This window comes from Maylandia zebra, linkage group LG7, assembly GCF_041146795.1.
Source record: "Maylandia zebra isolate NMK-2024a linkage group LG7, Mzebra_GT3a, whole genome shotgun sequence".
Lineage (NCBI taxonomy): Eukaryota > Metazoa > Chordata > Actinopteri > Cichliformes > Cichlidae > Maylandia > Maylandia zebra.
This window is the reverse complement of record NC_135173.1, coordinates 4,111,762-4,183,850: the sequence shown is the minus strand read 5'-3', so window position 1 is coordinate 4,183,850 and position 72,089 is coordinate 4,111,762. Positions and strand designations below refer to the sequence as shown.

General features: G+C 42.1%; 2 protein-coding genes across 2 annotated transcripts in view; both read left to right on the top strand.

Moving 5' to 3' along the window:
- LOC101486958 (neural-cadherin) overlaps positions 1-11,859 on the top strand; it is a 107,010-nt gene extending 95,151 nt beyond the window's left edge. The window contains exons 30-33 of the mRNA XM_004570777.4: positions 423-606; positions 3,744-3,991; positions 9,227-9,381; positions 10,818-11,859. Of these exons, the coding sequence (XP_004570834.1) occupies positions 423-606; positions 3,744-3,991; positions 9,227-9,381; positions 10,818-11,384 (1,154 nt within the window). The 3' untranslated portion in view covers positions 11,385-11,859. The remainder of the gene's footprint in view (positions 1-422; positions 607-3,743; positions 3,992-9,226; positions 9,382-10,817) is intronic.
- A 34,930-nt stretch (positions 11,860-46,789) lies between these two features.
- Positions 46,790-63,057, top strand: tshz3a (teashirt zinc finger homeobox 3a). Its single transcript, XM_004570776.3, has 2 exons — positions 46,790-47,171; positions 58,859-63,057. Exons 1-2 carry the CDS (start codon positions 47,132-47,134, stop codon positions 62,173-62,175), a joined length of 3,357 nt encoding a protein of 1,118 aa, XP_004570833.2. The 5' UTR covers positions 46,790-47,131; the 3' UTR covers positions 62,176-63,057.
- The last annotated feature ends 9,032 nt before the right edge of the window (positions 63,058-72,089 follow it).

Sequence of the window (72,089 nt, the reverse complement as noted above, 5' to 3'; positions counted from 1 at the left end):
TATGAATGACTTAGTGGTCAAACAGGTATTTACTGGTACTGGTGTGTTGATGCTGTGGTTTCCAGCAGATAAGAGAAGTGAGTCAGTGGCACTGGTGTGTATTTAAGTAATGTGTTGAACCTCATGCTTCCAACTGTGAGCAAACTAGCCAGCAAAGAGGAAAATATCCATAAATAAAAGCCTATGATGACAACCTGGCCTGAGGCTGTTCATGTGTTTGCCTGTGTGAGAGCATGTCTGAGCACTGGTTTGCAGATGTTTTTGTGCCTTAATGCAAGTGTGTCTGTTTATTTGACTTTAAACCCCTGCCACAGAGTAAATGTGTGTCTATAAAAGATTTTGCCTGAGGACTGGTTTTGTGCTTCTTTTGGATTTGTAAACAATTTTTTTCTTCTTCCTTCTCTTTTTCCTTTTTACACTAGGTTGCTTACGGGATTTGAGGTTTAATGGCCGCTCCATCTCCCTGGATGAGGAGCAGCCTTCAGAGGGGATTCAGGTGGTCACTTCACAGGGGGTCTCTGTCGGCTGTGCTTCAGATGCCTGCAGGAAGCACCACTGCTCCCCTCCCTTGGTCTGCGTGGACCTCTGGAGACACCATGAGTGCAGGTGCAGCAAATTTACAGAATAAAAAACCTGAACTAAAACTAAGAAGGAGACAGAAGAGTCCGAAATACAATACCTCAAACTCAAGCACACAACCCCAGGGTTCATGACAAACTAAGGGAGCCAGAGCACACGTACATTTTTAAAGCACAAGCAACTACTGTTGTGTTTAAGTGTATAAGTCTTAATATTGTTTGTTATATAGGACTGGAAGCTCAGTGCTGACATTACTAATTTTATTACAAGTTGATGGTGTTGTGAATTCCTTGTGTATTGATATGTGAGTTATTGCTGCCACATTCTATAGTCTCATTAAAATGCCAGCTATCTGGGTTCTGTTCATGGTTATAGATTTTTTATAGGTTTTTCAGGTTATCCTGGCTCCCCTGTGTAAAGTATCTGATGTCTCCCATCTTGTTTTTAGTTTTCCCGTCTTGTCTCTCGTGCTTTCTCTTTAGTTTGACTTTACCTGTTTTACCATCATGGATTACTTCAGCTGTGTCTCATTACCCTGATTTAGTTTAGGCGTGTTTAGTTCCCTGACTGTGTTTCGTGTGCTCAGTGTGTGTGTGTGTATATAAGCCCAGTCTGTTCTTGCTTCTTTTAATACTGCCTTGTGTTTCATGGAGCTATTTAGATCCTTTTGTTTTCTATTAGCTTTTTGCATCTCATGGACTTTGGTTTCAAACTCAAATAAGGGTCAGTTTTATATTCACCTGTTCAGCCTTAGAGTCTGCATTTGGATCCTCATTCCTCAGTCTGTGACATAGTCTGCATGATAAAGTATCCTTGTGCAAGATACTGAACCCTAAGTTGCCCTGTAGCCATCCATTGGGGTTCGTTGTCTGAATGTTAGACAAAATCTGGGCACAGAAAAAAGCACTTGTCTGTGTAGGTTCTCAGTCATCCAGGTCATGGTTGTTTTAAGAGCTTGAAAAGAAGGTGATTAGACTTCAAGTTTTTTTAAGACATTTCAACTCTCATCCAAGAGACTTGTTCAGTTTTAGTGGAGAGTCGCTAGTTTTTAAACTCTAGTGGGCATTGTCCCTTAGAACATTGTCATTGACCCACTATTATTCATGTGTATAATCACATGAGGTTTGAAATACTCCTCTTTCAAACCATCTGTAACCATTATCCTCTAAGTACAGATGAGTCTTGTATCGCAAGATTCAGCTGTACATCTGCACTCAGAGTACAAAGGTCACTCTTTCAAGGAGGCCAGTGTTCACATTTTGGGCCGTGAAGACAGATTGCAAGAAGACGTCTGTGTCCACTGCGAAAAACCGTCATTGAACAGAGGTGACTGCTTATTACAAAAGCTGTCAGCCACCTACAATGTAGTCTTGACATGATTGCGTAGGTTCTCAGTCATTTATGGACGACCAAGTAGTTGAAAAAGAAAGCAACTTAAAGAAGTCTTGAGATCCCTCCCCACGTGCCTCAACCGCTTCACTCTTGCTCACATCTTGTGTCAAGTGACCTAAACGGGTCACATGATACAAGGTCTCACAGTGCTTTCACCTGAAATCTCTGGTGGTAACGACCCATATGAATGTGTATATGAGGGTTATAGTAAGAAAGCACTTTGAGTGCTCAGATCTAGTAGAAAAGAGCTATATGAGTGCAGTTTGTTTAAATGTACATTTTGCTATTCATTATAAACAAGGTATGGTGGTCAGGTTTTAAAGGAGCAAACTTCCAGAGGTCATCTATGACAGGATTAGGAAATATTTCAATTTGTTAACTAAATGTCAAGAGGAACAGCATCCAAGGGCCACAGAGTTAAGCAGAAATACCATGCACAGTTAGTATACCTTATGTGATGTCACATATGTAATGTCTTGTATGCAAAGTATGAAGAGTAATGTGGCAACGCACATGAATGGCTTGTTTTTGTATAAATGGTCTCTGTTATCAGGATGGCTTTCACAGTGGACAAAGGCTTTACATGTTTCAGCAAGTGCTGTTATTGTCCTCGGTCGGCTTCACTAACTGCTTCTACATAAGCCATCTGCGACTGCTGAGCTCATTCGGCATGAGCTGACCTGGTCACACATGGCTTCCTACACAATAAGTACTTGATGTGTTATTGTTTATCGCACTGTTCGTAGGTTGTTCTTTATGTGACAACCGCCCGAGTATTTATCAAAGTTACCAAATAATAAAAAAAGTTAAGAATAGATCTAACTTTATTTATGAAGCGCTTTTCAGAAACATCATTGCAAAGTGATGTACACTGCGATATATATTTAAAAAAAAAATCAATATATTCCAATATACTGGAACACGCCACTTAAGCACATAGAAAAATAACAATAGATAAGAAGCAGAGAAAAAAATATTACATTTACGTCAACATAATAATACAAAGATTTTTGTGGACTTTTGAAAAGAAGCAATTAAAAACATTCCAACACTGTGCTAATTTCAGATCATTCTTGACATTAGACACTTACCATGACAAACATGCTCACTTGTTCGCTTGGCTCTGTTAAGTGCCTTAATAAGCCATGACAGTGAATCATAACACAGAGAGTTCCACACTAGTGCAAACTCCATTTTTATGTATACACTTGAAGTCAAAGTGTCCACCAGATGGCAGCTATTTTAAGAGCATGCCTGTTATACTGTGTGTCTAATAGCGTGTGAACGTGAGAGAATAGTGTATAACAGCAGTGACAGTCAGGGCCTTGGCTGCACCTTTAAACTCTGCAGGACGACTAAATTTCCCGGCTGTGATTTTGAAACTTACAGCCAGTGGGGACTTTGACATCCATATTCTGTGATTGCTGCAGTGCCTCAGGATACAAACCAGTGAGAGAGGCAGGGGGTAGGGGTGAATGATATTCAGGGGATATTTTGTACAAATATACAGAGGAACCACTACTGCAAAGCCAATCTTAGCTTCTCAATTTCTTTTACTGTTTTTTTCCCCCCTCTCCAGTTACAGTCGACACTGTAACCTTCAAAGAGCATATCTTTGAATCTGATATAAGAGGTGTAACTCTTCAGGGTATTATTTTTACACTGTCAGCTTAGGTCTCATAACTCTGTGGAGTGCAGTGCTCTTTTTTTATCTGACAGCTTCCCAAGTGTTTCTTGTCTCAGCATTACACTGCTGTGTCTTCTCCGTGCAGATGCCCCCCAGGCCATATAACCAAAGAGAGCTCTTTGGGAAAAGTTTGCGTCTACACACTCTGTGCCAGCCGGCCTTGTCGCCACGGCACCTGCGTGGCTCACTCTCCGTCCCAATACTCGTGCCGCTGCAGTGAGGGATACCGGGGCCGGCACTGCGAGGTGACGCTTGCCATGTTCCACGAAGACAGCAACAGCCTCAGCCTGAGCTCCATGTTCGCCATCAGTATCTGTGTCATGGCCTTTCTAGGTAGCTATGTCGACTATGTCCTCTTCTACCTGTGGTAACCCAACACTCAACATCTCTGCTCAGTTTTTGTATGTTTTTTGTTCCGCTTTTTTGTCTGAGGTGTTTCTTTTCATTTATTGTGTTCTTTTATTTCTGTTTGTTGTTGTCACGCTTTAATTATCACATCATGTTATGGTTTTATCTGTAACATCCACTGTTTTATTAGTTTTTCACCCAGGTTTGGTCCTGTGAAATCTATTCACACACATATCTTGTAGTGTTATTGATCTCTTGAGTTGTGCCAGGATGTGATTTCTCCATGGGTGGTTGGTGAAAACATGAAACAAATATCTGCAGTGGAAGAGAAGCGGGGAGAGAAACACTGTATGTCGTATTTTGTGATTCATGGGGAAGCTGTAAGATTCCTTGGAGAAAAGGGGCGTTTCTTTATGTGTTTTTCTATATTTCTCATCACACCTGTATTCCCTGTCTCTCCCAATGTTATTCTCTGACTTCAGGAGTCAATTTCACTCTCAGCCTTACTTTTTATCTTTCCATCTTATTTTATATCCCACCATCCACTCATTTTACCCCTTGATGGGTTTTTTTTATCCATTTCTGCCCATACTTTTCCGTGCATTACTGTTTTCCCAAGTCAACCCTAATATGGCCAAAGTGTGCACTTCACTGTAATATACAGCATGTGGAGCTGTAATGAGAATCGCACACAACAGGCAAAACTTTAGGAGGTTGATTCAACAGTAAGGGTTTGATTTAGGCAAAAAAAAAAAAAACATACTTAAATTCTGTTAAAAGCTGTCAAAGTTTCCAGAATCACTCTCAGGCTTAAGGTTTAAACTGGGCTTAGAGTCACAGAATTACACGTTAAAGCAAAATTTTGAGTTGGATGAGTGTGTATATTGGGCAAATAAATATGTGCATTTTGCACATAATTTTATAATCTAGAGATTGTTACTTTTCACATGAAGTCTCATACATACATGCATTTTGGCCTTGCAATTCTTATTTTATAGGTTTTTCAATTTTGTTACATCAGTTAGGCAAAAATGTCATACAACAGGTTGGATGGTAACCTAACCCTAACCCTACAGATATGCATGTCGTATAAAAGATTCAAAATATGAGCAATATTATACTTTAATTACACTGATACTAGAAAAAATGATCACGTAACCTCAAAATCCTGCTTTTTAAAAAGTAAGGTTTTAGAAAATATTTTACGAGAAAGACAGACTTGTCAAGGTTTGGGTGATGAAGTGTGTGAGCCTTCATTGAAAGACCTTCCCTTTGAAGACTCATCTGGTGATCTGTGGTTGCGCTCTGACATTTGAGGGGTCATAAGTTTAAAAATGTATACCAGAGAAGAGCCACTGACTGCTTTGTATGTGAGGAGCAGAATCTTAAAATCAATAATCATAAGATGAGGGCGATGCTGGCTTTTCTTTGTGCCTGTTGAGAACTGAGCTGCTCCGTTCTGACATTTTCATGTTCGTGATTGATGTCTGAGTACATGCATTATTAAATTGGGGCAGTATAAATACATATATGGAAAACCTTTCCTAGCCATGTATTAGGTTTACTTTTTTTTTTTTTTTTAGCTGAGGAAAGTCAAAACAAATGTTTTTAAAAACAGAAAATATGCATTCGTTTTGTTAAGGTGCAGAACCTTCAGTGATGATCAGTTTTAAAGGTGAAAGCCAACAGTCAAGAAATGAAAACTATACCTTTTGACTCCAGAAGAAGGTAGAAGTGTGAGTCTGTTTAGAATGGCAGATAATTTAATTCCTTTCTATCACTAGACTAGTATGAAGCCTATAAAGAAACACAAAAGAACATTCAGAGTGAAAAAGACACAAGATAATTTGAGTATTGGTAGACATTGTGTTTGTTTTCTTTGTCAATCATAAACTGATTGTTTACTCTATGAAATGGCAGAAGCTGAAAATACATAACATCTATCGATGTGTCGAAAGACGAATGAGAGAGAGGCTAAAATGAACCGGGGAAACAGCTTGATCAGCCATCAAAACTGATCAACAAATTCATTATTCAACTAATGTTTCAGCTCTAGACTTGAAGCAGTTAAGTACTGATGGCATTGGCCCGCTTGTATAAGCAGTCTAATAAAGCTGCATGGTTGATGGTCTCATAAGCTGTGTTAAGATCTAATAGAATCAAGATTCAATATCTTCCCACATCTGCTGCCAGCGGGGCCTTTTTAAATGCGTATGCATTGATATCTCGCCAATTGTGTCAAAAAAGAAGGACGATTGCATTAATTCATGGTTAATGTTTAGGAAAGGAATGAGTTAACGGCATTACTTTAAGGGTTTCTAACTAAGGAACTATGTTTGTTTCTGCTACTCACAAAGCTAAACACATGCCCGTGTGTGTATGTAGCAGCAGTCACTTCTCTCTATAGCGCCACGTTGCTATTTATGAGTCTTTCTGTCACATACAGGCTTATAAAACGCTCGGGCAATTCAATACACTGTCCCTGCCGCTATAACTAACTTCGTGTTCCCTCCAGGGCATGTGGCTAGTATTGGGACATCAGTTATTCTGACACACGAGAGTGAAACATACAAAGCAGTCTTCAATATTTGATAATGAATTCAAAGATGATGAAGTGTGGCCTTGGCATCTATCATGAAAATTCATGTGTTGCTTGCATGCTAACTAAAAGAAGTCCATTTGAAATAGCTTGTCCACTGTTGCAGCGGAGGCATTTATATTCAAGGCTCAAACTTTTCACCTCACCAAGAATTACAAACTGTTCCTTAATGCAATTCAGATTAGAGTAGCACTCTTTGGTGAGCGTAATTACATTTTCGCACCTTAAAAAACCACACACTATAAACTAAAATAAATCTTTCACTAAAACATAATGAAGAAAAAAGAGAAATCGGCCGTCTTGGCTGAACGTGGAAGCAAAATTAATCCACTTTTTGAGTCAGAGAACAGCTGTTTGTACTGTATGTAGTTGTTTAATGATGATCCCCATCACCACAATAACACACTCGCATACAGCACGCTCTCTGCACTAAGTGAGACCACTAGCTGGGTGCTAAATTAAAGGGGGACTCCTACTCTGCCTCAACATGCATTAAAAGTTAAAATGATCATTCATTATTAAGTTTTACATAAGCCATCACAAGCTTACAGAATTTGAGTTCAGTGTGTGTTATTGACAGAGCCAGATGAGCCAATGTCTGACCAATCCTCATTAATCCAGCATCAGATCTGACGTTCTGTTTCTTGATGAATAGCAGAAATTAGCTACCCATATGGGCTCTGGCTGCCAAACGATCTTGTAAAGTGCCTGTCCTTTTCATCCCCTGAAACTTTTATAAATAAAAAATTTTTTTCCAACTCCTTCTCATCTCTCACCTGTCTCATTTCCTTCTGCTCGGTCGTCACTTTTCTTTTCTCCCTCGTCTTCCGCTGATGTTTCATCTGTCTCGGAGCTCATTTTTCCCTCATTAACCTCAGACTGGAGCTACAGCGAAAGGGTTAAGTGTTTTGATCAGGCTCTGTTGTCGTTTACTCCATACTCATTCATAATGCACGGTCCGATCGAGGCTAACATCATAATACCCTGGTCATATTAATGGTTAGAGGGCAAAGAGGCAGCAGTGGTGTTATGGATTGATGAATGAGTGCGATGGTTGTTCTCCACCCTGAGTGATATTGATCTCACTGGAGTTTAGCTGCACACACCCATATAACATGAGGCAGTAGTGGCTGCAGGTGTAGGGGGGAAGGCAGCCTCGGTGTGTGTGGGTGGGCGGTGTGGTCAGTGTTTACCTGTTAGCAGTTGTGTGTGTGTTTGTGTGATGGAGGGAGTGTTCTTAAGCTCCACTGCGCTGCGTATCGAACTCCTCCCCTCCAGAGATTCTTTTCATATCAATTCAGGTGATTTTTTAAGGGTTGAGCGCGGGCCTGCAGGCAGCACCTCAGAGCAGGTAATTCTCGAGGCGAGGGGCTCAAGCTGCCGTCTGGTTGGTGCCGGGCCTTATCAAAATTCTGATGTTTTCTGCAAGGGTACTCTGGCGTAACAGTGAAGGAGCCAGGTCAGCTGATCAATACCGTTCTCCCCTCTACCCCATACTGAGGAGGGTCAGCTGAGGATCGAGGGAGGGGGATGCTTGCAGACTCTATTTTTCTATCTAACATGAGTGCAGAACAGAAGCAGAAAAGTGTAGCAGAAGAAATAAGAAGTTGGTGGAGACTAGCTCGCGGGACTTGTTTTTGTCTTTGTTTGTGAGTACCTTTTAGCGTGACCCCCGATGAGTCGTTGCCGCATTATTCTCTTTCGAAGCAATTACTTGAAAAATCCAGACTAATGTGATTACCCCGCATTTCTCAGAAGATTTCCAATTAAACTGATACTTGACTCACACCATATAAACTATTCTAGTTGAAATGGATCCCATCTCATGTGAGAGATAAAAGCCAAGGCCAGGCAGAGGCCAGAGAGGGACTGAAAAACAGGAACACTGAGAGACTTAATGAGTGAGGAATGGAAAAGGAAAGACAGAGGCAAGCGCCAATATATAGAGACCAAAAAAACGTACACAGATAAAAAGGGGGAGTCAAGTTGCGAACTAGTAAAAACAGATAGCGAGAAAGGAAAAAAGAGAAAGAGAAGGATGGCAGATGGGAGAAAAATATTGGTTGAGATTAATGGACTTTAAAGGTCAGTCCAGCATGTTGTATAATTCAGCACACAATAGCTGTGATTGATGTGTATGCTTTAGGACCTTTCTTTTTCGGCTCCCGCTGCATTCCTCTCAGAGTTCTTCCGAGCCACTGAGGCTTTGAGTTTAAGCTGGGAGGAGTACAAATTCAGTTAATAGGTTTCTGAGGAACTGCGGTCTTTGATAAGACAGGAAACAGAGAGGCAACATCAAAGGGAATATAGGTAGAAAGGTGGTGCCTCCGTTTGCACGTATGTTTTATTAGTATGTCCTAACTGTAGTCAGTGCAGCTAACAGGCCTTACGGGACAAGTCAGTGTGATGCAAAATGTATTTACAGTCATGTATTATGAGTCTGCGTTACTTATTTATTTGTAATTAAATTATATCCTGACTGCAGTCAAGTATTTCCTAGAACCTCCTAACTTTTTCGATTTACATATACAGCCAAAGCCGTGCTTTTTCAGCTCAGGAGTTCATGCTAATTATGTGACAGTGCTCCCTGCTGCGTTAACCTGCTCTCTGGCACCCCTCAGTGTTGATGCTGGGCCTGTTTCTCTACTCCTGCTGGAGGAGACACAAGGGCCTAAAGGAGGGTGTGTACCATGTGTCTGCGCATCACGGCGAGTGGGAGGACATCCGAGAGAATGTGCTCAACTACGACGAGGAAGGTGGAGGAGAGCAAGATCAGGTAAACGTAAATGCATTCTGACACAGAGAGTAAATAACAACCAAACTTACATAGAGTACTTATTTAAGTTCTTATTTCCAGGGTTATGTTGATACCATTAAGATATATTATTTTAAAGTATATATGAACAGAAATAAAACATCAACACTGGATGGAGAATATTTGTTGGTGTTTTGAGATAAAAATCTACATTTGCAAGATAAAGCAGTTGAATTTAGGGAAGTATTTATTCTCCTTTAACAGCAACAACCATGTTATGTGTAATTTTGTGATGTCCAAGATCAAGTCTTTCCAAAACCTGATTTTTCTTGTTTTCTAAATAATTAGGTTTTAGATTTTGTGTGTGTGCTTTGGATCATCCCCCATCATCACTTAAGCTTCGGGTAGTGTGCCGCTGCCCTGACTGACATTCTATTTAAAAGAAATCTTGGTATCATTTTTAATTCACCGTTCAGGCGCTCGATGGAATAACACTTCCAAACAGGATGTTCCCTCCTCTGTACTTCACAGCTGGGACGTAGTTTCAGTGTTGGTGTCCAGTGCTTTTTTTTTTAATAATTTTTTTATCTTAAAAACTATGGTAAAAATGTTGTGGAGCATTTATGTGCACAGGTGCAGCTCTAGACTTGAGAGATGGTGCAGTGTCTTTTTGGAGAGCTGTAATTTTCTTTGTAGTGTGCTTCCAGCAGCAGCACTTATTCAGTGTTTTTCTTGTAGCAAACACCTGTACATGTCAGTCCCATTTTTTTGAGTGATATTTTCTTAATTGGAGAACCTGACAGCAAAAGTTTGAAAGAATATTTGAAGAAATTAGAACAGAGGTTCACTTTTTTTTTTCAAGCCTGCGCTTTGACTAATTTATCTGTTTGAAATGAGGAGCACAAAATTTGTGTTTCATCCTCAGATTGTGGGGTTTTTTCTGTTGTTTTTTTTTGGTGTTGTGGTTTATTATTTTGTATAATCGTGACCTAGATAAAGATTCAGCTATATCGTGTGAGTCATAGTCAAGAAATCTTGTTAGTCTCAATTCACAAACTATTTCTTGGAACCGCAAATTGCCTGGAGTATAGAATTGTGAGTCAATTAGCAGAAATTAAGAACGTAGATACCAATAGCTGTTAACGCCTCAGTTTTAATAGTGCTTGTAGTAGCAGTTTCCTCTTTCTGCAATTAGATAATTAATTACTTGGCTGATCAATGGTCATGTTGTTGCCAACATCTCTTCTTACATGCTGGATCTTTGTCTCAGTCTTAGGAATGGGTTAATTAGCTAGCAGAGGCATTAGCTGAGCTGCACAGCTCAGATTAATGTGGTGTGCCAGTGTTGTTTTTCATTATCTCTTAAACTCCCAAAAAAGATTACACAAGAGGAAAACCGTATCTGTTCTTCTCTTCTTTCTTTTCATTCCCTTCTTCTCTCTGTGTTGGTCTCTCAGAATGCCTTTAACATGGTGGAGCTACAGCGCTCCCTCCAGCCAAGCCCAGCACAGTCACTCCGATATAGTTATCCTCAAAGCATCATCTCTTACCCGCAGACTAAGCCCACCCAGGACACCAACAAAAATGGCACGTCTAATGGAAATGGCAGTGCCGCGATTGCTCTACGTCTGGCAATTCCTCCTTCAGAGACAGAAACCTTGCCGTCCCCTCTGACCTTCCGCCGCTCCCAGAAAACCCTGTCCTTCTCCAGCCAGGACTTGGCCCGCTACCTGTGTGAGGTCATCAGGGACATGGATCACCCTGAGGATCTCGGCACTATGACCACACCACGGCGTCCTGCAGGAAAGGAGCGCGGCCTCGCTGGTGTGCGCTCTCTCAGCTCCCTAAGTGCAACTCAGGGTTCAGAAGTCAGACTTCAGGCAGCCCAGAGCACTCGGCTGGACAGGTTCAAAAACCTCCGAGCTGTGGTTAGTGATTTAAGAAGAGACTCCAAGACTCCGGAGGGCCAGAGAGACAAACTGAAGGAGAGCAGGGGGCAGCCGAACTGCGAGAAAAGCGGATGAGGTTGCACTCACAGAAACAGAACTGAAAGTTGCAAAAAAAAGCATCGGGAATCAAAAGTCGTTGGTTGAAATCCAAAGGGAGATAATTAAATGTGATATACTTTGAGACTGGGAGGTTTGGTCTCTGTGAAGTCTGCTATAAATGTACTGTATTGATGAAACTTTGAACATTTATGTTCTTTGATATGAACCATGTTTACCAATGAATGATCAGATGTGATGTATTGTTTACTTGGCATTGCACTGTACAGTATTTACTCTGCAGAAAGCACTTTTTGGAAGCACTCTGTGTCAACACTACTCATGTCATAAAACTCATAAGAGTAACGTCTGAAAGCAAGACTCCAAATGAGTTTCCTGTGAGATAACTTTTCTTTGCTGTCAATGACTCATGAAATTAATTATGTGAAAAAAACGATTTTGTTTCATTTGTATTATCTATTTCCTTTTCAATAAATGAATATCTTTGATAATATTTCAAAGTTGCTCTCATTCAAATACGAGTTCATAATTAGTGATGCTCAAGTTTTCAGCTTTTGAAGTTGAAGCTAACTTTCATCATCACTGAAGTAACACATAGGTACGATCTTTCCTTTATTCCAGGTTTTATTTAGATGATGAGGCTGGAACAGCTGTTCTTGTCTTATTCAGCTAACTATTACCAGCAACTGGGGCCTCTGATGAGAAAAACAAAGTCAATTTCAGGATTAATCATTCATGTCCAGAGCCTATAGCCTCCTGACCTGAGCTTCTGGGAGTCTCCAGAACTCAAAGTGCGGGGGTCCCAGCAGGCAGCCCTACATCATACTTAATTGGCCTGCATTACTGGAGTTAAACAACTGTGACACTGGAGCAAGCCGCTGGGGAAGCGCACAGAGCTGCTGCTTGGGCCTGATGTTCCTGTCTGTCGGCACACCTACATAATGCATCATGCAAAGAGATATGAGAGGTTCAGAGGGCGGGTTTGACTCCCCGTAAGTCTCTAAAAAGCTTTACTCGTTTTGTAGTCAGTCTGAAACCAGCGAACCAGACACACGAAATACCAGATATCTCTGCCTAAACTTAAAGATCATTGTTGCATGTTACATACGTGTAATGCTACATGTTTTTCTCTGTGTTAATATTATTATTACTAAATTGCACTTGCTCTACTTTTGTTCACTCCTGTCTAAGATAAATGCATTGCATGAATGCACACTGCCATCTATTGGCAGGCTACTGGCACCACTTTTCCCATAAACAACATCTCATTATTTTCAGTATGAGCTGTTGTTTCTGATTCAGTTCATTTCTGCAGAGCACGCAGGTTGATTTCCGAGGAATGGGTATTTCTATTCTGGAATCATGATTCACAGTTTAGCCCTGATAATATTCCACTTATTAAAAGTCGGTCAAGTATTGTGTGCACGATAAGTGTAAATGTAAACATTTCAGTTTCACTCCTTCAGTATTTAAGTAAGTATACCCACTTAGACAGTTAAATATCATTACCAGATAATTTTGGATTTAAAAAAAAGCTGAATAGAACTTGGCTTCTGACCCTCTTTCAGCATTTTTTATCATCACAAATTAACTTCCAAGACTCGGAGTCTCCAAACACCTCAGTGTTGGTGCCCACTGTTGAACAGATGCGACATCCCTGTAGGTTTTGTTTGAGACTGAAAATGAGGTTTTTAAAAATTTTGCCTTGCTCCCAAAACTACTTTTTTATTTTTATTTTATTTATTTACTTTACCAAAAAACAACAACATTATCTTTCCATTAATTATTTCAATGGACGTAATTTAGCTTTCAGCCATTAGAGGACACTGTTGTTCCATATACTGTACCACAGCAATCCCATGGTGCAACAGCGCCTGAGGGGCTTTTACAAATGAAAACCACAGCAAATGAGTGGAGAGCCAGCAATGAGGGGCTTAAGTACCACAAAATCTATTAGAGTCATACGTTCCTATATCAAATTTCAGACAGTGTATCCAGATTTACTGTAAGTAAAAATACGACACACACACACACACTAAAAGAAAAAGAAACAAAAGCTTCATTGAAATAATTTCTTTACTAATAACAAAGAAGCATTACAGACAAAGTGAAATGGTAAATGGCCTGTATTTGTATAGCGCTTTTCTAGTCCCTAAGGACCCCAAAGCGCTTTACACATGCAGTCATCCACCCATTCACACACACATTCACACACTGGTGATGGTAAGCTACATTGTAGCCACAGCCACCCTGGGGCGCACTGACAGAGGCGAGGCTGCCGGACAAAATGAACACAAAGTGTATACATAAGGCATTTACGATGCAGAAATTACCAGTACAAGCATTGATGCATCATAGAGGCTCGCTGCTGTATAACCAATGGAGGGGCTAAATTCAACAATTGTTGCTTACATTTATGTATTTGATTTGAATATTTATTTATTTTTGGTTGGGGGAGGGCATTGAGTGTTTTTCCCCCTTTTTTTGAGTAAAATTTTTTTTTAAACTAAAATGTTTTGTGGGGTTCTTTGAAAAGGATCTTGTCTACCTGCATAAAGGATCACATAAAAACATTTAAAATATCCCTGTGGACCTGAAAGTCACTGGGGGTTTCTTTCCCAGCATATCATGGGGAGAGAGGAAGGGTACACCCTGGACAGGTAGCCAGTCTGTCACAAGGCTAAAACAGAGAGAGAGAGAAAACATTCACGCTTACAGCCAATTTAGAATCAATAATTAATCGAACATGCATGTCTTTGGACAGTGGGAAGAAGCCAGAATACCCAGAGAGAACATGCAAATTCCACACAGAAGGAACTCATCCAGTGGATTCAAACCCAGGACCTTCTTGCTGAGAGATGCTACATACTGCACCACCATGACACCTAAAGTGGAAGCCTGGATGAATTCAGGCACATATCTGAAAACTGCTGCAAGTGAACAAAGTTTGTCACCACAGATGCAAATTAAAACAATACAACCCCTCCAAAAATGCATACAGAAATATGCTCACTGTCTTCAATTGTGAAGTGGAAAGTGTTGACATGAACGCAGAGTTTAAAAGCCAGCATCCGTGATGGTAAAGTGCACATTAGTCTGCATAGTATGGGGAACTTGCACACCTGTGAAGACCCCAATAATAATGACTGAATGATAAATAGCTAATATATGAAGTACTATATGAAGATATGCTGCCATCGGGGTGACAGCTTGCTAGGGAGGGTCTCACTTCCTTTTTTTAACAAGACAGTGTCAAAACACATTCAGCATGTCTTTTAACACTAAATTGAAGTGCTGAGCAGCTGTTCCTTAGATCAAGCAAAAATAAATAAAAAGGATCTAATAAAACTGCATCAATTGGTCTCAGAACACTTACATGTGTTATGGAGTAATATTAAAGTAATGGGACTCATACTGGAAAGTAAAATCAACCCTTTCATAAGTCTGTAAGAACTATTAAAAACACAACGCCCCACAGATCCAACAGAATGAATAGGAGGAGGAACCATATAAGATACAGCCATGTACTATAAATGATGTTTTAAAAAGTACACATGAAGACTAACATGCTGGGACTGTGAGTTTTAGCGCTGCAGTACAGATTTCTGATGAGATATCAGTACGTAAGGTAGGGGACGGGAGAAGGTGGTGGAGTTGAGTAAGTAGGAGGAGCAACACAGGAGCAGAGTGTTTGATGTGACAGCTGGAGATTGTAAGAATGAGGGGTGACACAGTGCTCCAGCTTCCTCAGCCCTGGTCGGTCACCCAGTCAGCCTGTCAGTCAGTCACTCTCTGAGATTCCAACTCTGTTTACTCTTGTGTTATTAACATGCGTGAGTCTCTTTGTATGTGTGTGTGTGTGTCCGTGTTTATCCTCAGGCAATAGATCTGGAAGAAGTGACAGTGTGGCGTGGCCCTCTGTCAGTCGCCCAGTAAAGTGGCATGCGTGTCAGCTCTCCTGACAGACGCTCTCATCCTGCTGGCCAACGGTGGCGGCTGCAAATGTGGGACATGTCTTGTGACAGAGCGACACAGCCTACACGACAACTCGGCATGCAGACAGGACATGAGCAGTCAAGTTTGATGTGAGGGGGGTCACTGCTGAGGGCCCAGGCTCTCAGAGGGTGAGTGAAAGCTGCGGTGATCTCTGCACAGCTGGAGATGCAGCAACTATGCTTCACCTCACAGTCTTTTGTTTTAAAATGGATGGAAAGGAAACCTGATTTTGCCAGAGGTTTGCTGACATGGTTCTTACTGTAAATGCACCATGTATGGCCTCAATTAATCACTGCACACTGCAACAATATCGTTAACAAATAAGTGGAGTGAACGAGAAGAATTAGAGATCAATTAGTTTGTACTTAACCTGAGATATGGTCGATGAATCAGTTTCAACACTGTATTTGAAAGAATTTGTGTAGTTGTGTGTTGGCGATAGACTAACTGATAGATAGAGGTACTAAGGGAATCTCTGCAAGAAAATATTTAAAGATCTTTAATCTTCCCCATTAAAACAGCTGGGAGAAGAGTCCAAATGTAGCATAGGTAACTAAAATTAAACAGAAATGTAAAGGCAGGTGTTAAAAAATGTAGCACACAAATTTGAAATACATAAAAAAATATGCAGCAAAGGTTTTAATTTTAGTTTTTGTCTGTTTGTCAACACCAAAGCTGCTCACGGTGCTTCAGTGTTTAATGAGACTGGGGCGGTTGAATGGCTCTGTTCCACTGTAATATGTATTCCTCTGTATCATAGTTTCCTTTTGTTTTTGTTTTTTTAAATAGAGCTAAACACTCTGAAAATAGATTGAAACTAAACTGAGCTCTGTTTCAACTCTCTGCTTTGGATTTTCTTCTCAACTTTCTACCATACCGAGATTTTAAATTAAATAAAATTAAAAAACTAAATGTATGTTGCACTAACCCAGTATTATATTCGATGTTAGTGTGCATGTGTTGCAGTTAGTTTTGGAGTATATCCTGTACACTGCTCTGAAAAAAGTTAAGTAAACATTTTGGAAACAGTTGATCGTCACAGTATAACTAAAAGTCAGTTAAACGTTTAATCGAGTTGGTCTAGTTGTTAAGGATAAACTGCTTGAACCTATTTTATCTGCTTAGGTGCAAATTAATCGGACAACATATGAGAGGCAACAGGAAGGCAACCCTCAAAAAGTCAACAGTTATGCGAGTTTGGACCACAGACCATTACTTTCTCCTTATCCCTCCTGACTTTTTCTTAGTTTTGATTTTTGCAAGTGTCCTTGTCACTACTGATAGCATGAGTTGGCACATGGGGCCCAATCAACTTGCACAGGTTGAATAGCTCCCCTGGGATGGCGCATTCATTCATGCCGTGACGAGAATGTCTCCCAGCACAGTCTGGGCAGTTTGATACCAAGAAATGGGCCAGTGCATGATGGTCAGGGTGGTAGATGAACATCCACCCAGCAGCAGGACCAGTATCTGCTCCTTTGTGCAAGGAGGAATAAGAGGAGCACTGTTAGGGCCCTACACCTCTGACCTGACCTGTATCAGGCTAGTCAGTTGTTGACCAAACAATCAGAAACATGTGACAATTAAGTGTTTATTTAAATTATTTGTGATATAGTTGAAATTTCCCAGAAAGCCAATAAACAGCTGCTGTGTTAACATTTTCCAGCTCCTGTCCTAAGTATTAAGAATGAACTTAGAGTGATTTAAAAAAAAGGAAAGTCGAGATTTCAGTTTGATTTTATCCCATCTCATTATGCAGTTCTCATGATCAGCCCACAGATGGCACTCTTTGCCACACCTGAGCTCTGCCCCACACCACTGATCTGTACTCACATCAGGATCCTCAGGTTTCTTTTCAGTCCCAGAGAGTTACTTCATCCCCTCACCATGTGATTCAGTGCTCGAGCAATGTGCTCTGCAAGGATTCACCGGATCCTTCCAGAAGTGCTCTGGCCATAGTTTATCACTGACTGCATTAAGAGCATTTAGTGGCACAATTGTGATGGATTCTGAGAGCAGCTGATTTATTGATCACTCTCCTCAGCTAAGCTGCGAATACTCAAATAGTTACCAATCACCTCCAGAAGTCACCTTCCCACAAAGCCTTTCTCTTTCAGCCTTGTAAATGGTTTCTGGTCTGTGCCACAGGTGACTTTGAGACAAGAACTAACTGGATTTTTAAGGCAGGATTACACAACAAACGAATCAGTGAGGTGCTCTTGCGTTGAATGCGGCCATTTGCGGCCATCGAGGACTTTGTCCATCCATCACCGAGGAAGAGGAGGGTCGAGCTGAACAGCAGTGGTGTTTGAGATGAAGAGGGGGAGAAGCAGAGGGCGCCTGACAGATGGGCTTAGTGAGTGAATCATTGACAAGGGCCTGCTATAGGATGCTGGCTCCATCAATAGCTCAAAGCCTGCGTGATGAATTACTGCAGACAAACAATGCTGAGCAAGCAAATGTGTGTGTGTGTGTTTTTTAAACAAAGCCAGGTGAAAATATTAGAGCTTCTTTTCAGAGCATTACACCTCGAAATATTAGCTATGTTCATGTAAACATGATTTCTTGGTAAGCCCGAACATTGCCAAGAAATGGAATATTATAGTAAAAAAATTTTTTCTTTCTTTACTCTTACTTTCACTCATATGTTAATTATTACCATCTTCTTACATTTTAGGGCAAGATGACAGATTAATCTTAAAGACATGATATATAGTCATAATGCAAGTTTCCCGAATGCTGTAAAAGCACTAAACATATACTTACTTACTTATGTACACATAACTGTGAGGTTAGAGTTTATGATTGTTTTATTTACTGTAAAATACACAATGATAATTAAAGTCTGTCAGATTGTAATTAAAATCAAACCAGTGGCACATTTGCAACAGAAGTCATTCTTGACTCTCTATAATTAGCCCTGTAAATTTCACTGTTTGTTTCTCGCATCTACTGTGTGAGTTTGTTTGGTTGCTTTTATTTAGTATTTCTGACAAAGTAGTTTTTGTGGAGTGTTTCTAGTCCTCCGAATTCTGGGAGCTGTAGTATTGAAGGATACATACAGCTACCACCATTTCATAAACACTTTGGAGATGGATAAATACTTTATTTTCAAATATCCAACAGCTCATTAAAAAGACTAAATAAAATAATTAAATAACACTGAAAATAAAATAAAATCAAGGATAAAAAAGGCACTATCCATCCACAGAACTGGACTAAAACCCTAAAGATCCTTATTTTAAGAAAAGAAATACGAGAGAAAAAAGCATCAAAAGTCAAACTTCTCTCTTGTTTCTACTTTTCTGTGACTTTTAATGAGTAGCCCAGAAAATGTTAACACCTCCCTCCCCAGACTAATCTTCTCCCACCCTCTGTGTGTCTCCTCCTCCCCTATACTGCAGACAGAACTCCACCAGGTGCTGCTGAAAACAATGGCTGGCCCATGCAGGGATCAATGCCAGGCCACTGATGGGCTCTCATTCCTTCACCAGCGGACGTGATAAATGACATGGCCCATATGTTTCAGTAGCCTAGACTCCAGCCATCAGCCTCCTTTGTCTCCACATCTAAAGGGAGTTATGCAGTGAAAAATGTAATTAGTGCACACGTGTGCAAACAGAGCAACTTGCATGTATTAGTTTAAGGAAAATGCTGAATTAAATTGTCCTGGATTAATTTTACTGAGAAAGGTTCATCAATTGAAGGCAAATTTATATAATGTATATATATAGAGTTGAGAAAGCAGAGTATGTGATCCTTTTATTGAAAATAAATTGTGTATGCTCCCTCCTCCTCCTCCTTCTCCACACTCTTCTCCTTGGCAGCAGTAAATCCTGATGTCTATACAGGTAGCAGCGCTCTGGCCCCTGCCGGCCGTGTCCCAGGTGTCTTGTCAGCTGTCAGAGACGTCCGACAGCAGACAGGGATGGCATGACCAGCAGGCCGGGCCGTGTTGGACGGGTCAGCCGTCAGCATTGTGGACAGACAGGCATGTGGCAGTGATCTCCCTGTGACAGGCTGTCAGAGCCGCCGGAGAGCCACCAACCAGCACTCGCCCCCTGTCATCCCACCTGACTACAGACAGAAGGAAAGCTCTGAATTCTCAACTTGGCACCCGGACTCCACCGCTTCCTCCCCCCCACTGCTGTACAGTACAGCCACTGTGGCTTCTAAATTCAGTGGGTTTTTTGAGGCAGATCAGCGAAATGCACTGGTGTGGTCGAGCCCTCGGTAAGACTGTCACTCTGTGTTAGATAGTCTAATTGAATGTTCTTTACCTGATTCACCTCTTGAAAACGTAGACCTGCAGAGCACACATCCTGAAGCAGGACTCATCTGCTCCTAAAACAGGAGCAGATCTAAGGCTGTCAGATGAAATAATTATCATTGTATAACAAGCAGCATCTCTATCGTGATCCTTTAGACCTATGAGCTTGCATTCTCCATTATGTATGGTTACTCCTAAACCCCTCTACGCTAGAGGTGACGTCATAGCTAAATGATTAACCTCAGCGTACCTGGTCTTTTACTGCAGGCCACTCCCTGTTCTTTCCTCGTGTTTCCTGACAATCTGTCTATTCTTCTGCATATTTTGCAAAAAAAAAAAAACCACACACACGCAAAACAATCGTTAAAAAAAAAGACTCCTCATCCTCTGTGCGCCTGTCTGGCAGGTGACATTTGGAGCGGTTCAGGAGATGTATATGCCATTTGTATCCTTGGCAGGGTCAGACCATGTAACATGACCTGCAGGACAGAGAGCTGGAGAAAAAGATACTAATCTTGCACAGAGATCAATACGGCCCAGAGAGGACCTGATAATTGACCGCTGTCAATCAATCACGCTATGTTTGTGAAGCCTTTTAATGTGAAATCAGGGTGCCGGCTGGCTGCAGGAAAGCTGAAAATAGGCTTTTACTAAGAATAATAATTCAATATAAAATGATTAAATTACAAGTAGGAGTTCTGGTGAGCAGTATCAGCAGTAAATCCCTAATATAATAATTTAGATTATAATACTTTTGAGTGTTATTCTATTATTTTAGTATTACTGATGCATTAATATAAAAACCACTTTAGTTATAATAGCTTTTGGATAGATTTAGCAGACTAAAACCACAACATGACTGAAATAAAGGGGAGTAGAAAATAAAAAATCTCCGCAAGAGATAATAAAACCAATCAAATGTGATTTGAAACAGTAGTTTGGTCCTAATCAATAAAAAATTACTAAAATATGTTGTGAAGTAGCTGTGATGCTATATTATTAGTATAGACATATAGAAAACATTTTAACACTTCAGATCATATTTAACGTGCAATGAAGATTTCAATACATTTGATAAACAGTTTCCCACTGTTGAGCTTTGGTGACATTAAGTAGTCTCAGCTGGAGGTTTCATCTCTGTCACAGGAAAGATGGCGTGTACAGACTTTGCTATCTTGAAGATGTCTGGAAACATGTCTGCGACAAAGAGGGCTCAAACACCGGTCCATTTGAGCTGGGAACGTGTGCCATAGTTTCCTCAGGTACCACAAACGCATGCATGTGAGGAGATGCAAAGGTATACCTGCACAAATAAGAATGCAGACACTAGCTCATGCACACAGACCCACTCGTACACACGCACTGCTCCAGAGGCGTAGACTACAAATGCATGTGATGTTCAGAGAGGACGTGACATCAGAATATGCAAAAAAGACTTTGCCGCAGGCCAGAGATTTTTAATGATGAATCCATTCATTATAGAATAAGGTCATTATGCTTTTGTTGTCATGAAATGTACACATTCATCATCAGTCCACCCAGGACCGAGTCCATTGTCCCTCTTCTCCAGACGACCTTGGATGGAAAATTTATAAAGCAGAAAAAATAAGCAACACGCACAAATACAAACAGAGACGCGCGCAAACATGGATACGAGTGCACACATAAGCATCCGCAAGGACAACAAACACACACACACCGTGAAATATTTTTCTAATCCACATTCATTTCATCAAACCGTTTATTAGGCATGAGGGGAAATGCAGAAAAATGCTGTCTTTTTGTGTGTGCTGTTGGTGAGCTGTTTCGTACCCTAACCAGGGACTAAACCGGATATATGAGCCTGTAATGAAACATTTTATGCTAATTGTATTTGTTTATGAGCAAATTAATGGCAGCCGTGCAAAACGGATGATGATGTGAGCACATACACAACATGATAGGATTCCTGAGGAATTCATTAGCTGTTTGCAGGTAATTAGAGGAAATAATTAAGGTGATTAGAGTGCGTCACATGCACACACACACACACACACACACACACACACACACATGCACTCATATGCACACGGGTACAGTATACAGTACATCAAAAGATCTCCCCAACCCCCCTTTTTGGTTTTCTGCAACTCTTTGTGGAAAGTGCTGACAGTGCTTTCCAGAATAACCCAATCACTGAATACAGAGAGATTTTAATCCCTCTTTCTCCCCTCATCTTCTCTGTCCTCGTAGGTCTCCTGCTTGCAAGGTTCCCCTCCAGTCACAAATCCCTCATACAGAACCCGGTCACAATGTGACACATGCAGAGGTGGCATATTAGTGCACCAAAGACACAATCAAGTGGAGAGCTCTGGCACAAAATGCAGAAGTGATAAATCAACAAGCTGGAGCTCCACGATATAGACAGCACAGCATCACATACAATGGCCTGCTGTCTATCGGAATAGCAGAGTTGTAATATATGCACACGCAGAGAGACAGACACACACATATATAGGAAAATAAATGCACCACTCAGTCATGCACATCCTGAGAAAATCAAATGTTCATGTGTGTAGCAGGAGCTGTAACATGGAGGGTAAAACCCACTGATTATCCGAGTGTAATAAGCAAGCAGCCTCTTCTCCGGTGTAATTGGTCTGCAGTGGATCTGCAGCCGAAGCTCGTTAGTGTCACAGCAGAAATAATCACGCAGTAAAAACCCCTCCTGTGACTGATCACCATATATCATACAGATACACACTTACAGATGCATGAATGATTCACACACGCACAAGCTCTTGATAGGTGGAGCTTTAGTGTTACAATGCAGATTTGTGCATTAATGCAAAATCTAGAGAGGGAGCTTAATAGGTTGTCATGTGAATTGGAAGCGCTTTGATTTATTTGGATAAATATTTTGTACAAAACTGTTTGAAACGTTGCCTTTGCTTCGATCATCTCGAGCCTAAACACAGTGGAAGTATCTGCAAAAATACAATTGCATCTTTTCCCCCACGGAATATGAAAATCTCTCGGTGCCTATTCCGTACACATTTTTTTCTGAAAGTGACACTGTCAAATAGCTTGTGTCATTCAAATATTTCATGTTCAAGAATATGAGATTTTTGTTGATGTATGACTTCATGCCTCCACGTCTTCCAGCAAAACAAAGATTTATTTATTTCGCTTTTATTTTTCTTTCTTTCTTTACAGCATTTATTTCTTCAAGAGCAAAGCGAAACCTTTTGGGGGAAAATATTGCAGTGGGTGCTTGACTTGGAGGACAGTTATCCCTAATAAACTGACTGATATATTCATTTACTTTCTTTTCTAGATACCCCAGAAACACCTTTGCATGTTGCTCCACATGTAAGGGCATTAAGTAAAAACCTGCTTTGATTCTTTAAAATATTGTAGAAAATCTAATCGAAACGGCTGATGTGCCTCCGAGAGAAAGAGTTCTGCACGACTGCTTCTATGAAGAGAAATACTGAGTAGATGGCATTGGAGCTATTACAGTTAAAAGAGTGTAGAGCCTTTCATTGTTTAAGATGAAGGTAAAAGGCAATGTGAGTGTGTGTGTGTGTGTGTGTGTGTGTGTGTGTGTGTGTGTGTGTGTGTGTGTGTGTGTGTGTGTGTGTGTGTGTGTGTGTATGTGTGGGCGGTGACTGATGGTCCTGATTCAGAATGGGGACCTTACACAGCGTCTGAAACAGAATCAAACTCCAACACCCAGGTATACGCCACCTGCACCAGAAGTCATTTAAATGTCCTCTTGGGCCATCGTAACATCAGGAAAATTCAATCACCCTGTCTGCTGTTGGAGGGGGGACAACGTTCTCTGAGATTACTTGCAAAGAAACTTAATAGCTAAGAGCATTAAACGCTGGTTGTTGCTAGTACCGCTGCCAATAGTGAATAAATGATTTTGGCAGTGTATACAGACAGGGAAATCAATACCAGAGGGTTTTCTGTGGTGTTGGGCTTCTGTATTCATGTAAACATGGGAAGTGGTTTTCTTCACACCTCAGAGCGAGATTACCTCTCACCACTGGAGGCCTGCCCGGGTGCAGAGGAAGATGCAGCTCTCAGCTTGAATCTGCCACTGGCACGAAGATGATATTTGAACATCACCCATTCTAATACGACATATGCAAATATCAGGCAGGTTTTTTTTGTTTTTTTCTTTTGGTTGCCCACGCTAGATGTCAATGTGGGGGAAAATATCTGCTTTGATGAGCGAGTGTTCAGGCAGAATAACTGTTGCACACTTGGTGGCAGCTGCCCGGAGGGCCTGAAATTGTGTGATCACTGATAAGCTGAAGCCATATTTCATGAAGTGTTGAGGTAGTCTAAGCTGCTAGTCCTTTTTTGCTCTTTTGTTGCCCCGTCCCCTGTTGCGACCCCTCTCTGCGTATCTCCGTCCAGACTTCAGTTAGGGGGCAAATGGAGGGACGGAGACAAGAGGCTGAGAGGAGGAGGTGTCATGAGGGGGCTACTGCTCAGCCATAGTGACCGGGTGAAAAGGCAGTGCAGATGTAATTTGTCCTCAATGGCTGTTTGGGAAGAGTAATTGTGGTGACATTGGCGGGTCGATAGTATGGATTTTTTGTTTGGAGTGCCCTGTGTGTGTGGTGCTAAGGGGAGGCCAGGAAATATAACACTGCTGCTCAAATACAATAAAAATGGATCGAGGGTGTGGTGGTTGTTTGCAGAGCTGGTAGCCATCGTTTGGCTGTGGATGTCATACTGTAGCTGCTGTGGTTATCAAATACACCCTGCCGTTCTGCCCTATTAACGCCAAATGTTCGAGGCTTCAAACAGGTCTTTCAAACAGGTTTAAACGCTGGAACAAACCCTCCGTTTAAGAGGTGTTTCACTCGAGCAAATATTTCTCTAAATATGCTGCACAAAGGAGTAGCTGTGTTCTCAAATCACATTTGTTAGGGCCCCTTTTAATGCACTTCCAAGAAAATCGTGACACAAGAATAATGACACATAGCACTCAAATAGTGTTTGGTCCTGAATGCTACAGTGTGTTGCAAATTTACAGGAAAATATAGGGCATTTGGCTGACCCCAGTTCCAGTCATTGTACAGTAACAGTGAGGGGTGAGAAGGAAGCCTCAGGGGAGCCCAGCGGATGCTAGCTCTGGTGTCCCAGTCAGATATAACATGGTCAGGCAATGGTGTGTGAGCACAGGCTGTTTTGAGCCATCTAAAAATCTAATGAGAGAGAACAAACGAGGTTACGACTTATACTGACTGTGTAGGATCAGAGGCATCCTCTAAACACATGCATCCCAACTTTCACATTAGTCTCCTGCATTTTATCCTTTGTAGCTTCACATGTGATCTGACTGATGTATTGCAAATGATTCCCTGGGCCTCTTTGTTGCCTCCTCAGTGCCCTTCGCTTGTCTTGAGGTGTCAAAAACACATACTCCCTCGTACAGATACACTATTTCATCCTGAGATCTGCTCTCCACTATGCTGATAATGAACAGTGTGTCGTGTCTTAATAGGATGCTTCCTGTCGAGCCAGGGCCACCTCGTAGAACACAGCCAGGCCGGCCTTGTCTCTGTCACCCCTGTCATCTCACATCAGATCCTGTTTGACTCCAAAGCGGTGCTCTTTGGGTAAAACCATTAACGGAGCCGACCGACACAAACAGGACCACATTTTGACACTCAGCCGCCACCCTGACGTAACCGAGCACGACACCTGATGTGGGGAAAAGGTCACACGACTCGTCAAAGAGACAGGGGTGCCTCAGATGGAGGACGCGAGGACTCAAAAATGGACGCCTCCCGACAGTGATGATGGACACATGGCTGAAGCATGGCCTTCTGGGAGCGGTGGGAGGAGTGGATGTCCTGCCAGGAACTGTCCCTTCCGGTTCCTCCGGTCCGCTGACGAGTTGTGTCCTCGCTGATTTTGCATGATGAGACTCACACTAAGTAAGCAATCAAATGTGGTTAAGTGTGGACAGTTTCACAAGTAATCAGGCAGAATGTGCTTTATCTCAAATGTTAGGTGACATATCAGTCAAAAGAATGAATAAAGTAGATTTACTGATGATTGCACTACGCTGTTGCAGCTTCTGCAGAATATATGGCATTTCATATCAGCAGCACTTTTGCTACTTGGATTATTTAGGCTGCTTTTTATTCTGACAGGGCAGGAGAGACAGACAGGAAATGTTAGAAAGGTGAATGACAGGCAGCAATCGTACAGTCAATTGTAAGTTGGACTGCAAGGGGCATTTTTGCCCTGGCATAGTAGGTCATCCCTTTTAGTTGGTTAAATGTAGCCAAGCTAAGATTGATTATACAAGAAATTTTCTTTCTTGCTGATTAAAATGTGGCACCTCTTAAGTAGTCTACTGAGGCAGTGAAAGCTTATGTCTGGCTTGTAGCAGGAGACTAACCCTTTGACACCTCAACATTAAAGTTAGGTGAGCATGACACCAACATTTGTGTTTGCTCTCTGCACAAGTTTGAAGTCAGTGGTAATCACAGATGCACACGAGAAAGTCGCTATAAATGGTGCAGCCAGCATAAAATGTAAATACATAACAGCCATGCTTAAAATGGTCAAGGTGAGAGTTTTCAAAGGGAGATTAGCCAACTATTCAGTGGAACTTTATTATTGTATCCAATATGAAAGATGACACTTGTAACTGTAGCTTTATAAGTTGTCTATACACAAAGGGAACCCGTATGTCTATTCATCGTCTCACTGGGAGTTTTGCAGCCACTAAGCTACAGTAAACTGTTCAGCTACCTTTAAATTTCTTAAATTATTATATCATAATACCAAACATTAAGTCAATACATCGTGTTTATTTTGACCTTGTGGTTTTCCTATTTAAAGTCTACATTGGTTATTATGTTATGTTATGTTATATTATGCTAATGTCTTAGTAGAGGCAAAGGCGACTTCTCCAAACTTCTCCAACAAAATCAAATACAGGTAATTCCGAAATCTCAAACAATTTCTTTACAATGTAATAAATCTTTCAGCCTCATCCAGTAACATTGCAGGGGAGACTTTATGTAGCAGATTTAAACATTAAGTCACACATGTAATAGTAGCTTCAGTAATACACAAAGCAATAGAAACAGAATGCCAGGGGCAGATATACAAAAAAGAGATTGGCTTTAGAGAGCTATTGAGGCAGGGAGAGAAGGAGGAAGAGGGTGAAAGAGAGATAGAGAGTCCCTGGGGCCCCATTAGAGGCAGTTCTGAGGGCCGGTGACATCTGACTGGATCAGTGTTCTTCAGTCAGAGCCTCGCCTCTTATCCACTCCTCTACTGGAGTCAATAAACACATCACCTACGCACAAACACATCCACACACAGTAACTGAGCCTCCAGGGTGAGAACAGCATTAGTTCATTTAGAGAGGGTTTGATTTTTTCTCCTTGAAGGTACACAGCTTACTAAAGGCTTAATGAGAATTTCAGTGCTGTTGCATATATGTGCTGCACTTGGAATTGGACAGTGTCACTTTAGAAATTTCTTGCCCGTTAGTGCAAATGTGTTTGTGTGCAGCACAGGGTATGAGTATTTGTGGGAATTTAAAACTTTCATGTGTGTGATGAAGAGGTGGTTAGCAAAGACACATGGCTAGCTTGACAGAAAAACCAACTGACGAGCCGTAAACACTTCTTTCCCCACACTGACAGTGCGGTGGCACCAAGCAGGGTGAAACTTTGAAAGTCAAGCGGTCCTTTATCCATCCCTGCTCTGACCTTTCTGCTAGGCTGCCCTGTATTCACTGGCTGTCAGTGTGAGTTTGTCAGGAGCCATCCGTCTCTGTCCACCTCCACCCCCCTCCCCAAATCCCTACCGACCCATTAGCCGATAGGATCCGGGGGAACAGCGGCACGGCCAGCCTATGGGGGCCTCTCCTTCTTCCCTCCCTACTCCCCCTCAGCCCTGGTATCCACGTAGCGCACAGCTCGTTCAGGTACCCCTGAGAGGAAGAGCTAGCTGGCTATATATATATAAATACAGTATGTAGCAAAAGCATCAACACAGCACTACTGTCTGACATGTGGCCCATGGGAGCTGCAGAGAGCCTGATAGCTGCTGGGACAGAGGGAAGGCTGGTGGCATCACTGCAGGGGTTGGGTAATGCTGCTGCTCCACACTGATGTGTAGTGTTTCAGCTATAACAGTGTACATGCTTATGGACCAGGAACCAGTTGCACCAGCTGACTGTAAGTTTAAACCTAGCCCAGCTTTATAATGCACATAAAAGAATACACTCCACTAAAATATAAACCAGTCGAACAACACAACTTTACCAGCTTGTTATCTTAAAACATCAACTTTATTATATTGATTTAAATTAATATGTAACAAGCTTACATGATCTGTAGGCATTTTAAAAGTTTTATTCAAGCACCATTCTGGCTGGCTGAAAAAGAACCAAGCGGAGGTGGCAAAAACTGCAGTTCCTGGAATGGCCACTTGAGGCGGGCTCTGAAAGCGCTGCCTAAATATGCAAAACCACAGAGCAGAACCTTTTGTGCGGTTGTGTATATTTTTTCACTGCTACAGTCTTTGCTGTCCTCTTAACCAAGTCACTCTTAAAACAGAGATTTTGAATCCTATGTAATTTCCACCTTCATAACAGCGGTAAATCAGCAGTTTAAATTCTGTTTAGGCTTTTCTAAAGGCGTAATCAGTATCAGTTCAAAGTGGATATGGACACATTTGACTGAAGTCTTGTCATCGGGCTTCTCCTCAGCTAATCTAAGTTACACAGCTGGACCTCTTGACAGCACACACTGGTGCTGTCAAGAGGTCCAGCTTTTGGAGTATTTAAATAATCTTAAAACATGGTCTATTCTGCTGCCTGTCCAAGAACTTTGTGTTCCAGTTTTAGTGAGTAAAGCTCATTTATTCATTCATAAAATTTTTCATTTTTTTTAAATGTATAATTTGTATATTTATACCAAGCATGTTACTTTGGATTGATTAGCAGGTATGTCTGTTTGTGCTATGAACCTGTGCAGTCCATAGATGCTAACTGCTAACTAAACTAGCTGATAGCTTGGCGCTCAGTTCTATTGTCCAAAATTGGTCGTTTCTGACCCCAGAAAAAAAAATGACGGTAGAGGCTGAAATGTTAAAATCAAGGTGTTCAAAATGTTTGAATAGCGAAACCCAGTTTAATTGAACAGACTGAAACTAGCTGATAGTCTGTTCAGTTTCTTTCAATTATGTGTTATTTATATTGCGCAAATTCACAACAACAGGTGCCTCAAGGCGTTACATATTGTAAGGTAGATACCCTACAATATTAGAAAGAAACCTCAAAAATCACACAACTCAAAGGGGGACAGAGGGAAAGAGAACTCACTGTTAACAGAACCAGGCTCAGGAAGGGAAAGCCACAGTTAAAAAGTGCTTTGAGTGTTTAAAAACACTATAAGAACCACTCCATTTACCAGCTGGAGGTGGGTGTAAAGAGAAGAGAGCAGAGACACAGGACAAAAGCCATAAGTCCCATAAGAAACTCCACTGTTATCCAAAAGAATCACTTACTTATGCTGATGAATCATTTTTAAGACTGCACGGGCTTGGTGAAGAGCAGATCTCAGGACGAGGACGTGGCAAACTGGAGGCAGAAACCGATACTGTGATTGAAAGGGAACGTGAGGAGGAGAAGGTACAGTACGTTTGAGTTTGAAAATAGAGGGACAGATGGAGGAGGAGCGGGAAGGTGGAGGGAGGAGAAATAGACAGTGAAAGAGGGAGGGAGGAGGCAGTAACATGTGATTAATGGATGGGTGGTAGTGGGGAGGTTGAGGCAGACTGGGAGAGAGCAGAGTGACAGTAATAAAGTGAACCTGCCTCCCATTCATCTCCCTCAACCCATCTCCCGTCTGACTGGTAGGGCTTTACACACTGACTAATGCCACGCTCCGCATGCGGGCACAGACAGGCGTGCCACACACCGCTTGCTGGCTGCCGTACACCGCCACATAAATGAACACGCATCTTCTCATGGTCTCCCAACTTCAATCACCTCGCGAGCTCAATCATTCATCAGCATTGATAGTCTTCTCGAGATCAACGCTACCTCATCGGCTTTTATAGCGTCTAAATCATATTGTGTATCAGGGTCACCTGGCATAAAACAATTGCTATTGTCACTTTAACAACAGGTCAAACATGGCGACAGCGTTTGCCGCTGAATGTGAGCTTGTGACCTTTCCCAACTGGAATGCGTGCTCGGGTGCTTTTTTGTATCTGAGTCATATCATAACAGTGTGATGATTTGCTGGTCTTTAAAAGCACTTTGTCCTGCTTTTGTGAGATGATTCTGTTAGTAGGTGGGCTAAGGTAAACAGTGATGCTCACTGACCTTCCCTCTGGCTGTCTTAATGAGATGCATGTCCCAAACATAGCCTCATTAACCTGTCCTGAGCTGTTTCAGGTCACGTGTTTTACATTGATTCTGCACTGGGGGAACATAACCTCTTCCGTAATAGGGTTATGTTAGGGTTGTTACCTCTGCTCATAACACACTGCCTTCACTCAGACTTTCTGTAATTATAATAAATTAAACATGGCTCACAGTGGAGAAGATGAACCTAAATATTCATCCTTCTGGAATTGCACGTTGCATTTAAAATGAACCTTCCCTGACCTTGCTAGTGAGTCAGGGGCCTCATCCACAACCCTCCCAAATGAATGTATTATTAGAGCCACTCGGGCACGTGTGCAGGTGAATGTAACATTGAAATAACTCGTAGATGAGCAATCATTTATCTTTCACTCAGTAAAGCGAGTCAATCACAGTGCTTCAAACCCAAAAGCCTACAGCGAAAATAAAATGTATGACTAAATTGGCTTAAATTACTTTGGCACTCACTTGATAAAAGAGCCTCCGTGTTATTTCAATCATTAGTGGTTATAATTGCTCCAAGGTATAATGAACACATTACTAATTGATAAGGAAACCAGTAACAGTAAAAATCCCTCTCCAACGGGCCCCACCTGCATGGGGTAAATCTGTCTTCATATCAGCCACATGACTTTTGCCCTGGCAGACAATAGATTAAACAATGAATGAATGATTTATTAGCTGTCGTTGTCATGCTATTTAGATGGATGGCTGTACACGCGGCATGACCTCACTTCCTTGTTCTTTGCCTTGTATACGAGGGTATGAAGATAGGAGGGGGGTGGACGGGTAGATGTTGCCAGGGCGGGGTGGGTCAGGCACACCACTGGCCACTGACAGGACCCAGCCACTTGATCAATGATCCCTAGATTCGATATTGCGGAGAGGTGTGAGGCAGCTGCGTCTGAACATCAAATACATATGGAGGGACAAAGGTGTGTGTCTGTAAACTGCACGTGTCTTTGTGTGCGAGTGTGTGTGGGATGGAGTGCAAAGCCAGAAAAGTAACTACCTTTACTCTCTCCAACCTTACCTCCCCTCTCTTCCTCTTTCTCCCTCTCTCAAATGGGTTATTCTGGCGATGGCCCTGACAGGCCATGGTTTGGATTTTGATTTATGTTCCTGTGAAGCTCAAATCAAAGGTTCCATCTACTCCTGCTTTATGGCAGCTGGGATGATGAATGGTGCAGTCTCTCGGTCAAACCAAGCCTCTGTGTCTTTGCCCCACATTTTAATTGCTAAAGTAGCCAGTCATCGCTCAGCCCTCCTACCCTCTCCGTGCCTCCCAACCTTATCCTTTCTCTGCTTTTCAACCCATTGTCTCTCGCCCTCTCTCTAATTCACGCTCAATAATGTACCTTTATCTCTTCAAAATGTCTGGACTGCCTGAACTTTCCCTGATAGAACTTCAAATTGGTAGCTAAAGTGGATCCACGTGAGAACATTTTTGATCTACCAGTAAGCGCCAAAGCCTAACAGATAGCTCCTACTATTTAGAAACGGTATCCGTCTTTTCAGCTGGCATACATTATTTTACACATCCAGTGTTAGTGCATGATATACAGCAAACAAGTCTGATGAAGGGGAAAATTCATTCCTGCATCAACATAAAAAGCCACTTTATTTGGAGGAAGAATGCGCAGATGTCAAGCTCTGATAGAGTTTATGTTTTCTCACTATTTTTCAAAAGTAAACACATTCTGCGGTACATGACATTACTAAGTAGGTTAAGTATAGCCCCAGGCCATCATCCATCAGTACAGAATGAAGCGAGCATATTCTGCTCGATGAGAGGTGAAAGTTTTCCACTGTGCCACGATGACATTTAATTTTTCACATCTCCTGCGTGTTCCTGGGATGAATTTTGGCAGACCTGGTGCAATTTAGCTGCTTGGCAGTTTGAAATTGGGCGATGAATCACAACGTGGATTCAATGGGAGCCAGTCAGTGTACAATATTTTCTCTGTGTCAGACTGGGAAGATAGAGAGAGAGTGCGAGAGAGATACAGAGAAAAACAGTGAGAGAGAAAGGGAGGGAGACAGAGAAAGAGAGAGCTGCAGAGGCTTTAGATTGTGTTCTCCAATCATCTTCCACTCACACAGCCTATCATCCCTTCCTCCCCCTTCAAAAAACAAAGTGCCGGAGCCGACCATTATAAGAGAAGCCGTGTGTGGCTGCAGATGTCGAGCAATGGCGGAGGTCTTTAAGGTCTGCAGTTGGATATTTTGACAAAGAGCAGTGAAGAAAGAAATCAATAAAGTCAGGACTTTGCCAGTCACCGAGCAGAACGGCAGAGAATGCAAAGCTCCTCTCCAACCCCTACGCAAGCTCAAAATGAGCAAGCAATAGACTGACACCGCCTCTGACACAAGTCATTTATTAGCCTGGCAGTAGAATATGGTGGATTGCACAACTGATGGTCTGTAACTGGGAAGACCACACCTGAGGAGGAGCCCTGTTATAGCACGCGTGTTGGCACTAGCGTGGGTGCTCACGAGTTAGTGTGAAACATGCTGTAACTGCGCTCTGTGGTATCTGCTTAGGGAAACATCCAATCTACAACATAATCCATATCGCCAGGCATCACAAAATGTGCTATAGGCTTTCTTAAAGGATTGCGCTCAAGCCTCATGTTTGCATCATCTGCTCCGCTGAGCACTGAAAAATGATCACCTCCAGTGGTGCTGTTGAGTGTGTGTGCAAGTGTGTGTGTCTCTGGTGTTCTGCACTTTGACCTGCAGCTGGAAAGGTCTATGGAATCACATGCATCTGAAAGCCCCTCATCTACATGCAACAACTAATCACAAATAATAGCACTGATACAAGTAGAATAACAATCAATGATTAAAGAAAGGGATTTCAGAATAGCACAAATTGCATTCATGTTATATGACAGTGTTAACAGGCAGATAGAAGGCAGGTAAGGTAAATGTTTCATTTATGTTCAGTCTCATTGCTACGTGTAAAGGGAACAGAAGCCACTGTCTATGAGATTTATTGAAGATTCTGATCAAACAAAGGTTTTACCACCTGCAGAAGAACTTAAACTTTATGTAAATGCATAGTTAGCACATTCTATCATTAAACTTATTTTTTTGACTGAATCTCATTTAAATATCCAGGCAAATTAATCATTTTTTGCAAAATTCTTGAGAACAAAAGAAAATATATACCCAGTTTTTAATGTATTTTTAAATCAAACACTAACTGCTGCATATTCAATTTGAAATGAATCAAAAATATATATTTGTGGCATTTTTCACATTTTTTTTTTTATTTTGGTAACATTTTCTTCAGCAAATGGGGCCCCAAAAATTGGATTTGACTTCAGAGAGGAAGCACTTTCTTTTTTTAAGTGAGACTGATGACAGTTATTTTCTGTCAGAGACTTCTGTTTTTTTGTTTGTTTGAACTGGTTTAAAGTGAGTTGGAATTCAGATGGGTTGCTTGCTAATGCCAAACATATACGATTAAAGCAAACAAACATGTTATGATAAAGCAGAATAATAACAGAAGATATTTGCTCAACAATATGGAGTTTGCTTGCTGCCTATTACTTTGGAAATATTTAATTTCATAGAGAAATACTTTAATACCAACTCATTATGTCTAGACCTTTTGATCAACAAGCTGTATATGAGACCTTTGAGCGACTTGAACAGCTAACATATTTTTGTACCATAACTTGTGTGTTTTTTCAGTTTATTATGATAGATTTTTGGTCTTTTTGTGGTTTACTTCAAAATAAGGCAAAGAAAACTTTCAAACATTTCAAGGAAATCATTTTTAGATGATGGAAGGGAATTGCAGTTTCTCAGCTCCAAACCTCTATCTGGAGACTTTGCTGAGAACTATGCTTGCTGGATTTTCTTTATTTCTTCTACCTTTCTCAAAGTGTTAGCCATATGTAATGCAGCTACTAAGACAAAAGCCACTTGCAGAGTACTTTGGCCTGTCTACTTAGCTCAGTGATATGCCAGTACTCAATATGTGCGAGCCTCCACTTCCACAGTTTAAAATCAGATTACCCAAAAGGGGGAAAAGGAAAAGGATGGCGCTGTGGAATGGCCACAGACCAGTGAGTTGTCAAGGCCATTTATGTTTGGAAGACAAACTGTGAGCAATGATGGAAAGAGGAGAGTGAGCAGAGCTCTTTTTAAACAATCTAGTGATCTTGGGTTACAGATGCGGCCGTATTTCCAAGAGCAGCATTTATCTCTCACCTTTGAGTGCTTGCATATTGACTGACAAACAAGGCGTATCTCTCCCTCCTACAAAGTGACCCTATGTCTCCTTCCCACCTCTTGCAGTTACACACTTTATATGACATCAGTCTGGAAAATGTGAAGTGAAATCTCTTTGTGCGTGCATGTGACTTCAGATGTGTTTGTGCATGTCATTGTACATACATGTCTGAGGCGTGAGGATGATTCAAAGTGCCATTTCCTTGTGTGAGGACAGCCTTCACAAACACACTCGTCATGCAGAAGATGTTGTCATCCTCCGCCTCATTGTTTGTGTAAGTGATGTCTCCAATCACCATCAAACACGTGGAGGTTTCACCCTCCCTCTGTCACTCTCCTTCTCTGCCTTCTCCTCCAATTGTACAAATTGTCCCATCGTCCTTCTGCTCCTGCGGTCTCACATCTCTTCCATCACTCTCTGCTCAAGAGGTTGTTCTTAAAGGGACGTTCAGATAGCAGCATATATACACGGTGATGTACAGAACAAGGAAAGTGCCAAACCTGGATTTGGGTCTCTAGTCTATATCTTTGCAAACAAATGTGCAATTCAGTGAGAGGCCCATAGACAAAACAACAAATTGTGTGGAAATGAAAGAAAAGGCATTTTCTGAGATGAAATAGGTGACATAAACACGCACATAACTATGACAGAAAGGAACAATTAAGATGATTCAAACCACACTATTAATTGTGATCAATATAAACAGTATATATGTTGGTATGTAAAATAATAATGTGTGCATTTAAGAGCACATTTCTTGGAAAATGCCTAAAGTTGCAAACAGAACTGTGCCAACGTTTCAGGGATTTAGATGCTCAATGAGCCAGTTTGTACTGAGGCAGCCAGTGGATACAGAGAAAAAATGTGTATTTGAAGGCCACATTTTACTACACCGAGTACACAAACTGTTATTCCATGGAATACAATGTACGACAAACCACCATATCGCAGTACTTCTGGGAGCCCAGAATTTATCACATAATGTTTTCAAGGGAGCCTACGTCTTATTAAGATGAGCCAAGTCCCACTCTGTAGTCTCCTTCCTGGCTTTGGCATGAAAGGCAGGTCTGGTGTTGGCTCACTGTATGCATTTATCTTGTGCACACAAATTAATCAAACAGTGGAAAGGAATTCATCGAAACTTGCATGCAGATGAATCAGCATGTGTGTGAGATCATTCATTTCCATATAACATTTTAATTTAGGTAAATTGTGGACTAAAAAAAATTTTTTTTAAAAATCTGTGGTTACACGAAGAAACAAAAACAAATGAAAAAGCCTTAATCAACAGGAAAACTCAAGTAGAACAATTTATGTCTCCTGTACCTGGAAGAAATTACATTCATTTATTTGTTTTATAATAACTTTACTTTGTATTAAATTTACTGATAAATGAAACCCGTCCAAGGAATTTTCAAAATCTCATTAATTTAATTTTAGCACATGAAGTTTGTGCTTATCGTGCTTATTGTTACCAGTTAATGTAATTAGTATGTTGGCTTGGTTCATTATATGTTATATATTATTTTTAGAATATGTAAGAACTGTTCACTGTTTTCTCAATTTGAAATCCTGTTTTTTTAATGTCATGCAATTGCAGATATTTAACTGTAATGTGATTTTGTTTTCAATATCTTGCCTGCTTCATCATTCTTGTAAAGACAGTTTGTCTGTGGTTGAAATTTCACAAAGCTTTTGGTTCAAGCATCCCGTGTGTGTGTGTGTGTGTGTGTGTGTGTGTGTGTGTGTGTGTGTGTGTGTGTGTGTGTGTGTTCGATAGATCAAGCAAACAATTTAAAACTGCAGGTGTGAACATAAAATGACATTTACGAATCGCATCTGCGCCAGAGCGCATGTGGGCTTTGACACACGTAAATAGGACTGAGCTGAATTGGCATCACAGAGAGAATATAAAAGAAATATTCCAGTTGTGTGCTGCAAATATCTCTGTAGCTGTTTTGTTTCTGTATATAGGCAAGTACTCCATTAGCACTGTCTCTAGCTGTTATAATGGAGCCGGTGAAGGCTTTTGGCAGGCCCATTACAGGATCCCCAGCCCCATTCCACCCCACCCACCCCTCAAATATCTCTTCTCATTACCTGATCGACCTGTTAGCATTCGTTACCAAAAGCTGTGGCCGCTCCCCGCAGAGTACTTCAGATAGATTTCCCATTTTAGATCAGAGCAAAGTGGAGTCAGCTTCGATTGGAGCCGACATTGGAGGAGTTCTTCAGGGCAAACCAGCTGTGACTGGGCTGATGTGTAGCTGTCACTGTGTCGTGACATGATATAATATGAAATGATATTGAACAACGCTGGTTTGGCACTAAATTGTTAGCAGGGCTTCAGGTCTGACAGCAGCCAGTTTATGGCTTTAATCCCAAGGTCCTTTAAACCTTGTTTGACATAAATTGAGTTTGGCTTCTTGACAGGGAAAAAAGAGCAATGACAGAGAAAACAGTTTCTGTTCTTCTGTCTTGTTTGGCTCAAACGGAAAGTTTTTTTCTGTCTGTGTAGTTTCATGAGCATCAGTAAATGTAGATGTTAATGTCAAAGCCACTCAGCTGAGTGAATTCGGCATCCTTACTCCAGAAAAGCACGACATGCGATTTTACTCCATATGTGCAGGTCGATTTACACGTACTGTATGCTTGCACTAAACAGATCGCTGTCCACACTGCATCAACAGGCCTTAAATTAAAGTACTAAAGCCAAACGGCTTTGGACGGTCATCTCTCTCAATGTTGGGACGTTGACATCAGCCAGTGATCTGTGATAAATCTGCTATGTAAAGCTCAATGAAAACCCCGAACACAGGTCTGAGGAACCCGTTACCATGACAAATGCTCCGACTGACAGCAAAAGATAAGACTCATCCTTCACCTCAGCTCAGCCTATTTCTCAGCAATAATGTTCATAATAGAGTGACCCGGTGTCGTTATTGTGTGAATAATTTAAATAGTGATTTAGGTTACTGGGCACTGAGGTCACAGCCACAACATCTACATCCAGTACAGCTTTACTGTACACGTATGAGAGGGAAAATGGTTGGAGATGACCGAGCTGCAATGATTTGGTGTGTGGCTTAATTAGATGTTCCGCAGACATCTGTTTTTAAGGGAAAACTGCAACTCTGGCATATTAATTCACTTTGTAATGAATGACTGAATGTCAGTGCAGGCCATGAAATCACCAAGAGAGAAGTATGTGTGTATGAGTGTGTGCAACACAGTGATGCTTTTCCATCTGTTTGGCAAAAACATTCTCCCAACACTGGCACCATCATTGTGCAGTAGCCAGAACAAGGAGGGATTCAAGATGGCTTAAAGCTGATTGGAATGCCATTTCAATGGAGGAGGGAAAAAAAATGAAACAAAGATGGAGTGGACATTATGCTGCTGAATCTTAGTTAAGGACGCTTCACAAGTGTGTGACAGTGTCATTAATCTCATGAAATTACAGAAAGAGAAACCAATACAACAGAATCACGAGCTGCTAACAGAAAATGTGTTCACTTTTGGTGTGGAGGAATCCTGCAGATACCCACATACAAACATAAGGATGTTATTCTGGATATAGAAATATCACAGGACTGGAGGCATAAAAGCAGCTTGCACTAAAATCTGGTTTATTTATTAAAGTAAATATCTTTTCTGTCCTTTAAATGGAATTAATGAATCTACACATGTATTTTTTTTCTCCGGCAGGATAAAAACAGGCAGCAGCTTCTTCCCTGTGACTGACTGACTGCAGTCCAAGGAGACCACTTGGCACCTGGAGTGACAGGCTGCCATCAGCGTGTAAAGATGCTAATATGAATTCTGATCACTCACTCATATAGGCAAGGGAATTACTGCCCATCACCAGCATCTAGTGATTCTCCACACATGGCAAAGTCAAGGGGCACGGTGTAAAACCCAGGCAAATGGAGTTGGCACGACAATCAAAGCCAGATTCTGCTTGACACTTCCTTCCTAAGTGATAGTGCTGCAAGATGTGCTCTGTAATGTAATAAATTGGGAGCTCTGCCCTCAAGATTTCAGACTGATGAGAAATTTCTATGACAAATCCATCGCTTAAACTATCTCTGTCCTTCAGTCTTCACGCCTGCTTGAGCCCAGGGGGGTCAAAGGCTAATTACCAAACAGGATAAGAGGCAGAGGAGGAGAAAGACAGCACATTCATATTTTTAAAAGGTGTAAATTTATGCAGATTATTGCTAAGAGTGAAATGTCTTTTAACTCTAATTTAAGAGGAAGAAGCTTGACGTGAATCCATGGACGGGAGCTAGCAAACTTTAACAGCATGTCACTGTTGATACTTAACTTTGGTTTGTTTCATCTAAGGGATGAATAAAACGAGGACAGATTGTTTTTCCAAAGAGGTTTTACTTTCTCATACTCACCTACCTCACCTGTTTTGCAATAGTAATAAATCTTGAAGCTATAGCTATAGTTGACCTACCCGTTCACTAAGACCTTGTACAGACCATATTTTTTTGCTACCAAAAGTGCACATAAGATTTCACTGTCATCGAGGAAAATAGGTTTTGAGTCTAGTGTGGGACCATTAGCCTTTCACTTTGTTTTGTAACGTTTTTTGAATTTCAGAGACTGTTTGATTAGGTTAAGACAGTAAAGCTTATGTTTAGAAAACGTCACATTTTTGGCTTAAAATTTGAAATGCAATCCAAATGTTTTGACACCATGCATAAAAATATTAAGATAAGTCAAAAAATATCTTAATTGACACCTCTATATAGACTGCAAAAGCAAAGGTCCAAGTTTACCAGGGCCCCGTCTCGTAAGGATTATAAACCAAAAGAACCAAAAGAATAAAACTGTTGATACAAGTGATAAAAATAAGACGCAGTGTGTCTTCAGTCTCCTTTAGATATAAAGCACTGTACAAAAGTCGTTGGCCGACTCTCATTTTTTAATATTTTGTTTCCAAGGAGTTCAGCTAATTCTTTTAGTCCTTATACCCGTCCATTTTCAGAGGATTGATTTTTTTTTTGTTGGGCCACTAAACCCTGACCTATGAATAATTCAGCCACAAAAAAGGCACCTAATGGGATTAACCAGTGTTGTGTCTACACAAAACACACAACTTTTTACCAAGACACACGCTGGAAGGCAATCAGTCTTCCACACATTCTGGACCTCAGCAATATTGAAGCAGTGTGGGATCAACTTGACAGAGAACAGAACAAATCACATCCAACATCCAAGAAAAACTATGGAATCTGCTTCAAGACGCCCGGAGAACTTTTCCTGAAGACTGTTAAAAGAAATTGCAAGAAAGTTTGTGTAAAGGAGTTCACAGTACATGTTGAAGAATAAAGGTGGTCCAACCAAATATAATTAACATTTGTTAGAAATGTAAAAACTCTATTTGGTTTACATATTGTATACATTGTGTTTGCATGTTTCAAAAAGTCACTGTGCCTATTTTCCATTTTCCTAGCATAAAAACAAAAAGACAAACCAAAAAAAAAAAAAAAACCCAAAGAAAACAAGAGCTTGCTAAAGTGTTTTGTATTGTATACTGAAGAACTCATTCACACAGGAGGGGTTCAGATATAGAGCATCTACTCCTCCACAGTGAAAGGAGCCAGCTGAAGTGGGTACCTCTTAACTAGGATGGCTCCTGGTCACCTCCTGGGTGAGGTGTTTCGGGAATGTCCTACTTGGAGGAAGCCCCGGGACATGTGGAGAGATTGAATCTTTCAGCTGACTTGCAAAAGCCTTGGTGTTCACTCCAGGAGAGATGGAGGAGATGGCTGAAAAGAGAGGGAGGTCGTGCCTTTGCTAGACTGCTGCTCCTGTGACTAGGACCTAGATAAGCAACAGAAAATGGATGGATTAATGGATTTAAATGGGAATGATATCCTCTTCAAGGTAGTCTCATTGTGCAATTCTGGACTTTTTCCAGTGACCCTGTTCGTTTGTTCTGCCTAACTGCCCTTTTGCAGTCTAACCCATGAGGAGAAATTCACATGTAGGAAAAAAAGATGAGCACATTTTTATGCTTCTCAATTAATGTGCCGTGCAGGAAAACGAATAGCAAAGCGATGACACGGTACATGTTGATTACAAATTTGTGACACATCACAAACAAATGTAATCTGAGAGAAAACATGTTTGTGTTTAAATGTCAGTGAGAAGCCAGCTGTGTGAGAACATCATTTTAGAAAAGAGGATGAACATAAAGACTGGAATGGGTTTGTCTGTCTGTCTTTTGAATATAGTCACGCCCTTAAGTCCTCACTGGGTGTAGTGGTTATGTAATGGTGTCACTAAAGGTATATCTCTTCATTTTACTATCAAATAATCTTCGCTAAGATTTGAAAAGCCATATATTGTGTTATTTTGTGAGTTTTCACAGATAATAGTCAGTGGTTTTGTCACTTTTATTCATATTTTATATTATACTAAGCTAATGCTAACTATTCACTGGCTATAGCTTATGTTTTGCAAACAGACATGAGAGTAATGTCAGAGGTCTTTCTTCCCTCTTTCAGAGAGTGTCCCTGACAGACTGTGTGTAAACTATGAATGCAGCTTGCAGGTCAAGTTTAGCCAATGAAAGCATTTTAAATCTTCATTAATTGGAGTGGACAGCAGGGGGCACTCCACTGGTTGCAGTTATAAAGTCTACAAAGAAGAAGATCAAACTGCTGATTAGATAAAGGGTTCAGTAAACATTGATGAGCATATGTTGTCACTCACTAGTTTCAAGTCACCTTCAACACAAAATGCAAATGACTTTAGAAGTTATAGTAAAACCTGACAATAAGGCTTCTTTAAATTATGGCTCCCTTTCAATTTAAAAGTCTTTGCTGTGTGGCCACGCTGAGTTTCAGAGCCGTACCTCGTTTGTCGCTGCTGTTTTTAAAACACCAAGCTATGATGGCCAAAATGACAAACCCTGGTCTTAAAAATGACACATTCACAAACCAGTGTATAACTTCACACCATCTTACATACATAAAATCCATGATATCACTTTGACTTTAACTGTTTAACTTTCAAAGGACTTCATGGAAGGAAGGAAGAAAGAAAGAAAGAAAGAAAGAAAGAAAGAAAGAAAGAAAGAAAGAAAGAAAGAAAGAAAGAAAGAAAGAAAGAAAGACACTTTATGAACTTGGCCCTATTTAACTTGAGCACCCTCAAGATGAAGTGCAGCCAATTTTGGCTTGATAGGATTATTAGAGATTGAGCACGCTTCCAGTAGAATGGCTGTGAACAATTTTTCTTATTTTTACAGCTTCTTTTAATGGATTTTTTAAATAAAACATATCATGTGATTAACACAACAAAGTCGATGCAAACCTGCATCTCCAACGCTTTAAGTGAGCAAGGTAAGCAAGGAGGGAAAAACCCAAGCTGACACAAAAGTCAGGCCAACGGTGCCCAATCTGCACCGCTGTCCCTCCACTTCTCTTCTCCCCTGTGAATTCTTGCTTCACTCTGGAGAGTGATGATACTGTCTACTCTGCTAAGACTCCCCCTGCTTGACATCTCGACACGAGGAGAAGGATGTTCCTGTCTGTCTCGTCACATCACAGACGTCCTGATTCGGATCCCTCCCATCCAACACCCTGTGATGCTTCTCTTTAAAAAGCTGCCCGTCCATCATAAACATCCTCCCTTTTATGTTCCCCGCCTGAGAAGGAACAGGAAAGAGAGAAATCAGCCCTCTCTCAAACACATGCTGACAGCTCTAAGCAGACTGACGTGACATCAGAGGAGCGATGTGCCAGACATAGCTTTGAATTTCCATAACAAGGTAACACCACAATTATTAGTCACTCAGTGAGACCATAGCTCCTAAAACTTATTGAAATATTTCTGAATTTGTTCAGAGTACTTCAAGCAGAGAAAAATCCCAGCAAATCCATATTAGAGTTACAACTGTGTTATACTTTTTTTCTCTGAAAAGTGTTAATCATATACATCATTTTCCTTTAATCAGTCTTTTTCTAAATGTTCTGAGCTGTTCAGCAAGAGTCCTAAATTAAATCCCTCACCTTGACTTCATATAAATGTAATACTGTCAATAAAGGAGATATAAATAGATAGGGGTGTAACAATTCATAATCTACCTGAATATTTTAAAAGGGTCTTTTGGGCAATGAAGCACGGGAAGAAGAGAAGGGAGAGAGAGGGAGAGACTTGATCAATCACCAGAGTTCTGCCTTTACAATCAGAAGTGCACTAATTGAAATGGTGTGGAGTCGTCTACCACCCCTAAAGGATGAACCCTATCAAATTAACAATTTTTCCTAATAATTTCCCCCAAAATATAAATCCTACTTTTGTCTCCCATATGCTTCACTTTTCCCGTCTGGACAATGACTGAGAGAGAGTTGGTTGTCGGCTGTCTGGAGCGAAGCACAAAGAAATGTTAAGGAGACCTTTTCAATGCCTGACCCATTCAGTTTGTGAATGTTAATGTTTATTAATGAGGACATGAAGGGAAAACCAAACTAAATGGCTTAATAACAAGGGAAAAGAGAATGACAACATTAAAGTTTCTTTATTAAGTCATCCATGCCTCAAGAATGTAAAAAAAAAATCTCTCCATCAAAGGTTTAAAGCAAGATCAAGAGTGTTTAAGGTGGTTCATGGGATATATTACAAAAAGTGCTTACTTTGAGCCATCATCACATGTCCACCTTTTCCTGAGCTTTTCTATTTTCAGTGTGAAGCTAATGAATTGGGATCTGGAAAAGGTTTTTCTGCAGGCTTACAATGAGAAATGATAAGAGATTATTTTAGAATGAAGATCAATGACAAAGTCCAAACGGTATGAGGAGGAGCAGCAGGAGGAGGAGGAGGTGCCCTAATGTAAGATGAGTGTAATGCGCAACCCAAGGCCAAAGGCAAGAGCTTCATCTCACCAATTTTCTTTACAGGAGTGGAAATTACTCTGTGCCGTACATAGCTGATTTATACAAATTAATGACCTGGCTTATTAATAGGAAGAGGTGCATATATTAAACACTATGAGTAAAGGTAGCTTTAATTATGCATCCTTTATAAAACCTGTTTGACTTCAGCACGTGGTGCATAGGTGTGTTTTCGAGATTAATCAGAATGTTGAAAAATTAGTTCATATAGCACTTGTGCCTCTTTTCCTGTTCCTGTAGCGACAGTGAGAAAAGAAAACAGAAGGAGTCACACGGCTGTTTACTTTTACATCTTAATTTAGCTCCACCCTCAGTCATTTCACTCACGTTTTTATATTAAAGTTGTTGTTTTTTAACCTTTCCTATGGATACACTATATTTACACAAAGGGTATTCGCATTTCACTGGACACTTCGGGGTCGCTGTATGAGCAAGTGTCCCTGCCCTGCCCCTTTTGTTGTCCGAGGGGACTGCTGCGCTGACAATGGTGTCACCTCTCCCTTGGGGGGACACCTCCGAGTGATTTGTGGTTGGGGAAGACTGATGAACTGCTATTGCCACCCTGTTTCTTTGCTAGATCAATTCTACATGTAGGAGTGCGCTTTATGAATGATGGAGACCTCCTCAAGCCATCCATACAGCTGCCCAAAGACACTGCCCTGGCCCCCATTGCACCTACAAGGCAGGAATAAAGCAATCATTCTTCTCAACATGGCCATGCATTATGCACCCGTGAACATAGCCACATGAATACACAGACAAAGCAAGTGCACAGACAAACACTAGTGTCTGTTTGCAAGAAATCAATAAAAAATACCCCATCTATCGCAAATTTGTTGGCTTTTAAGTTTTATTCCTAAGCGTTTTTGAGAATAGCATAAAAACTTTGCAATATTATAAAAGATTGGTCCTTTTCTTGCACAAAGCGCTGCTGACGGGGACTTCTCATGAGAACAGAACTGTCAGATTGCGCTGTGGCTCTGCACTGTGCTGCCCATAACCGTGCAGGCCAATAAGAGCGATTTGATGGTATTGAGGGATCACTTGCAGCACATATCGGAAGGCTGAATAGCATTGTGAATAGGAGCGGCATACATAGATGTCATGAGTCCTGCCTCCCGCAGAGAGGTTGAAAGCAAAAAGTAGAGCGCAATGAATACTTGAGTGTTCTGGAGGCTATGAAATTGAAAGGCCTCTCTTTTTTCCAAAAGATTTCTGTAGAAAAATAGAAGCAGCTCATGCCTTTTAATCACAACTTTGAGATTGATTGGGCGAACTTGTGTGCAAATCAATGCAGGCTTGACAGACGTTCCTCTTTTATGATAATCCTGGTGTCGAGAGCAAGAAGAGCGGAATAATGCAGCAGGGCTACCTGACATAAGAAGGAATCACACATATGCCTTAAAAAGAAAGTATCTGAGTATTATTAAAATATCCAAATTTCCTGTATAAAATCGCATACCTTAAAGCAAGTGAGTAATTGAGCTTGTGAAATTGTGTGCTGTTGTTTTCTTTAATAAAACCCTGCACAATGAGTTTCAAACTTTCATCAGTACAATATTGTTAAAATGCTGGAAGCATACCAGATACCATTTGCATCACTCTAATTATACCCATAATGTCCTCTTTTTCTGAATGTGCTAAACACCCGGCTAGATTAAAGCATCTCTGTTTCAAAGCTTTAACACACACAGGAAAGTAAGACAGATGCACAGCTGAGATAACCTCCATTTACAGTGTAAGCCTGGGAGAGCCACAGTGTAGAGGCCATATACTATTTATGGGTTAATCGATACAGTAGCTGGATGACACCATGTCCCCGCTACTTTCTGTCATGATGATGGCTCACTAATTTTGGAGTGACTGCTTTCTCCTCCTGCCTTCAGCAGTCTCCAAGACGGTTTAATTTGGCTGTAAAAACGCCAATCACCAGGTTACTTCTTGTTCCTGGGGGAGGTCACAGTGGGGCCAAGTCCATAGGAGAGAATATATTCGCATAGTTCTCTAGCAGACACTGCTAACCCTTGACATCCCATTTGGGTTGTAATTTCATGTTGTTAAAGTGACAGGAACCCAGCTTATGCAGAGACAGAGGCCAGTCCTCATCAGAGAGGGCTTTAATTCTTGTTCTCTGAATGAGGATGCTTACGTGCGTGTGTGTGTGTGTGTGTGTGTGTGTGTGTGTGTGTGTGTGTGTGTGTGTGTGTGTGTGTGTGTGTGTGTGTGTGTGTGTGTGAGAGAGAGACAGACAGACAGACAGAGCGAGAGACAGAGAGGCAAAGAGGGAGCACACTCGCAAGCATTTGTGTGTCTGCAAAATGCGTGTGTGGCTTTGAGCACACTGCATGCAGTATGTTTTGGTATTTGTATGTGCCGTTTTTGCTGGCAGGGGTCAACGCACATCAGAGACACAGAGGGAGACCTGGGACCGTCCCACTCTGCAGAGATGCTGCTGGCTCGAGAAAAAAAGAAAGATATAAGTGGTGTAAAAAAAGAACTCATTACCTTGGCTCTTAAGACATGACGCTGTTCCCTTGAACTGGCTTTGATCTCTACCTAATGCAGATATATGGGAGAAGTGATTCTTTTTTTACTGTGATGAAAGCTAACATTTTTAACTGTTCACATCAAAATATCGTGGCTGAGGCATCGGGCATGTTTGCATTTTCAGGCGGTGTGGAGCGGGGTTGTTTTACAAATTTTGTTCATCAGTTATAAAATATTTTGACTATGTGAGCTTGCAATGAAAATGACTTACAATATGCAGTATAAAGGCCTCCGAGAGCCATTGTCCTCTCTGTTTGCATCTCCTGCTATATATATAATTGATTGTATGTCTTTAACATATTACATAAATACATTGCATATACATACTGTACATATTGTCTTCGTTGACAATGTACATACAATTGTACTTATTGTACTGCGTTATTAATTCGTCCCCACCCATATTTTATACACTGTAAGTTTTTTTTATTTATTCTGTGGCAAAATAAAAAGGTTTAACTACATTGAATATAAACCATGGAATCAAAACTTTTATATACTAGTAATTTTGGTTTTCTCCAGCTGTGATCCATAAGTATGAAAAAGTACAAGATTGAATTGTGGGAGATTATTTACACACACACACACACACACACACACACACACACACACACACACACACATACTGGTGAATCAAAAAGAAAATCATAAGAACTTGATCAAAAGTTAAAATGTCATATAGATTAATGATTTACAATGTAACAGACACATTGCATCTATGTGGCAAGAAAATTATAGTTACGTAAGTAAACAACGGGGGAAATGTGTTCTTTTAATAAATAAAGCAAAGTCACAACGTGTGATAAACGTTACATTCTATGATTATTCGTTAGACTGACGTGCCTAGTGGTATTACTGGAATCATTATGATAGCTGTGGTTTTGTGGCTTGTAATAATCAGCCGCCTGCGTGTAATAACCTCTGACTTGCCTGAAAACCAGAGGTAGGAGGACACTCGTGTGTGGTGTCCGCCCCTCTCTGAGAAGTAAAGAGTTAACGGAGCGGTGGGTTTGCCCATTCTCCTGCTGTGAGTGACGCGATCATCTCTCTTATCCCTCAACTTTGCCTGTTGCCAGACCAGGCAGCCGAGGTGGACGCTGGCTATCACCGCTGACATTCTTAACGCGATCACACCAAAACAAAAATATGCTCCCTCACCTTGTTTATGTATTTTCCCGCTGACTTCTCAGTGCATGCCCTTATTCCAGTGACGATGGTTTTTAGTTTTTCTTTTCATCGGACTCCCCGATGTTGTGCAGTCTACTACACGAAGGCGTGAATCTTTTTTGAGTAGAGGTGGATCTTCCCGGATACGGCGAGGGGGCAGCTATATGAAATAAAAAGAAGACTTCTCACGGAAATCCCCACAGATTAAAAAACACAATGCCACGGAGGAAACAAGAAGCGCCGAAGCGCGCAGCAGGTATGTGGAGCCAAATACTATATGCGTAAAATAAGGCTCACGGTGGCAAAGCTGCGGTTCATTTGTTTTGTAAAGCTCACTTTCCAGTCACCGCATTTCCGTTTTCACTTCGGGGTTTTTTCCCCTCTCTCCAACGATGCGCTTTGTCACTCTTGGCTACTCTTGTGAGACCTAATAGAAACTATTACCAATATAAAGCTGATGTATAGTTTATATACAACATTCTGCGTTTTCGCTCTCGCTTAGAGTGGCTGGTGTGCCCCGGTCGGATGAGTCGGCTGCTGTAAACTTTCGCTTCCTATTTTTCCAAACTTGAATCCATGATAGTTTACCGCATCGAGATGTAATATAAACTGGATCTTTAAGCGTAAAACCTCTGGAAATAAGCGGCGTTTTCTTAACGAGTGCCCGAGGCGTGCCATAAGAGCGTAAGGGCTTTGTGCGCATTTGATCACAGCGCTTAACTTATTTGCACAAGCGAAAAAAAACTCTACCTCTGAGGTATTTCTTTTCTTGGGATAAGATAAACAATTTGAGAGCACACAATGGGGTTTCGTGGGCTGGAAGGAGCCATAATCGACAGTTGCCATGTCTGATTTGACGGTTGATTGATTGGCTGTCATGCGGCTTTGATCTGATCCTTCCCGATTTGCATCAGAAAATCACTTCCCACCATGTGCTGCAGGCCCCTGACGTCACGTTTAAACCACTTTGAAAGGCCCTGTGTACTTTTTTACACTGGCTCTCACTCTCTCTCTCTCTCTCTCTCTCTCTCTCTCTCTCTCTCTCTCTCTCTCTCTCTCTCTCTCTCTCACACACACACACACACACACACACACACACACACACACACACACACACATACACACACAGTTTCTATTACCGTGATGGTCAAGTGACTCACGAAAAAGTGAAGGAAGGGGGGGACAAAGTGGTTTCACAGTGAGACATCACACACACACAAGCAGACACATACTTCCAGCAGAGAACATCACACTTCCATGTGCACATGCTCACTTCTTCACTTTGAACACACATAGGCAGACACAGTTACACACATACAGTGGGTGAAGGAGGCGGGAGGAGTGGGTTAGGGGTTGTAAAAGGAGCCGTGTGCTATGTAATGGAGGGGAGGAATGGGTTTGCTCTGTCAGACCGGGCCGTCACAACGGCTTTGTTTCATGTTTGATTTAATTGTCTCTCCCCTGACAGGCCCATTCATCAATGGCTTTAATGGTCAATCAGAGACAAGCTGAGTGAGTGCTCCCATTCTGTTTAGCCATAAGCTGGCCTGGGCTTTTATTTCATCAAAATGCCCCAGCCTAATGTACATGCTCACTGGCTCTGAGTGGCCGCGGGGAGCACATAAAGAATGACTGAAAGCTTTCTGATTTCAGATCAGTGAGAAGGATGTTTTTCTTTTTTCATCTCCTCCTCTCCTCTCCTCTCTCTTCCCTGCTACACTGCTGTTTCTCTGTTGACGAAAGGGAATAAAAGGCTGTAATATAGATCGTTTTGTGTTTTTAGAAAACAACTTTTTCTCCCTGAAACCAGGCTTCTTTGTTCATTCATTCATCTATTCATTTCTTCATTTTTTCATGCTCCCCTTCCACCCCTGTCAGTCAACCCGTGCAGCTGCAAGTTATAAAGTTGTCAACTGTTCAGTGGCACACAAAGGGTGATGATGAATTGATTGCAGCACAGAGCATGGTGATAGAGAGAGCAAAGAAAAGGATGACAGATGATGGGCCTTGATTAGGGACTTAGGGGGAGAGTCAGCCCACTGCAACCTTGAGACTTGCATGAAAAATCTACCCCCCCACTCCACCTCACACACACATATACACGCACACACCACCCTGCTTTGCTCTCTCTCATTGTCTCTCAAACACACTCTCGGCTTCTCCCTCTCTTTCTTTCCTGTCTGAGAGGGTTTCTCTCTCCACAGTAGAAAACTTGTTTTGCCTGCTTCATTAGCGTTGGTCCAATTAGCCGTGAGGCTGATGGAGTCCTGACAGGCCCTGTGATTGGAGATGACAAGCTCGGGGTGCCCAGCCCAATGAGGTTTGCCACCACTTTGATGTAATCAACTTGATATTACACAGAGCCGCTCGCCTTTGGTTGTGCTGTAACTCAATTTTCTGCTGCAGGTGACAAATGGGCCTGCGTACCTGGGTCAGGTCTGAGTGCTCTTAACAGCCAAGGGCAGCTGGCCACATAAACAGGCGAGCAAACATGAGAGAGCGAGACTTTCCCGGCTGTGGAAATGTAGAGCCCTTCGTGAATTTGCCACCAGCTCGGGGTCCCGAAGCTGTTGAAATGGCTTCAGAAAGTTGAAATACTCCGTCGACTTAACAGGAAGTCGACATAGGCTTTACAACATGAGGGCGAAGACGCAGCTGTTTGCAGCTCGTGTCAGTGCATTGTCACACCACCACAGCGAAATCCATCCTGCCCTTTTCATTCTCAAAACGCTGTGCTTTGCTCGTTTGTGTAAGAGTTAGTCTGAGAGAGGGTGTGATGTAGATGGAGAAGGGTGGGGAAGTCGGTCTGATTTGGACAGGACTCCACAGCAACAGTTTCTTCTTTCTGCAGGGTCAGGAGTACAGCTGCCAAACTGGCAGCCATCACTTATGTTTGTCTACGAGCGGGTGAGTGAGTATACACTTAAATAAGTGGGCATCTACCTTTGAATTTGTTGGGTTTGAATGTGTACGTGGTTTGACTTACTGATACTATGGACGGGAATGATAATTACAAACCACCTGCTGCGGTCAGGTTGTAATTCTCTGAACCCTTCAGGCCTAAGAAGTCTCCACTTTTTCTTCTCTTCCCACCTCTTTCTTAGCAAATCAGTTGCGTGTGTGCCAGCTAAGAAACAACAAACACAGAGTGTTGACACCAGTAAAGATACAAGCGTTTACAGCACACATTGCAGACGCACACCCATATGTTCTGAATGGGTTGTAAAAGCACCAAGTGAAATTAAGTACGCTTTTATATCTGTCTGCCTTCCTGTTGTTTATGTGTGAAAAGCACGCCCTTTTGGAAGCAGCAGGGGACCGCAAGTTTGGACTTAATTGTCCAACCGACAAACGCAGTGACAGCGCTAGCGAGGTTCAACAACAACAATACGTCTCCTCAGCTGCTGTTGTCTGCAGGTGTGAGCAAGGCAAGTGTTTTGGCCTTGCTGGGCCCGTTGCTAATGAAAGTCCTGTGGCTGGATTCCGGTGAGGTTGAGTCACGTCTGTGATCTATGTGTCTGATAAGTGCATACCTAATGAGGCTGTGAGCACCAGGGAAAGGAGGAGGAGGAAGGCTGACAGAATGTTTCCCACAGGTATTGACAGACGCCTTTTTGTTTTTGCCATAGGCCTTGACTCCATAAATCCTGCCTGTGTAATGATAACAGTGCCACCCTGCCAGCAAGTGACTGAAAGAGATAGTGTAAGAGAAGAGAACGAGGGCAGAAGGGGGAGGAAGGGGAGGAGGAGCTGGTGGTGGTGATGGGGGTGGGTGGTGGAGGGGTAGGGGGGGGGCGGGATGACGAGAAGAAGAGCGAGGGCGCTGAAATGGGCCTTCTCTCCTTTTTAACACGCACTTGGCAGACGTCAACCCATTGGGTTGGGCTCTGAGAGCAAAAGAAGAGTGTAAGTGCTGTAGTAGTGTCACAAATAGAAAACCGTTAGCCATACACTCTTCCCTTTCAGCTTTCAGTGTGCTTTCAGCCGAGGTTTTCAGCTGAGACTGCTGTCTGGGCACCGAGTCGGAGGCTTTGTAAAAATAGTCCCACTGCTGTTGTGATAGATGCAGCTGCACTGTGGCGACAATTGGGACAGGCTGGATCCTTCCAAACCCACCACCCTCCCACCCCTCCCAGAGGTAGAGAGCGTTAGAGAGTGTTAGAGCCTGGTGGGATGTGTGCTGTTTTCAGGGAAACTGAGCTGCTCCGGTCTTCAGGGGTCCTGAAACCCAATCCAGGAGGAGAATAGCCAAGCCATGCCAGAGAGCCGATTTCCTTTTCAACAGAGTCATTTATCACTGACCCACCCTTCGCTTCTGACACGCTGACGTGTGTCATTTATCAAACGGGCTTTACCAGACACACAGAGAAGGGAGGTGGATAGGGGGCAGAGAGAAAGAGAGAGTGAAAGAGGGGAAAACAAGACAGAGATTGCACTGAGAGAAACAAAGAGACGTAGTATGAGGTGTAAAGTCAGCAGAGTTTCACACAAAAAACAGTTGTTTGTGTATGAGTTTGGGAGAGTTTTTCCAGGGGCGAGTGAGATTTCCTGAAACCCTTAAGGAGAAGCGTTTGGGAGGGGAGATTTTTTCGAGATGACAGAGAGGATTGAGTTACACCGAGTTGTGTTTTGATGAGTGACAGAATGTTCTTCCATGACACATCTCTGGATGTCGAATGAAGGGGAGAAATATGCTTTGTGAGTATACAAGTCCGACAAGTGTGTTAGCGTTGTTTACTCATAATATATGCACAACGAGGACGCTTGGAGGCATTGTAGAGGTGTGTGTGTCTGTGCGCAGATGTGGCCATATGGCGCCAGTGTTTAATGCTGCGTGAGTGTGTGTGCTGCTCCCTGATGAACAGGGCTGACAGGTATCACTCATGCAGCAGCCTGGCCTTTAAATGAACCCGAGCTGCTCTGCTCTCCCGTGGCCCTAACAGGCTCTCTCCAAGATGGATGCTTCTTTAAAAATCAGATTAATGATGGATACCAGGCTTATAGTGCCATTTATCATGAAGAATATTATTTAGGCCGGCCGTGTATGGCTGTAACTGGAGAGCCAGGACGAGAAGAAGCAGGGTGGAAAGCCTTAGACAGACACTCACTGCGTGATGGATGGCTGAGCGCTCTCTCTGAGTGTTACTAGACACCAGTGCCGCTGCAGTAAGCCATAATCAGATAGCCCAGGGATGTTTATCCCGCAACTACACTACCCAGATTGCCTTGCCTGAAGGGTTGCTTTATGAAAGGTATAGTCTGTCATTTTTATCATCTTTAAAAAAGTTAGTTGAATCGCAAAAAACTCTCCAGACGTAAAAGGGCAGGTAGAAGCCGCTATAGAGTTTATTGCAATTATGCCTTATACAGCAATCCATTGGATCCTTTATAACCCAGTGTAATGATTACCCAGAAATTTCCATTTAGTTTTGCCCAGAAGAGTCCCCAGACCCACATCATTCCCCAACAATCGTGAAAAGTGGAGCCAGCTCTGCTGGTGCTGCTGCGGCAGAAAACTGGAAAACACATTTTTGTTTTTGTCCTCTTCATGTTGCCTTCTCTCTGTGTCCTACCTCCTCCTCCTACACACTCCTGTGATTTATGGTGGCCATCCATCTTCGGGCTGCGTCCATCACCTCCTCGTTGCTAGGCGATCACGGCAGCAGCTGTGTGTTTTGAGAGGGGTTCGGTCATCCCACTCCCCAGTCCTGATTTTTTACCCTTCACCTTGTGCTCTGACCCAAAGTTTCGACTTTTAACATCAAAAACAAAAAAAAAGGCAACCCCAGAGGCTGTCCTTTGGTTTAGGCTCGCACTCTTTGGGTCTTCATTTTGACTAAAATAACTGGATCTCAGTCAGTCAGTTTTTTTTCTGTCCAGTCGTGTAAATATTTTACTCAAGCTACTTGTAATGAGAAAAAAAACCCTACATACTTGTCTCCCTTGCTGTGGCTCCGCCACGATATCACTTTGAGAGTGACAACTTACTTCACGTAGCACAGAAAATGAGGGCAGATTGGACCAGTCCAGTTTAATCCAGTTATGAAAACACTAGGAGCTGAAAATAAATATGAACATCAAAATGATTAACTAAGCTAGCCATTGCAAACTGTTACGGCTTTGATCTACTGTACTAATGCGGTTTTACTGCATGCTGTCTTGCAATGCAACGACATGAATGACTTATAGGCACGAGTCCTGGTGCATGGAATTACATTTACAGATAATTGTGTTTATGTTTGCTACAGGTTCAGGTGCACATATGCATGCCCCCACTAGAAAGTATTTCAGATTGCGCAAACTAGAATGTCAGAAAGTCTAAACTAAAATAGTCCCAGTATTTGAAGCTGGCTTCATATCCTTAGTTTAGCTTTAGTCCGGCTTTCAGGCTGCTGTCTTTCTGTTTTGCCCCATTCACACAGCCCAGTGACTTTTTAACAACATTGTTATATGAGGCCTAAACAGTTCAAGGAATGTAGGACTGAGCAGCAGTTCTGCTTCACGAAACTTTGCTTGAGAGCTGCTCAAGTAAGGCGTATATAAAAAATGATGGAAAGAATGAGGGAAGATGTGGAATAGTTGAAGGAAGTTTGACTGACTACGTATCATCAGACGAGACAGGCTTGATGTGCACATCAGACTGGAACATCACCTTCCTCTGGAGCCTCAGTCCTTATTACTGCCTTTTATTTCCGTGCCTGTGGAAGTAGTTTGTGTGTATTTTTTTTTTCTTCTGTAAAATTTTATCACCTATTGCTCTGAAATAGGACTTTATGGCTTCGGTTAACTTATAGTGTTCAATATTAGATGGAGGTTATAGTAAGAAACAGGAGGACTTTGTGTGCTTGTGGTTTGTCTTATTCTAGATAAACTAGATGAAGTTTCGGGTCTTGTAGGTCTGTATTTGCAGCTGGCAGCTTTGAAGTCCAGTTATAACACAACAAGCAGCTGAGGGTTGACTCTATTCACTTTCTCTCTCCCTCCTCTTACCATGTGCATTGACAAGGTTCAGCCCTAAGCTTTGCCTGGGGCCAGAATGATCTCTCTGTTTTTCCCATCTCCCATATCACACATCCTCCACTACAATCGGCGGACACAATGTATTCACAATGCCATCAGGGGGTAGAGAACACACACAAATAAAAAATGACAAAGACATCCACGATTGTCTGTAACACGATAGCTTGTATAAGCACAATGAGGCAGCAAAGCAATGTATTAAAAACCTACAAAAAGAGAGCAGCACAAGACAGTCTTCTGCGGTCATATCTGAAAAAGCGACTTATGTCAGAGCTTGTTAATTTTTAAAATAATCACACATCACCTGTTTCATTTTTTTCTCATGGGACTTTCAGCCAGCTTGTGAGGATCAAAGGGAAAAGAGTAAGAGAACTAAGTTTGATTGAGTGTGTTACTTTGACAAATGTGTACAAGAGAAAGGCATTTTAGGTATGTTCCTGATCTGCTGCTATTTTGACAGAATGGGGCTGTTTTAGGCTAAATTATTCTAATCTATTAGAGAGGTTTAGAGCGCTGCAAAACTTGAGTAAGAAGCAGTGGTTTGTAGGGGTTTTTTGAAGGTTACTTCCTGTTCTTTAATGTGCTGGAGGTTTTTCCTGTTGGTAAGAGCCCCCCGCTGAGGGCTCGTGTTGGTTTAAGGATGTCAAGTTCCAGCTAAAATATTGTACACATGTCGAGACACACACGCCATGTTTTCATACAGATTAACCCTCTCCTTGCAGAGCTTCACTTTCTTGTGCTGGAAGCTACTTTTAGCCTTTTGTTGTAGCCTTTTGATTACCACTGCAGAACTTTTCTTTTACAGTAAACTATTAGAGACCACTCGTGCTTCCTGCTCCCTCCCTGGATCCCGGTTGTGTCTTTGTGCACTGAAGGTGATCTAACCATAAAACCCACACAGACAATGCTCCTTCGGCAGTATTAATTTCCATTTTATTTTCCCAAGAATGTAAAGATTATATGTCTTACTTCTCTTTTCTGTCTAAGTAATTCTATATAATGTACACGCTGGATTTACACTCTGCAATACATTAGTTTGTGGCGTAGCTAAAAACATTTTACAGATTGTTACTAATAGCAGTAGTTTTGCACAATAATTTTAGGAAAAGAAATGAAGATGCGGTGCTTTTGTTCTGCAATTTACAGCCATCTGTTATACAGGCGGTGTCCTGTTTTAGTGCGGAAAAACCCGACAAATAAAATATTGTGCTCATGATGACCGCGTAAAGGACTTTCCTACGATGCCTCTAGCAAGGTTGTGTTCTTGACGAGGCAGTCATTTGAGTATAAGGGTCAGACACAGGTAGAGATTTTAATGACACATCCTGTTTACCCTGCTTGTGTTGGGTGTGATCCGGCTCCCAGACTGTTTCCCCAGCTGTGAAAACCAGACCACAGACACTCCCTTTGGTCATCAAGGGGGTAACTTAAGAAAGGGGTCTAGAAGAATTTGTAGTTCGATGGAAACCTATTTGTGCGTTCCGCAAATTTACATTTGCTAATAAATACGTAATTATGCAGGCTACTGAGTGTTTCTCCTTTTTGCAAATGTAAAATTACATAGTTTTTGGTTTTCAGGAACATACGCCGTGTTTTCCTTATGCATACAAAAACTGTTTAAAGCGTAGCATCAAAAACAATGTTTTCAACTGCACTTGAGGAGAAAAAACCCAAAGGACAGAAGGAAAGAGACAGACAGAAAGCGACACTTAAAGCCTCAGCTTTAGAGGCAGCCACAGCACCTTCCTGCTTAATCACCCCCCTGTCCCTGCCCTCTCTGTTGTTCCTGATCGTCAGAGCAGCACTGCAGTATTTCTATCAGATGATCTCTCCCTCCTCGTCTGCGGCCCTTATGTTTATGAAAATGATACTCCACAGGAATGCCTCCTGCATGCCAAGATGTCACTGTCTTTCCTCATCGCTTGCATCTACATGCGTGTACAAGTGTGTGTTTGTGTTTGTTGAGGGGGGGGTGGGGGGTGTCATAACCGACTGAGTAGTTGTGTTTGCAATTATGCGAGAGCGTATTTGAGGTCGTGTATTTTTAGGTGAAACGTGTGTTTCGGCTTGCGAGAGTTCGATTTTCTGCAGTTTGTGTGTTTGTGTGAAGTCGTTATTGCTATTTCTGTGTGAGCTGTGACTGAGATGTTGAGTGTGTGAATGTGCACCTCCTACCCCTCTTAACCCCTCCACCCCATTTCCCCTCCCTAAAGGAATCATTCATAGAACCTAATGATTCTTGTCTTTCCCCCACATGGCTTCAGCTCAGTTTATCATTACATGAACACACACGCAATCTCCTTTTTTTTTTTCTCTGCTTCTCACACCAACGCACACACTAGGAAAATTCATACATTGGTCTTACACCATATGCTCAGATATTAGTTAAGACTGCATCCAGGAGTATTGTTGTATTCATAATATTCATAATTTATTCTAAGGGAGCCTCTATACTCCCATCACCTTTTATTAGCTTGATAAATCACCTCTGTTGTCAGTCAAGGCAGGGAGAATAATTGGATGTGGTTGTCGCCCTGTGTGATGGATTATCAGTCATTGGGGATTAAATTAACAGATAGTGCTCAGACATAATGGTTTTTGTTTTGCATTTTAAATTGCCTGGGAGCATGGTTTGACTCTATAGGTTTTTATAGCCGGTCCTTTTGGACTTCACTCCCCCTTTCAGTGCTTTCTAGGCTTAATGACAAATGAACAATAAACCATAGGACTGGAGCTCTGTTAGTACAAAATGTAAAACATTTACTACCAGGTTAAGAAATAGACAGGGACCTGGCAAGGCTTACAAATGCAATGGCGTGATGTAGATGTAGAATTTATTCAAGCAACAGTTTGTTGAAATATCCAGACAATGCGAAGAAATGCTCGGAATGCTTTTGTGTTGAAGGCTGAGAAAGGCGACATGACGATTCAGTCAAGAGATGTAGCTAGTCGATACACAAGTGTGGTAACTACCTCATTCTGGCTGGTTTTAGTCGTTTAAATTAGAATCAGACATGACCTTCCAAAAGCAAAAGAAAAGAAGGATGTGGAAGTCACTTCAGCACTGGTTGTACAGAGATATCTCTCTTGCATGTTTTCCTGAGGGTGAGCAATTTACCTCCTCACCCACTTCGCCAGCCTCCCAGACCCCTCCCTCCCCTTCAACGTCCACATTATCATAATTGTGTCCAGAACATGAGGGGCCGGGGAAGTGATCATGTCATTTTATTTACACCCTGCTTGGCCCTTTTTACAAACGACATGCCACTGACTGCCAAGCGGACTGGGGCCCAACGACATCTTTTGATCAGGGCTGTCGGGGCCTATCAGCGGAGAATGGCAGGTAATGGATACCCAGTGACAAACCAAATCTCCGGGAGGACGAAGAGTGGGCCGCACCTGCCAGGTCTCCATTAGGCTGGCCTCTCAGTTGGGCTGCCTGCTGACTGTGCCCCCAGGGCCCAAATCAGACCAGCGCCAGCCGCATGGCTGCCTAGAGATTGGCTGTTAGCACTGGAAATGAGAGTTATTTCAGCTATGACATTTTTGTTTAGACTGGATGTGAGTGCATGGGGAGGTGGGGGGGAATGAAGGATTTAGTCACAGCGTGTGTGTGTGTGTGTGTGTGTGTGTGTGTGTGTGTGTGTGTGTGTGTGTGTGTGTGTGTGTGTGTGTGTGTATCTGTTTGTGTCCACACACATAGACTCGACTGTGCATGAGTGCTCAAACCGTTTAGCCTATACCTAAAGGTTCTTGCCGTAGTATTTGTCTTGGTTTACAACATTGTCCAAATGGCCTCAGACCTGTCCACAGGCCATCCACTATTTTCTGAGAGTATTTGTTTTTCCTTAAGTTGAGTGGTTTTGTGAGTGAGGTGGTCAGGAAGCGAGGGAGCAGGGGCTCGGTGACACTGCGGAAAAGGGGGCGTGTGCTGGGCCAGTCGGTGCTAGGTGGGTAGGCTCATCATCACGACAGACATAGTGGTTGTGTGTGTGGAGGGATGGGGGATGCAGTGCACACACACCAACGCACATAGACTCATCGGTCTCTGTGTGAGCTGTAGACGCCACCATGCAAAGTGACAGGTCACTTATGCATCGCCGTCGTGTCAGTCTCGCCTCGTTCTCTTTATCCCCGCTTCCTTTGATTTTAATTATAGAATTCTTTGTCTGTTTAAAAATGTCTTATATGTGATATTTAACACTCTTTGGGTCTTTAGGTGTATAGTTTGAACAAGGAGTACTGATTATCTGTCGTATCAAAAAAAACTAGTGAACTTACTTCAGTGCAGATGAAACTGTGTGGTGTCTATTCAACATATCTGCATTTCATCAACAAAATTTTGACATCCCTTTCTTGAAATTCTTGAAGACATGCTCTTTGCCTGTGTGCGTGTGTGTCAGTATGTATGTGTGTGTAATCAGAGAAGAGGCAGATGAAGAGGCGTCAGACATATTAACTGACAGATGGAGGTTGATCCAACTCATTTATTACCCCAGAGGAGAATGCCACAGTGAGATTGGGCTTCATTAATTTCAGATTTAGTTTTCATTTCAAGCTGTTGCGCCCTGAGATAAATAAAATGGTGCATTATGTTTTTGCCAAGATATTTCTTTTTTGTTTTCCTCCAATAGAAGGAGTGAAAAGAGGGGAGGCATAAGTTCCGTGTGGCTGGGGTAGTATATAAATACAGGCTCGCCTAGAGGAAAATAACACCTCAACGGTTGATGAGGTGAAATGGGATGACTGTAATTTCTCAGCTCAGCTTTAAAGGCTCCCACACAGATGGCTCATTTATCCCTGGGAGTCCTCGGGCACACATAGCAGGGAAACTTTTTCTCCAGTTATTCTAACATAGCGTGTTCACTCCCTGCAATTTAACTCATCTCTTTCCTTCTCTCTTTGTCTTGGTTCTCCTTGCAGCTTATTCTCCCGACGAGCTGACAGAGCACCATGTGGAGGATGAGGAAGCAGAAGCGGACGACCTGCCCTCAACCCCTCAGGACGACCTTCCCATGAAAGATGAGTTTGTGGAGCAAAGTGTAGAGACTGCCAAGGAGCAGCCATGTGACCAGGAATCAGCTGAGACCACAGAGCTCTCAGGACAAGAGATGGACAGTGAGTCACATGTGAGTGAGACTAGTGACCGTCTTTCAGACTTCGAGAGCCCCTCCAGAAAAGTTGAGGGGAGCGTTGTCACAGCATCTATAAATGCTGACAGCAAGACGCCTCCCATAGGCATGGACACGTTAGAACAAATGAAGGCTATCTACTCCAGCTTTCTCACCAGCCCCTTGTGGTCACCACTAAATTTTAATTCCACACCTCTACCGGCGCAGTCTTCGACTTCTGCAGAGAAGCCAGCTCGCAGTAACAGCACCAGTAGCAGTAGTAGCTGTAGCAGTGGTAGCTATGACTGGCACCAAACTGCAGTGGCAAAGACACTACAGCAGCATCCTCCACAGAGCCGTCACCCCGCTCAGTCAGAGCCCAGTCTCTTTAGTACAGTCCAACTCCACAGGCAAAACCCAAAGCTGTTTGGCTCAATCTTTACTGGGGCCAGTAAATTCCGTTGTAAGGGCTGTAGCGCTGCTTATGACACTCTGGTGGAGCTGACAGTTCACATGAATGATACAGGCCACTACCGTGATGACAACCAGGACAAGGCAGGCAGTGGCGCAAAGCGCTGGTCTAAACCACGTAAGCGGTCCCTGTTGGAGATGGAGGGAAAAGAGGATGCCCAGAAAGTTTTGAAATGCATGTATTGTGGCCATTCCTTTGAATCCCTCCAGGACCTCAGTGTCCACATGATCAAGACCAAACACTACCAGAAAGTGCCTTTGAAGGAGCCCATGGCCCCTGTGGCAGCCAAAATCATGTCTTCAAAGAAGCGGGGACTTGTGGGGTTAGACCTCAGTGCTACACCGCGCTCTAGAGAAGGAACCCCTAAAGCTAAACACCTACAAGGAGAACTTAGTGAATCCTCACAGAAACCTTCCTCCAGCCCATACACTCCCCAAAATAACCGCTATGGACACCAGAATGGTGCTAGCTATGCTTGGCAATTTGAATCCAACAAATTTCAGATCCTCAAGTGCATGGAGTGTGGGAGTTCCCATAATACACTCCAAGAGCTGAGGACCCACATGATGGTGACAGGACACTTCCTGAGGGTGACCAGCTCTGTGGGAAAGAGAATCAAAATACTTCCCGAGGCTACCTCCCCCAATCCCGGGAGAGTTACCACACCTACAGAACAGAGGGTCCAGTCTGTACCTCTTGCACCCTCTACCTTCTCTCCTCCGCCTCTTCAAACTCAACTTACCACAACTCCCCCGGCCACCTCCCCTCCCCTCAAAGAGATCAAGAAAGAAGAGGTTGAGGAGGAATGCACTAAGCAGGAGGCAATAGGAAATGAAAAGCAAGTTGCAGTTACTGTTAGTAAGGAGGAAGATACTGAGAGGGAGGAAAAATACGACATTTCGAAATATAACTACCTTACCGAAGAGGACCTGAAGGAAAGCCCTAAAGGGGGATTGGATATTCTGAAATCACTGGAAAACACTGTGACATCAGCCATCAATAAGGCACAGAGTGGCAATCCAAGCTGGGGAGGCTATCCTAGCATCCATGCTGCCTACCAGTTCCCCAGTGCCCTTAAGCAAGGAAACATGGAAAAGAATTCACAAATGAAGTTCTTGTTCAATGGAGGCGATGGAGTGCCGTCCTGCCTTGCCAAGAACCAGCCCCTCATTTCCCCACCACTTAGTCAGTCATCACTTTTTCCCAGCAACAACTTTCAGGCAATGGAAGACTTAGTGAAAAAAGTGACTGAGAAAGTAGCAAAAGTAGAACAAAGAGTTAAGCAGTTATCTCCAAAGAGGGAGAACCAATTCTCCCCCTGCAGCAGTGAGGCTGGAGAATCCCACAAGGGAGGGGAGGCAGACTCGCCTCGGGAATGGAGGGAAGTTACCCCAACCAATAGCGACAGGGGAAGCCATGGTGACAGAACATCTCCAGCAACCGAACCCAAGAGAGAAGCAGCAGTGAAATCCCCGCTTGCCTCTGCACTGAGATGCAGCACCGCCATTATCACTGGTCACACTCCTCCAGAGCAGCCCTTTGTCAACCCTCTAAGTGCTCTTCAGTCAGTAATGAACATTCACTTGGGGAAAGCAGCCAAGCCCTCTTTGCCAAACCAAGATCCCTTGAGTCTCCTCTCTAGGCTCAGCCAGAGCATGGCTGAGAAGGCCGCTGTGGCTGCTCCTCCATCACAGACCAAAAAGCAAAGTGTAGCTAATAACAATAGCTTTTGCCAGCCAAATGATGACCAACCCATGGACCTTACAAAAGGGAAAAGCGATCGAGGGGACTCTGTAAACTCAGCTCCTCTAACCCCCTCATCCACGGCCTCCTCAGTCTCTCCCATCTCTCTTGTTACTCCTGCAAAGCTAACAGTGGTCTCTCCATACACATCCAGCAGCCCTCTACACGAAAATGCATTGTCGGATATCTCAGACATGCTGAGAAACCTTACACAGTCCCACCATGTCACAAAGTCGGCGTCACGCCCACGTGTGACGGATAAAACTGAAGTTGTGGGCTCTACCCACGACGATGATGACGTGTCCCTGCATGGCCACAAACGAAAGGGTCGTCACTCCAACTGGAACCCACAGCACCTCCTTCTTCTGCAGGCCCAGTTTGCCTCGAGCTTGAGGCAGACGTCAGAGGGGAAATATATCATTAATGACCTCAGCCCACAAGAAAGAATGCACATATCTCGTTTCACGGGTCTCTCCATGACCACCATCAGCCACTGGCTGGCCAACGTGAAGTACCAGCTACGGAGAACGGGCAGAACGAAGTTCCTGAAGAACCTAGATTCCGGTCAACCTATATTCTTCTGCAGTGACTGTGCCTCGCAGATTCGAACCCCAGCAGCTTACGTATGCCACCTGGAAGCCCACTTGGGGTTCAGAATCAGGGACCTGGCCAAACTGTCTCCCAAACAGACTGTCAGGGACTCTCAGACTCTCACTGAGAAAGTAGTGCCCCTGGAGTCCTTTCTTCCTCCACAGTCGCAAGATGACTGCAGTAGTAATGGGGGAGTTTATCGCTGCCAGCTCTGTGTCCGTAAGTTTGCCACTAAGCATGCCATCAAGCTTCACCTCAGCAAGAGCCATGGGAAGTCTCCAGAGGACCATCTGCTATACGTGTGTGAGACGGAGAAATGTTAAATCCCTCTGAGCAGTAGAAATACTGTAAAACATATGTAGAATGACAGACTGTTAAAAAAAGATAAAATGAAAAACAAAATATTCGAAAAGTGTGGTAATGCACAAAGTTGCCATGAACTACTGTTAAAAATTTCAGCACAAGGTGTTTACATCTATTCAGCCTATACACATTTCTGATTTCTCTGTATTTCAAAAGACATTTATTTCACTTTAAAATATACTGTAGGTCAAAGCTATTCAGCTCCCTCAGTCTGTGTTCACGTTTGTGAGACGGATTGTTTCACGATTATTTCGGTGAATCTTTTGACTCGAGAGTCAACTATTGACTTGAAATGTACTAATTTTATTGTATTTATTTTGTATTTTTGTGAGTTTGCTTTCGATTTGCTGGTAGACTGCATGTTTTACTGTTACATTTGTACAGTCCTATCCTGTCTAGATTTTAAAATGCCCTTCCAAACTGGTCATCAACACATTAAAACAGCCAAATGCCTGGGAAAGCTCCTTTAAAGAATCTGCCAAACAGCAGAAGTTCATTGCTTGTTTTATAGTTTTCTCTGTGCGGTCTTGTTTTTTGCTGATTGTAAAAGCTGCCTTGTTCTTTATCACTGATTAAGGGGCACTAAAATCCAGGTCTGTGTAAAAATGTACATATAGTGTGTAAGCTTATGATTTGCTGTTTAAATTATGCATACTTGTTATATTTCCTAATTTAAGAGGACTATGACTATCCACTGGTGCAGAGCCTTTGAAGAAGATTAAAAAGGACACTGTTTTGCACAATAGTTTTATAAATGTTATTTGATAAAATAAAAAAAAAACAATACAGATATGTTAATGCCTTGTGCTTCTATGATTAAATCAAATTAATTGCTGCAAAAATACATTGTGTTCTTTTATATTTGTTGATCAGGGTGGATTTAATGAAGACAAACATCACAGTATTGGCCGAATGTTGCCGAAAAAAGAGAACCTCAGCCCTCCCCTCTTTTGTCCCACTTTGAGTAAGCCTTTACAAATCAGCTGCTCACCAGGCTACATCTGCAGATACACTAAACAGAACTTTAAAACTCAACATTTTCCAGTGCAGTTGTCTCCACAACTACAATTTGTCAAGCGTTCGCGGTGATTTCTATGTTGTTGCGTTGTTGTGGAGCGGACTGTAGAGGTGCAAGCGGTGCCACTGCCTGCAAGGCGTCTGGCAGGTGGTGTGTGCTGCATGTAAACCACCAGATGTTTCTGAAACGAGCCACTGGAGGAGGAGGAGGCAGGCGAGCTGCAACAGCAGGCAGAGTGGGCTGATTACCACGGGGGCTTGGATGCCATCAGGAGCCCTGGGCATAGACAGCAGATCTGGCACACACCTGGACTCCAAGACTGTCCCTTGAAAAAAATAAAGCAGATCCTATATACGCACACTGAGACAAGTTGACAGTGGTGCAGAATGCACAGACAGGTGCTATTCCCTCAAAGCAGGCTTTTGGATCTAACAATATTACTGGCAGGTGTTGATGCTATCAGAGTAGTCACAATTCAGGCTCAGTGCCATATAATGAGAGTGGTTTTTTTGGGGGTTTTTTATATTTTTCAGCAGGCGTGATGGAGGCGCACGCACACACGCACGCGCACACACTCGAACGGTCATATTTACTCTTTCAATTTTTGACCAGCTACCTTAGCCTTACTCGATGACGCCTGGGGACATCATGTTCTTTGTGTTTGATGTTCCCACCTTTGCTTGTCATGACTGACTGACTAAGTGACTCAGGGCTGGGGAAGTTATATGGTTACTATGACGACGGCCATTTGCCCAGCCTCTAACCCTGCTCGTTCACTCAGCAGAGGACAGCTCGAGTGCAGCACACCCATTTACTCTCTTAAATCTCATCATCTCGCTTCAGTTCCTCCCACCCGGGAACAGATTAATTAACACACACACACTGTGTCCTGACCCCGTCTTCTCACACAAACTCATTACCGCCTCAGACTTGCTCCCAGCCCTCCGACGTTTAGGATACATTGGTGAAACGTTGTGGGAGAACCCAGCGATGACTCACATCTGACAAGCAGAATAAAGCCCTTAACAAAGGATGATAATTGAAAGATGGGATTCGGGCCGGTAGCCATTGATAATGCAAATGAAAAAGGCTGAGCACCCTTATTGAATATCTTGTGAGTTTCCAGAGCTTACCGAGTCCTCGCAGATATAAAATTACCTCTCAGACGTGATCAATTTTTTTCACCACTGTATGTGTTGATAACGCTTTGGGCTTAGTGATGGACTTGGGGTGAGGATGGTTGGGGACATTAATGAGATGGTTGACACTTTGGGGGTTAATGAGGGGCTGGAGGGAGAAGGCTAAATGATTGGACTTCTGCTTGAATGAGCATTATAGTGGCTGCTGGAGAGCAATGTAGAAGGAGCAGCTTTACTAAAGCCAATTATTTAGAATGAAGAACACAAACCTCCTCTCAGTTGTATTTTTCTGCAATAATAAAGAGGAGATTAGATGTGTTATCCATTGTTCTTTTGTCTTGACTTTCCTTGAGGGTTGGGTAGTTACAGACGCCGATGCGCCTCGATGCTCCTAAAACAAAGTCAGCAGTGAAGGGGGAAGGAAGGAGGCGGACAGGACAGGGATAGGATAGGAGGACAATGAGTCCCCCCACTCCTCCACTCCACAGATCTCCCATCAGCTCTTGTCATCCCTCTAATGAATATCAGTTAAATTGCTCTGTGGATCTGAGGAGTTTGGATGTCAATGTGATTTGTGTGAGTGTGGCGGATGGAGGGGCCCAGACTAATGAAAGGCGAGCCTAGCCTGACAGAGTGATGAGCATCAAGACCATCAGACCAATCACACAAGAGTGGCTGACAGTGCCAGCAGACAGACAGCTGAGAAGGAGAAACTATGTATTTAGGAAAACAAAATGGCTGCCAAAATAGTGGTGGATGTCTTTAGAGCACAGTGATATAGATCACTCCTGTCTCAGTGTGCATGAACAGTTAAGCTGATCCAGGCCACAATGTTATGTGCAAGTATGTGTTTCTGGAAATTCGTAAATTGCAATTTCTGTAGGGAAAAAAAGCCGGCCTTCTTCACTTTAATCAGAGAAAATGTTAAAATATCAACAGGTCATGGAGATAAAATTATTAAAAGGACAAAAAAATAGTTTTTGTCTAGGTTTGTCTTGGCCTGACATCATGTGTGATGTTGCTGGCTACAATCAGCTCCCCACCCCATCATCTCCTTGCGTGATGAGACGGAAGACAATGTACGAAGTGTTGCCAATTCAAATAGCCTCCATACCAAAGATGATACAATGTCTTCTGACAGCAGCACAGGAGTCATGGGTTGAGTTGGCTTCACCTTGGACCCCTAATCCGTGTCGCTAATGTATGGGAGGAGTCGCACGCGTCTATGACAAGCGATATAGAGGTCATGGCCCGCCAACATTTGTGCAAAAAGGAACTGTTTTCATATTAAGAAAGTCGCAGTGTATAACAGGTTTGAGTTATCCACAAAATGCCACGATTATGAACAGAAGCGGTACAGAGATTGGAAAGCAGACAACATTCAAAGAGACAAAGAGGTGAGTTTAAGGTGTCTGGATTCCCAAATGTGCCTTCTTTAGCGGGTGCAAGTTTTCATGCCGCTGTGTTGCAGTGCTCTGGCATTGCCTGAGATAGCTGTCAGAGGTATTTTGGTGTGATATCTGACAGATTTGCTAAAGACACTCGTCTCAGGGCAGTACTCTATATATTGTTAGTTTAATGCACAATGACATGACCAATTATAGCGAGCTCCATGCTCAAATAGCATGTCAAAACCTGTGTATCAATCCATTAGATCCTGTCTCCCATCACATTAAGTGGTACCTTTAGCTATCTGTTCAGCATGTAAAGAAAAATGCTGACTGAATGGAAAATCTGCCAGTGCTGCTCACAGAACTGATGTGTTTTGGAGAAAGTCTCTCTCTCTCTCTCTCTCGCTCCTTCTTTGTCTCTCCTTCCCTCTCTTTGCTGCTCTCTCGCTCACTTGCTCATCCAAGCCACGGAGCTCAAAATGCATAAACAATACATCTAGATAATGGCCCGCATTGTTTACTTAGCTCTGAAAATGTATTTGTGCAAAACTCTAAAATGCATTTAGGAGGAATCATTCACTGGGTGTAAAGCCTTGTTGACATTGGGGTGCTCTCAAAAGCAGGGGAAGTGTCATAACAACATCATATATCACTGTATCAATTGGAATAAGAGGGTATGATGTGCACTAGTTGTAACAAACCAGCGGATTCCACCAGTAGCTGCTTTGCCTCTCCCAGTATTTCTGCATCAACCTGCTTCGTTGGCCACGACAGTGGGTGGGAGGAGGTATATGATTTAGTGCAGTTGGTCCTAACGACCTCTCTGTCCTTGTGACGAGGACACTCAGCCTCGGGGCTCTGGCATGGAGGATGTGCCTTGGACCGCCTGGCACCTCGCCTGGCACCACGCGTGGCAACACGTCCACACTCTGCCACCCTTCTGATGGATTGGCCTGTCTCTAGTGCCACCTTCATGAAATCACTTTTTGATTTGTTGTCATGTTTTGCTCCTTTTTTTCCTGCTACTTGGGTTTTTCACGGGTAAGAACACCCTCTGGTCAGGTATTACAAGAGTGATTAAATTAACCTTCAATAAATCAGCATAATAGAGCATTACCTGCGAGTGTGTGTGCGTGCCAGCCTGATGATATGAAGGTGTGCGATCAAGAGGTCAACGTCAAATGTCCATCCATGACTACTCTATGAAACACAGTTGCCCCGTGGCTGAAGATGCTCTTTCCGATGTGCCATTTCACAGGAAACACATCAATAAGGCGCGATTACAAGGCTGACAAAATTAATCTCAACTGTCATTTCACAGAGCTCGGGTTTGAGAGTGCTCTGATCAAGTTACATTAGTGGAAAGCTACTGAATGATTTGGAGTGGAATCAAAATCCATTTGACTTCCCTTCTGTTTGGCAAAGGCATATCATTATCTAGAATCATTTCTTATCAGATATAAATGACATTTATGAGTGCATTACATTCCAGGCTTCAGGATTTAAAGTTAACCTATCATGATATACTTTATCTTCTGTCACATGTACAGTGCTGTGCAAAAGTCTCAAGTCACTGTTCATTTCTTTATCTTTTGCTTCCTTGGTGCAAGGTTTCTTTTGAATTTTTGAAAGTGGTCTTGATCAGTAGTTCCCAAGACTATTCCCAAGTTTTTTTCTTTTTCTTTTGGACATTGTAAGTCCAGTTATTGTACCTAACTATTTTCATTTTTTCTGAACCACTTAATGCTGACCTATGAATTATTCAAGCATAAAAAGGGATAACGATAACTCATCCCTAACTCAAGGGATAAACCAGTGTTGTGTCTGCACAAAACAGACAACTTATCAACAAACCAGTTTCAATTGTATCTTTAGGTACTAAGTCACTAGTAGCTGTTACAAAAGCACATCATTTGTTCCCTCTTCTTTAGTTGAATCTATTACAAAGATAATACCGTTTGATAGGCATAAAACAATATATTTTCACCAAGAAGATCATTCCCAAATAGCCAATAACTTTAAACTTAGCATTTCTCAGCATGCTGTTCAGTGTTTCCCTATAAAAGTTGAGGAAATTGGACATGTAGGGGACCAAAAAAAAAACTGGCAAGCCTGAAAAATTATCTACACGAGATAAACAGTATCTGAAAGTCATATCCTGAAGAAAGAGGAAAAAAATCCAGCAAAGACCTGACATGGGACCTAAGAGATGCATCTGGCCTTTCAGCTGATCTATCTACTGTTTTAATAAAGCCTAATCAGAAACAGTCTCGGTGCACGAGTGGCTGTCAAAAAGCCAGTCTTAAGGAAGTGAGGAAAAGGTGAATATTGCTGGACTGAAAATCTGTAGCTAACAGGTCTTGTGGAGTGATGAATCCAACTTTGAAGTTTTGTTTCCAATCCAGTGTTGGAGGTCACGAGACAGGTACAAAAGTATTAGGTACAGCCAGTCTCTGTCATGGTTTGTGGCTGTGTTGGGGATCTTAACAACACTGATACAATTATGAATGCAGAAAAGTATCATCAGATCTTGATCCACCATGCAAAATTATCTGGAGTTTGGGGTCAAAAGGTAGCCAACATTCAAGAAGATGTTGCAGATTTTTCACAATGTTTCGAACAAATTATAAAGAAATGAAGAGCGACTCAAGACTTTTGCACATTATAATGTTGGATACAGTGTTGGGGAGTAACGGAATACATGTACCAGCTTTACATATTTAAAATACAAAATATGAGTAACTGTATTCTGTTACAGTTACCGTTTAAAAAGGTGGTATTCAGAATACAGTTACATTGTTGAAATAAATGGATTACACAGAGGTCTTTTCCTTTTCACACAGGCTCTAATGCCTGTGTCTCAATCTCGCGGCCCATGTCACCTCTACTTGCGGTCCGCATAATTACGTGAAGAAATTTTTTTTTTAAATTATTATTCAAAAAATGATTTAATATGAAGGCAATAGGCAGAGTGTTACAGGCATCGCCCTAAAGAATGTAGCATCATGGGCAGTGTAGTCTGTGCTGCAGGGAGAATGGACTGCCATACCCTGCCTCCTGCTCATATGTGTCTGTGAGCGCAAGGGAGGGAGAAAAAGTCCAAAGTATGAGGTGCTACCGACGAGAAACGGGAGCTGGAAGCATGTAAATATAATAATAACCACTGCAGCCAAAAAGAGTGCCCGACAAGCCCGGTTGTAAGTAAGCTATTAAGACTCGACTGTACACCGTGTTCGTGTTTTCCTCCGAAACAATAAGCTCCGTTGGAGCAGCCTTTCAACGCCTCTCTCTGTCTCTCGCTAGCAAAGTTGACCCAGACAACAAAGTAAAGCTAGTTTTCGGCTACAACCCCGACATGAACCCGACATATTAGCCAGAGGTCCCTTTATACGGCTCGGAGCCGTGGACCTGTTTTATAAATGCGCGGAATAGTTTTCTATACGAGATCGCTGCAAAAAGTGCAGCCTTACCTAATGTCCCCCTACTGTTAGTCATTTTATATTAAGATTTAAAAATGTAGTTGGCATTGGTATGGCGAGTAACCTTAAGTAATAGTAATAAATCACACAATAATACATTCATGTAGTTGTAAAAAGCCTGACAGTATATTAAGTAATCCAAAGTATTCAGAATACATTACTCTCATTGAGTAACGTAACAGAATACAATACAAAATGCATTTTGGGGCATGTATTCTGTAATCTGTAGTGGAATACATTTTAAGAGTAACCTTCCCAACACTGGTTGGATAATAACATTTAGGTATTCGCATGTGTCAAGTAATCTTAGTGAGCCCCAAGCTAGATGTTAGGCAGATTTTATACTCTTACATCTGTATGATGTACGAAAGGGGGGGTCTGTAATGCGATCATCTCAGGTGGATATTATGGCTTTAAGCGCAGCAGCCGCACAGTGACATGCACTGGGGTACACGTCACTTGAGGTTTTCAAGGGTGATAAGGATGTGTTCCAATTGTTTTATCTTACCTAAAGAACAAAGAACATGGCACTTCACAGAAGACTCCTTTTCTCAACAGACCCCAGTAAATGTACCTGCTCCATAAAAACACATTTGGGTCAGATGTGATTGGTGCAAGTGACATTATAAATGTTTGTCTTGTATTGACTGACTATATGATTTGTAACTACTGGTAACATTGTGACTAAGCTGCTCTTTAACATTCTACTAAAGTCTATAATTTTTTGTTGTTGTTTTTTGTTTTGTTTTAATTAATAAAAGCAGTAATAAGCAATTGTGCTGGGAGACTTTAGCAGTTTACCAACAGCAGAATAATATTTTATTCAGCTACATTATTCTACAATGTCTGGATCCCTTCATTTCCTTATGTCTCATGGGGAAAATTTGAAATAGGTGCAGCTTTTATTTAGACATATTCAAACATAGATGGAACTAGACTAAATAAGGCAAAACGGAGTATGGGTATGTTTTTACTGCTTTAAGCTATGTGTTTGACACCATTGCTGAAGCTGTTGCCAGTCAAACGCTTTCCAGATGGTACTGCATGCAAATCTGATGGTACTTTTTTGCGTTCATGATTCCATCAGTTTTGACAAGATCCCCAACAGTGCTAGCTGAAATTCAGCCCAAACCATGACAGAGCCTTCACTGTGTTTTACAGTGATTTGAACCAAACATTTAAAACTTGGATTCGTCTCTCCTCCTTTTCATAAGATGTCACCGATCTCGGCCTTTCCCTTCCTAAAGATTGGCTTTTTGACGGCTGCACGTCCACTGAGACTGTTTCTGATGAGGCTTCATTAGAACTATTAATGGAGTAACTGAATGGTCAGATGCATCTATTAGATTCCAGGTTTTTGCCAGATGTTTTCTTAATTCTTAAAGGCATGACTTTAAGCTATTGTTCATCTTCTGTAGAAGCCAAGATGTCAAGTTTTCAGTTAATCTACTGAAAACTTGACATCTTGGCTTCTACAGAAGGCATAATTTTTTTTTAGTTGATTACCAAAATGTGATTGCATTTTGGTAATCAACCTAAAATTTTATGCCTTCCAAACTAGGTTAATGAAAAAAAGAAAAACTATTCTGTAAATAGTCAGGTACAAGGACTGGAAGCATTCAGAAATCCCCGAAAACTCCTGCTCAAGACAACTTTTAAAAAAATACCAGGAAGTTTGTCTCCTTTGAAGCAAAATGTTAAAAGAATAAGGGCAACTCAGGACTTTTGCACAGCACTGTACAAATCACAGTGGGTTAACTTTTAAATCCAGGAGCCTGGATTGTAACACACTCATAAATGTCATTTGTAGCAGCCATTTTGACATGAAATTGTAGGTAAACACAAATGTCACTCACGATATTAATTAAGGCTCTGCACCTAAATATTACTGAACCCTAATTAATGTGACACCTCCTCTTAAGTATGATTTCATTTATTTCATGTCAAAATGACTGCTGTTATTTTTTTTTGTTGTACAGTTTAACAAAGTTTAATATTTAAAATAATACTCAACACTACAATACTGTTGTTAAAACTGCATATGGCAGTAGTGCCGTTTGGTGTTGTATTTTCAGCATGTAAAAATGTCATGTTTAATGGGATTTGTTTTTAACTAAATGTCACTGTCCATATTTTAGATTAAGACAAGTGAGGAAGTGATGCTTAAAGGAAAAGGCAGCTTGACAGACTGCTATGTGCATATGGATCTTTAAAAAAAAAAACAAATATTAGGCTGTGTGTTTTTCTAGAAAGCAATATTCTGGAACAAAAAGAAGTCATTCAGCAGTCATTGTCATCAAAACAGAAATAAACTAAACCTCGGGTAACTAATTTCTTCCTTTGTCGCTGTCTTCCTTGTCCTTCATGAGCAAATCTTGACGGCTCTGTCCAGAGTAGGAAGGCAAACTCGGGACATCTGCTTCTCTGCTTCACGAAGACGTGGCAGAGATTTTGACACGGGGTATCAGGGTAATCTGACAAGACAAGCTTCATGTTTTATCGGAGCGTTCAAAAAATGTGCCGCCGTTGCTCTTGCTTGTGTCTTCCGTACATCATTCTGTCTTCTTCTTGACTGTGACGCGACACGTAGGTGGCATTGAAACGGAATGTCCTGGAAAACCGAAGAAAGAGGGGAGAAAAGGAAAGAGAGGGAAAAAGCGGGAGAGAGAAAAAGAAAGAGGAGTCAGACCCATGACCTCTTCGGCCGCACGATGTGTCTGGAGCTGGCAGGGGACGCAATTGAGAGTGACACTCCTGGTTGGAGCTGCCAAACTGCCACTTCCTGTCCTCTTTATTCACACATAGCAGGAGTTTAAGCTGGATGTTTGAAGAACGGAGAACAGACAT

Excerpts from the sequence above, each read along its gene's own strand:
- tshz3a (XM_004570776.3), top strand. The coding sequence starts at position 47,132 with ATGCCACGGAGGAAACAAGAAGCGCCGAAGCGCGCAGCAG. Across the intron at positions 47,172-58,858 it reads AGCGCCGAAGCGCGCAGCAG|CTTATTCTCCCGACGAGCTG; the intron begins GTATGTGGAGCC and ends TTCTCCTTGCAG.